We start from the raw sequence: 65,197 nt of genomic DNA, 5'->3' as shown, positions 1-65,197 counted from the left end.
CTAGGAGAAGCTTTCGTTCGCTACACGCTCTCCCTCCCGTACGTGGTGGACATGCAGCAGTTCAATTGGTGTCAGATGGCCAGAAGCATACTGTAGTACTCGTCCACTGCAGTAGTACTCCATCATTGGCCCTATTTGAATCCACGGGTTAGAGTTAGTTTGGGTTAGTTTGGACTCAACTAACCCAAAAATATCCAAACAGGAGGGTTAGTTTGGGTTAGATGCATCTAACTCATCCAAAAAATCTGACCCACCCAAGAGGTGCTTATTTGGGTTAGTTCTTCTCAGGACCACTAAAAAACACCTTTTTCTCTCGCTCTTCCGGAGGCAGATCCCTCCTCACTTCCTCGATGCTTCTTGTCCTCTCGCTCCCTCCCTCTCGCACCGCCCGTGAAGGCGCCTCGCCGTATCCGCGCTCCATCTAACCCTGCTATCCAAACACCTTTTTGGTTAGAGTTAGTTCTGGGTTAGTTCTGGGTTAGAATATAACTCTAACCTCTAACCGAGTTAGAGTATCCAAACAGGGCCATTGTTTGACTTCCCGAAGAGGCAAGAGCCAAGTGCAGCCCAGACGCTCGTGTGGCAGTTTCATGTGTAGAGTAGTCTAGGATAGCATGTACCGTGCCTGTAAGCTTAAGGGCCTGTTTGGTTCCAAATAAGTCACCAACTTATAAGTCGTAAAGTGAAAAAGTGACTTATTTTGCCAAATAGACCCAACTTATAAGTCACCCCAACTTATAAGTCACCCATTTTGCGTGGGTCCCATCACCTTTACATAAAAAACAAGGTGAGAAGGTGTGGTCAGGTGACTTATAAGTCAGATGACAACCAAACAGGTGTGACTTATAAGTCACTGGTTTGAAGTCACCTAACTTATAAGTCAGGTGACTTATTGGAACCAAACATGCCCTAAAATCGTTGGGGTCGGCTCCATGCTATATTTTTTGGTTAAAATAATCTTCTGGCCCTACCTGTCATCCTGGTGATTCTAGTTTGCACGCTCATCTGGTCAAGACAGGAATATATATTTTAATTTGTGGTGGGGTAAATGTTAGAGGTTGCAGCAAATGGAGTATTGTACACTGCGGGTCTTTCAGCCAAGTTTAGAGGCAACCATGTGGGGCCAGTGCTATGATGTGTCGCGTCAACTCGTACAACAAGGAGAAGCTTGATTTTACTACTACTACACGCCTTCTCCCCTTCCATGCGCGCGGTGACTCGCAGAAAAGGACATGCTTTTGCTTATCCCTCCCGCTCGCGCTGGACGGACATGCAACAGTGGATTCGAACATGCAGCAGTGGATTCGATACTGTTGAAGCAGCAGTAGTAACATCATTGTTCATCTTCTCGAAGAGGCAAAGAGCCAAGTGCAACCCGAACGTGGCAGTTGCGAACCTTGGAGCGCGCATATAGCCAGGCTCTTGCATGAGACACAATTGCTATGTGAGCCCACTATTGTAGTACTACTTGCTAGTATAGCCGTGTAAACCAGAAAGGAGTATTTGCCTTTCTAGAGATTTCAACAAGTGACTAGACTACACCGAGATGGAGTACATATGGAGCAAAATGAGTGAATCTACACCGTAAATAAATACGTAGTTCTCTCGTTTTCCTCTCGACCTTGGTCGCGGTGCACAATATTGAGTATACTAGTACTATCATCTTGAAATTTACGAAGTCACCATAGGCACCTCGTCATCGATGGGAACGTCTCCTGACACGCGATAGACGCGAGCGGAAGTTGCCTCGCCTCCATAGGTGCTTGAATGCCAAGGAGGGAGAGGGAAGCGGTTCCCGAGACGTTGAACGGTCAATGATGCATCCTCAAATTACTCTACATGCAGAGGGAATTAATTGGAGAAGCAGAATAGAGCCAGCATGATGTGAATGCAATAGAGTTTGGATTCTCATATAAAGGCGCCCCACCACTCCAATCCATCTACTCCTTAGTCTCTGCGCAACACTACTCACTCCAATCCAAGACCAAGTGACCAGGAGCCAGAAGCACCTATGGAGGCGATGGTCGTGAGCGGCAGTTGGCTGTGCCAAATCATCCAAGGCGCCAGCCTGTGGCCCCGCACTACGCAGTGTTTCCAGACGGTGATGGTGACCGCCGACGTCGTAGCCCTCGCCGACGCCGGCTTCGCCTCTCGCATGGATGACATGATGGTCAACTCCATCCGCAAGTTCGCCACCATCAAGAAGCGTGTAGAGAACGCTCCTACTAGTCATGCCAGCCACCACGCTCATGCATGAGGGAGGGACGCAGCCTCATTGACTTAATGCTCCTGCCTTTGCGTCTATGACAAGTGGGCCCAACAGGTGGTTGGCCCACCTGTCATGCAACCAAAGGCAGGTGCAGTTAAGGCACCGGAGTTTAGTCCGCGAGGGATAGGGCGTTGTAGTAATCAAACTTCTCGGTCTTATACGAGTTGACGCGACACATCAAAGCACTGCACTCGACATAAGTCTTTTTACACATTTCAAATGGACTACTACATACGGATGTATGTAGACATATTTTGCTTCGTATGTAGTCACTTGTTGAAATCTCTAAAAAGACTTATAGTTGGAAATGGAGGGAGTACAACGCATGCATGCATGTCATGACTTCCCTTTTGATACTTGCATGTGTTGATTTGATGCACCTTGCCAAATTTTGACTATAAATTTAACTAACCAAATTTTCATGCATGTCACAAAAAATCAGGGCTGTTTGGATTGTGACTATGTTTGTCTTATGTTGCCACATTATTTTTCCCACACTTGCTACACTTGCCTAACTTGAGTTGCTCAAATTGTTAGACACACTTTGGCTTGCCTAAGGGAATCTTGCCACACTTTTTGTGTCTATGACATGTGGGGTTCACTGCTAATAAAAAAAATTCTTATCTTAGGTGTGGCTAATAAAAAAGACTTATATTTAGGAACGGAGGGAGTAGAAAATATAAATAATAATGCATGTTGGGGCAACCCACGTTTCCGATAATTTTAGCCATGGGCTTGTTCACAATTTTTATGAGGGGGTGGTTGTTCATTTAATGGAGGGACTTGTACCAGACTTGAATGATACAAAGTGCGACCTGGCACACCGTAACACCACTTGGAACAAGCGGGTAGCTATCTCAAAAAACCATCAACAACTAAAAAAATGGTGACCTGGCATGTAGTACACAATTTTAAACGATCGTTTTGATGGAGTGAAAAAGGAAAACTACCCCACTACGTATATATAGGCCGGAGCCTCCGCACTTGCTTGCTAGGGTTGCTCTATTCACACACTCTCATCCTCTCCAGATCTAAACAAGATAGGGGTGGTAACACTGTCTTTCTCCCTTCAAAAAACACTGTCTTTCTATCCTCACCGCTGGTTACAGATGCAGACGTATCCCCCTCCGCTGGTGAAGGGGAGGAGGGGCAACGTTTAGGCCATTGTCGACAATGAGGGAGGAGACCCACTGCCGGCCGCACTGTTATCTCTGGCCGAGCGCCGACACGAGAGGTCCTCCGATCCCTTCGTCGTTGCCCTAGTGTGGGCGAATCCGGCCTCCCGCCGCCCACCTATCCACATCCCGACGACCTTCAGGTATATCTTACTTCGAAACCGCCTTAGCTCTACTTCCCCACCTCGTTACGTTGCTGCATGTGCATCATTTTCTACCTCTCAGCCCCTCTCGGTCGGATGGTCCAACATCACCTATTTTTTTCTTCTATTGTTAGAGGTAAAGCTACTTCATGGAGTCGAATCTTGTACTTGGTTCAAACAAGAAATAAAGTGGGGTGGGGGAATTTAGTATGTAGTACATCGGACTTGGTACAAACAGGAAGGAGAGGGGGTGAAAGTAGTACAGACTGGTCATCCAACCGGTCTCTTGGTCGAAAAGGAAAATATAGGGGTAATGTTGTACACAGTGGTATGACCAGGACTAGATTTGCTATCCACACATAGGAGTAGGTGGCTAGAGTGAACAAAAATGGGACCAACCCAGATATGTTTCTTGGATGTTTGTTTCTCGCGGCAACAAACTATGAATCACCACTTTATGCCCCTGTTTAGGTACATGGTGCTGGACTGCTGGTGCACCCACTATCCCATGCCCCTATACCAAATATTTAGCTGTTCTTAATCTAATGCCCCTGGTAAAAATGTAGCCATGCCACTGTTATAAGCCATGACAAGTTTAGCCAAATGTTTTTGCCTGTAATTGTTTGAGACTCTGACTGTTTCCTCTATAGATTTTTGTGCAAACAGGGATATCCATTTCACCTGGTTGCTGTTGTGACCTTTTGGTGCACTGCACTAAACTCTTCTTAAAAGAAGTGACTTTTGTGCTGTTTAACTGGAATGTCAGAATGGAACAGTTGGTTCATTTCGGTGGAACTGCACAAAGGGAGATCTGTGTTCCAATCCTCATCATCCATATTGGCACCATAACCTTCCTTTAGGTAAGAATGTTATTTAATGCATGTGTTCATCTATATTTTGCAACTGCCATGAGAAAATAATGCTATTTTTACTAGTACACTTGTATTCCCTCACCGACAAAACCAATTCTGAAATAGAAGGCCAATCATGTACTTGGTTTCACCAACTGGCGAGGAGACTGAGAAACAGAGCATGAAGAACAAGAAGAAGAAGAGTAAACAGTACCAAGGCGATCTTGCTGAAGCCAGAGGCCTCAGTCGAGGCCATTCAAGGGCTCCGGCAATGACTACCTTACATGTGAGACGATCCTCCAGGGAGCCCTTCCACTTCTGCTGTCTCACTTAATTAATTAGGAGTACTTAAGTACCACTAATTTATTGCTGCATAATTTTCCTATCGGAGTTAAACAAATCTTTAGTGGCACCCTATGCTGAATCATGTACGTGTGTATGTTTGTCTATGAGGTGAATCATGTGGTGGAGCAGGGATGGAATGCTAACTTTACCCATTAAGATAATGAGGGTGCTTCTATTTGTTAGTGTATGTTTCATCAACTAGTCCCACTATTATAGTAATCTCACTCTCTCAATATATGTGCCAACAGGGATGCTCGATTTTGGTGGAACTGCACAAAAACTTTGGGTGCTTCATTGCCTCGACAACTTCCTTCCTTTCCTGTTAGTCGCTAATCTCTGCTTGCATTCTTCCTTTGCTGTCAGTCGCTTGGCTTATCTCGGCTTCCAGTCAAAGGAAATAGTAATTGATATGCTACCTCACACAGGTTGGTACTGGTCTTTATCCTGATTATTATGCTTGTCATATGTATTGGTAATTTGGTATTATACTACTGTTTGCCGATTTCATAAAGGAGTAACTTGGAGACTGAACTCGCAGGCAAATCATTACATCGGGTGATTTCAATAGAACTGCACAAAAAGATCAGATGGACATGTACTTATGCTGCTGCTATGTACTCCAAAGTTCATTCAGACAAGCATCGATGTTGACAAGAATAAGTGCCTATATTCATTCGAGTATCAACCTGCGTCAACCAATTGTCAAACTCCAAGTATTAGGAGAGTGAACGCCAAAAATATTGCTTGGCGCATAGCCCAGAAAAACACAGTCCAATCTTTGGTCCCAACTTATGCCTTTTGGTTATCTGCACATATGGTAGCGAACTGTATGGCATCGAGTCTAAAGATTTCAGACAAGTTGGTTGACGCATATATTCATCTGGCACTTAATCAGTCTGCACGCCAGGGATGCTCCATTCAGTTGAACTGCACAAAAAATTTGGGTGCTTCATTTTCTCAACTGCCTCCTTTCTCGTCTGCAATGTAGAATTTTGGCGAGATACAGGACCAAGATGAGCCAGTAAACTAGTTGGATGAAAGTAGTGGCGAAGTTGCTCAAACCTCCCTCGGCACGAGGCCACTATTTGAGGATAAACCTACAAGCAAAGTTCAGATTGTCTGTGTTGCCTCTTATGTACTCGAAAGTTTACTCGTAGAAGCATTAATTTTAGCAAGAAGTACCTCCGACTGAACACCATTTACCAGTCTGCAATGTAGAATTTTGGCGAGCTACAGGACCAAGATGAGCCAGTAAACTAGTTGGATGAAAGTAGTGGCCAAGTTGCTCAAACCTCCCTCGGCACGAGGCCACTATTTGAGGATAAACCTACAAGCAAAGTTCAGATTGTCTGTGCTGCCTCTTATGCACTCGAAAGTTTACTCGTACAAGCATTAATTTTAGCAAGAAGTACCTCCGACTGAACACCATTTACCAGTATGTACCCTAGGTAATTAAAGTTCGTCCATGGATCATATTGGCTGTGATCTCAATCATTTGGATGCATAAACATACTGAACATGTGTATATCTGAATCTTTTTGTGAATTATCTATGAATATTGTTGTGTGATCTATCAATCATTTGGATCCATAGACATGCTAAACTTATGTATATATGAATATTTTGAGTTGTTGATAGTGAATGTTGGCTATGAATATGAACGTGTCCTGTGAACCTGAGTTTGATACAAATGTTTATCTTTTCTGTTGTGCTTGTGTGTGAACTTGTTAGTACGCCTACTGTGGGGTATGTGACGTGTGGGTGTCAACGGCACACCTTCTTCTCGAGAAGAATTGCACCTGCTTTGTTAGGGTAGCAACGACGCATCAGCTCTTTTTAACATTTTTGCTGTCTTTCCCCCTACCCCACTCAACCCCTGCCGTAATGTTTTCGGCCTCAAAACAAACATAGTATTGTGTTGTTTTTGGGGCCTGATGAAAAATCGAGTGCTGGTTTATGTAGGTTGGCCCGCCCAGCAAATGGGCTGCTGGTCCACCACGGACTGGGAGGCTAAAAATACAAGTTATATGGTGCAGAGGCAAGTAAAAAAACGCCATCGAGAGCCATCCACTAAAGAAAAAAAATCTCTCCTGATGTGCTTCTTCAGTCGTGCCGCCGGCCCCCCTCTATAATCCAATTCGCTCGGGGATCTGGTATCATTTTATTTCCAGAGGACGAACAAGTATCAGCTAGGCTTAGGTTTTGTATTTTAACATGCGTAGCCCACGACAAACAGGTGACCATGGTTTCAACTTATTTTTTGAGGTCCATACCAGCCTATAGGCTTTTTCTTAAAGATCGGCATCCCAATGTATTTTTTAACCACATTATATATATTTATATTATTACTATTATCGTATATTTTATAGAGACTTATATATACATTATGAAAACATCCCACATGTTATTAACTTATAAAAGTAAATATTTAACAGAAGTTGGCAAGGAAAATCCTGTTTGTTTTTGACTCACAAGCAAGGAAAATCCTTGTGATTGCGTACAAAAGCTTGCGAAGATTTTAAGGACCAATGTAATTATAACGCGCTCATTTTTATTTTGAGCAATAACTCGCTAATTTGTTAATTATTTATATAAAAAATGTGCCTCTCCGGTTTATTTTTGATATTAATTGCTCCTTCTAATATAACATTATATATATAAGGAGCCCAGCTAATTCGTGTATTTGAAGGAAGTGCAAATGGGCTGGGATTTCTTAGATAATATAGATGGGCCGCATTGACGCAAAATTATTTGTTCACCCAGCCCAGCAAATGGACTGTACATTCTAGAAAACATGGGTTAAATATATGCCATATTTTTGCAGGCTGGCATGTGGGCCAATAGGTCGAAGCCTATGCAGGGCGTTGTCAACTTGGTCGGCATGCACCTTCAATCTCTCGTCTTCTTCCTCCAGCGTCGCCGGGACCGCCTGGTCCGGCCTCCGGCGGCTAGCGGCTCTGCTTAGCACGCATCGCTGCGAAGCGCTACCCCACCGCCGGCCGGGCTATCCCTCCACCCCTCCACACCTCCTGTTATTCTCCACCGACTTCAGCCCCACGCCACACCAGAACCATTTATAACCCTTCTCCTCCACTCAATCTACGACTCCACTACCATGTCTTCCCATCTCCGAGTCGTTCCCGTCCAGGGCCTCGCCGTCGTCCACCGCCTCACTGCGCTCGGTGCGGCTTGGTCAACAAACGAGAGTCATCGGAAGAGGACTGTACGTGAAGAGACTGATGGCTGGGACCCACGAGGTCCATGGTCGCACGCAAGGAAAGTTCACTACAAGAAATATGTCAACTTGTGACCCTCACTATTGGCCGCTGAAAGGTCATAGTTTTTCATTCGCGACCTTTTTGTGACCAAAAACAGAAGGTCAAAAGCTGGCGGTCGTAAACTGAAATTAGTGACCTTCTTTGTGATATGTAAAAGGTCGTTGGTTCCACGACCAAATTTTTGGTCACTAGCAACCTCCTTAGGCCACGTAGGCATCCAGCGTGGCAAGCTGATGTGGCACAAGAATCAGCCCGGTCCGATTCGGCGTTTTACATGGGCCGAGCCCAACAATTCAGCCTTTTTAATGTATTTTTTCCTGTTATTTTTTGCTAGCTACATGGGCTTGGGCCATTGGTTCGGCCTTTTTGCTTTCTGAGGTGCAGCCTTTTCACATTCTATATATTTTTTATTTTTGGGTTTTCTTTTTTTTGTTACATTCAATTTTCAGATTATTGTAGTCAACTGGATGCACATTGTCAGATTCTTCTAGGCACTAGGTCCCAAATATCAGGTTTTAATTTTTCACAACTTGTAACTCAATGATATATCAATCAGAGAACACATTGTAAATATATTCAAATAACAGCCAAATCAATGATGTATCAATCAAGTTTATTACATTCCACCAATCACAATATAACCATACAATATTACACTAATCACAATATAGCACTCTACAGGTAAAACGGTCAACAAGTACAGGCACGTCCCCAACACCTTAGTGCCTTCAACTTGCAAAACATCACATCCAGCCACATACTAATGATCAAATCAATTCACCCCTTGACGCCCTGGTAGGTGACGACGATGTGGTAGTGGTGGAAGCCGCCGCCGAGGCCGACGACGCCTGCGGTGTCCTCATCATCATCGAAGGCGATGACGACGGACAGGTCAACGTCGAAGCAGGTGCACTGCAGGCCACATCATCATATTTGGGCATTAATATTTCTGTATTACTACATAGGAACTACATCACTAGGAGTACACAACAACTAGTAGCAGAACTAGAAGAAATAGCCAAATTGAGTGTACACCAATATCATCAGGAACATGAGTAAAGTGACAAAGTAGAATTACTAGGATACAGTGACACAGCAGCAATAAGATAACATATTATGTGCTACAGTCTGACATTTCCAAAGTGGCACGCTTGATATGCTAAGGACTTGTTGATCTAATCCAGGTTTTGTTTTACAAATTAGTTTTGCTGTAAATTCAGCTAGTGTTCAAGTTATAAACAGTTTCTTTTTACTTGCCATCTTTGTTTCTTCTCTGTGACATTTAGTAGCACACATGAGCATATCCTGCTATGCCTATGCATTGCAAGAGCCAAACCAATACTAAATATTATTGCAAACCTAACATACTTGAACAGCTTGGTCAGGGCAAGAACAGACTTGATGAGCTCTGAAGTTGAACGAATGGTGAACGAGCCCGTGGAGAGGCAGAGCACCTGCATTTGACACAAAATGCTAAGGATAAATGCAAACCAAACGCACTATTGATACTGTACAGAAATGGGTAGTAGGATTCAGACAGTGTGAATGTGATACAGTAAAAAATTGCATGCTATGCACATCAAGTAAAAAGGCACAAGTTATATAGTAGCCTCAAGCAGAGCAAGTGTACAACAAGTTGATAAAAGAATGCTCAGTCTTGCCGTGGACTCACAATCCACATCCAACAGCCCACCTTCTCGTATATACATCCAAACCATAAAAATAGCGATCAAACAACAAGGTAGTGCAAAGAAATTAAGTAAACTATTGGCTATTAAGTAGTATACTCATGTGGTGAATTTTATGGAACACTTAATCTATACTCTGCATCTACCAAAAGCAAATCTCCTTGAACAGGTTCTGATGCCAAACAATCCAAAGGCATCTAACTGAAAAAGGCAAAAGAATGGTGCTTCTGCTGCAGTGAATTGAAACCCAAAGCACCCCCAAACCATAGCAGACTAAACTAGCTAGCTCTAGGAGAACTAAAATGCTAGTTGTAAGCAAGGAATGGAGGAATGGATGGTCACCATTACTGAAAGTTGATGCTTCAGGAGCCTGCCGGCGTGGTGGTTCAGGTGGTCGAGGAAGAAGAGGAGCATTATTGCATAATCATCATGAAACAATAGTGATTGAGTAAATCATAAAGCAGAATAACAAAATCATAATTAATCTAAATCGACTCATAATTAGATAGCATATGATGAGCATGTTTACATCTTTTACTAATCAAAGCACTTGCGCGCACACCGGCAAAACTCTCCACCCGCTCTGTCTTCACAGCGAAGGAAGCGAGCCATAGAAAATTTAGTACTAGGGGTTGCTTCAACTTCCATAATAAGAATGAATGTAATGTATCATGACAACTTTACCTAATCCTTGAAACAAGTATGCATATTATTACTTTTAATGCCCCTACGAGTCATGATCCCGACCTCCGGGTCAATATGTAACACATTTTGCAACTGATACTAGTTCACAACAACTCATTTTTAATAAAATATAGCGTCCTAACTCCTAGTTAGTTCCAGAACTGCCCAAATTTTACACACCTCATCTTCCTGAGGACACCGGACATCTCCTCTCTTCTTCTTATTCGCCCTCTTGTGGGTACCCAACTTTTGCTTCGCCACCTTCAGGGCACGCTTGTCCTTGCCAACCTTGAGAAGCTCAGTGATACACTTCTCATACGGAGCAAACCAGCGACCTCCCTGATCAAGTTCCTGACGAAATGCACCCTCTTGGTACCTTTCTACAAACCAAAATGCTAACCGGTCAGAACAATGAGAATGAAAAACTTAAACATGAGTAAACATCACAATAATATGAATTCTTACTACCACAAAGGATCTATTGCACTTGAGAATGAAGGAATTGTCACATATTCAACAAATTCAGAATCTAAACTAAATTTCGTCTACCAAATAAACTAGAACACCTCAAATCCAGTCTACTAAGAGTATTTATTTATCTACACTACATAGTCAAAGAAATTTCTAAACAAAGCCCAAAACATGATGCCCATGGGCATGTCATATACATATCTTCAAATGACCAGCTGAGCAAAGCAAGGTGATCATTATTAGCAAGATGAAATATTTCACCGATTAACCAACTAGCATTCCTGGATCACTCGAAAGGAAAGACACAAAATTCCTCCAATAGAAACGGCCGCACACTTTAGATCCACCAAAACCAGCAGCAAGCCATGATCTACGGAAGACTCGCCGTCGGTCCATATCAAAGCAAGCAAGCTACCATGCCACACAATCTACCAACAAGAAATCGAGCCTAACGCTTGAAACCAGCACAGATCAACAGAACAGCACATGCACAAGCTCAACAGCACCAGCATCATCTGTATGCAAGATGTGTCTCGGATATCAGCACAGGCACAAGCACAACAGCTCTACAAGGCTTGATTTAACACACTAAGGAACATTATTGATTTAGCAAGTGCAGAATACCATTACAATGCTCAATTCAACTAACAGAATCATCCCGAGACAAGTTTATACGAACAATCAGGAACACGAAGTTAGAAGCGGATCGATGACATGGCGTCCATCCATCCATCTCTCCATCCCACATAAATTTCTACCGGTTTAGTTAGAAGCGGGTCAAATTTGAACTGCAGCTGCCTCATAGTTTGCTCTTTATTTTTTCAAAAAATTATTTTTAGATACATAAGTATCTATTTAATCAGAGAAACATCAAAAGTTTTCCAAGATTCAACCACTAGCTAGGAACGGTCAAGCCCGCCATTTTGACGCATTTTGAAATGGGCATAAAAAATTCAAAAAAACCAAAAAATTGGAAAACCTTCCCATTGTGTCATCATATGTGACCAAGTTTTCAGGAAAAATAATAAACTTGTAATACAGCAATTATTTTAAAAAAATGTTCTCAGAAATAAGCTATCATGCGTGAAGATTCATGGCTCTCAAGCCAAATGATCAATATTATGGCCACATTCATGGCATACTTTGTTCAAATGATCTCATATTGTGCACAAGGATGCATCTTAGAATTCCAAACAATGTTGCCTAAGGGAGTTTTCATTTTCTTTGCACGGAAAATTCATTTTCCATTTTCCGAGTGCCCGAAATGAGTTTTTTTTGTGAAGGACCTACCATATATTTGTTGCAAAATTGGACCAAATCAATTTTCTAAAATACCAGGTCTTATTTAATGCACAATTGACCAAATGGTTGGGTGTAAAAAGTTTTGATCCACCTCTGGTGAAAAAGACAAATTTCCGCCGATTCAAATGGAAGCGGGTCAAATTTGAACTGCGACTGCCTCATAGTTTGCTCTTTATTTTTCCAAAAATCATTTCTAGGTACATAAGTATCTATTTAATCAGAGAAACATCAAAAGTTTTCCAAGATTCAACCACTAGGTAGGAACGGTCATTCCCACCGTTTTGACCGCATTTTAAAACAGGCATAAAAAATTCAAAAAAAATCAAAAAATTAGAAAACCTTCGCATTGTGTCATTATATGTGGCCAAGTTCTCAGGAAAAATAACAAACTTGTAATACGGCAATTATTTAAAAAAAGTATTCTAAAAGAAGAGCTATCATCTCTGAAGATTCATGGCATTCAAGCTAAATGATCAATCTTATGGCCACATTCATGGCATAGTTTGTTCAAATGATCTCATATTATGCACAAGGGTGCATATTGGAATGACAAATAATGTTGCCTAGCTAACTGACAGAACAAATGATACCAGAAAAGAAGCTATTGCTCCACAGATGCTAAAGCCTTTTATTCCTCTAGTATCGCACAAAACAAGTGTGATAATAAGCACTCACCCAATTTGCGAATTAGTAATATAGCAAAGAAAATATACTGACGACCAACCCAAAAATCCAGATTATTCTTCTTAACAGCAGACAGTGGCAAAAGTACACAAGTAAAGCCTACCCGCGAAGGTTTACAGGCTTACAATGAGCTGAAGATACAGACAAGTAGAAATCTCTGAGGTGACAGGCTTACAACATGAGCTGATGACACAAACAAAGAGAAATCTCCATTTTTATTTTTTGGACACGAACCTGGCAGTGACCTGATCAACCTCAGGGCAGCAAAACTTATCAGCCAAGCTGACCAGCGAAACGAACTCTAATGTTATTGTGCCTCTAGAGATTGAACTCATGATAAACCTCTCCGGGTGATTCTTGAGCAGCTCCAACAGCCTGTGCCATGGCCTCTCTACTGTTCTGGTTGATGAGCCATCCTCTGGTGCCAGGTACTTTTGGACATTGCCATAGGGCCATATCGCAGTGAACTTTCCAGTAAGCTGCAAAACAATAAAGAATTAGTTCGCATGCCTTACAAATTCACAACAAGCGATAATCGAGAAGTGTAACTGTACTATGTGGAGCAAACAGATTATCACGATGTTGTAGGCTGTAGCAGCGTACTGTTAAGGTAGAGCGGTAACTAAGATATCTAACAAATTAATAGGAAATTAACTGATAAACAATGAGGTCATGAGGTATCATGCAACTTGTACCATGTTGAAGGGATCCTACAACGCAAGCAAGTCTTGAATTTATTAATTATTTTATGAAGAGATAATTGATATTCAATGGTAGCAAGTGGAAGGTTGTAGACTTCGGTCCAAAAACATTCCAAAATGTTGCGAGCTATGTCATGATCTGCGAGTTGAATCTTACAAATTAATGCACACTACCATAAAAGAGAAATCAAGTAATCAGCACATTCTGTAAGGTTGACTATGATGAACAGGGGAAAGTGAGTTTGTAGTGGGTTGTCCACAATTCTATGCACATGAGACAATAAGGCTAAGGATTTTAAAATAATTGCAAGCTCAAGGTTTATTGATGGATCTTTTCCTCTAAAAAAGTGAAAAGGCTATTGAAGGGTCATGTGATTCTTAACAACATCACATATTCATTTTACCACCAAAGTCGCCTTGGCAAACACAGTTCCTTAGTGAACCGAAATATGGATGCAAACTAACACAAATGTAACAAGACACATCTTTCCATGGTATAACATGTTAAGTTTGCCCTGTTGATATGGACAAATCACATCTTCAGATGCAAACATTGTTACTTAATTTTTATTCAAGACGCTAATTAAAGGAATAATTCGATAAATCAAACGCATGCTTTTCTTATAATTTAACATACAAGTATACTAATTGAAATCTAAAATTAATACCAATTGACAGCCCAACAACTATGCTTTCCCGTACTAGCTAGTGTTAATCAAGGCGGTTAGAGTTAATTTTTAGAATTCTAGAACTGAAAAAAAGAATAATCTTGCATAACAAACCTCTGCATGGAGTTGTTCCACAGGCATCCATTGTCTACCACTAGTATCACAGTGGACTGATACCATGACTGCAGCACATGAGGTAAGATGATACTCCAGCATATTGTCTACATCCTTGTCTGCCATTCTAGTTTCTAATTTTTTGGCTGCAGAATAAAGTAAGCTAGTTAGGGTACGTAGCTGTGAGCAATAATGAGATCTAGGCTTCTTACTCGCGTAATTAATGTTGTTGCTGACAACAAATGATAGAGGAAAAACCATTGACATTATATTTAGTTTAGGAACTTGTCTCAACACAGCCACAATTTCTAGCAATATGATTCCACATATTTTAGTATACTTCTGATGCAATATATATCTCAAAAAGTGTGAATTGCACATTTACGATTGCGGGTATATTATTAGTTCATGACTGGAACTATCTCTACTTCAGTAGCCAAATAGTTGTAACTCACAAATCATTTTTTTTGTGGGGGTGACTCACAAATCAGTCTAGGAGAAAGTAGTGATAGTATTAGTACAGGTAATATGTTGTTTATTTTATGTTAGTATATCGCAAAGGAAACCACACAGGAGAGAAATGGATATAGCATAAGTACGTAACAATGATAACATACCACGTTCAACGTTGATAGGCCCGGTCTTCGGTTCAGCAAAAGACATCTTGATTGGCACTGTAAACAGTCCTTGAGTTCCAGTGCCAACATTAATTCCATTGCCACATTTGGCCCCGCCATAACCATTGTTACGAGAAGCAGAAAAATCAGAATGGGCAGGGCGCTTGCCGGATGAAGACATGGGTTGTGATGGAATATGAGTTTGCCGAGGAGAAGCTGTGGCGGAACCAATATGAATGGTTTGGCAACGAAGGTTAAACGAGTGTGGAGTGCCCTGAGCAGCAAAGGATGCAAAGATGGGGCGAGCTGGTAGGAGAAAGTAGAATTGTGTTTGTCCAATCTGAATGAGATCCTGGGACTTTAGCTTAACGGGATCACCACCTGGGTGGTGAAGGACCCTCTGAACATAGCATCCATGTTGGCCCAGAACCTCAAGGGCAAACGAGCGGTGTTGAAAATCATAGAAGATGCGTGCATGGCGGCGGGAAACATCCCTATCTCCGCCAACGACGCTAAGATCTAAGTCTACCTTTCCTTTCTTGGAATTGCGTCCCACAATGATTTCATAAGATTGCATGATGTACTGGAAGTCTTCGCCTTGAAGCTTCGCAAATCCTGCATCCAGTTGATCACCACGAGCAGATCCCATACCAGCATTCAGGCCTGACATCTCTAGTATTCCTAGTAGTAGAAAAATTCAAAGTATCACTAATTTTCAGTATCTTCTATAAAATAAATGAAGGAGAGCTGAAAAAAATGCACTGAAGCCAGAACAATAGAGATATGATGTGACATGACAAAATGTGAAACACATTTATTAATTGCAATATAAAGAGAATGGTTCAAATGGCAAATATCTGGTAGTGGGTGGTAGGCAAGATAATCGGTCCTACATTGCATATTTTCGTATCAGGTCCATGCCACAAAAGATAATAAACACATCGGATAAAAGATTGCACATAAAACAATACTGGGAGATGATACGAGGCGATATTCTCAATCACTCTAGCAATCTTTAGAAAGAACATAATTTCATTTGTTTGTATATTTTATCAGTTCCATTATTGAAGAATAGAAGATGCATCGATACAATTTAACACTACATATTAGACAGCCCTAATACAATCTGACCCCATGTTGGCGTGTTAGATTGTTTGAAGGTAGACTACTTTTTGGCAACAACGAGCATGGCATTGCTCGCTAAAATGGAAAATTATAAATGCATTAAAATGCGTTTGCAAGCCGGTTCATCTTCCCCACGCCATGGAAAAAAAGAATAGAATTGCGAATTAAAGAATAGAATGCCTAATTTATTTATTTATTTTATCAGCAAGCTATCATTATTATGATGATAAAGCTTTAAACAAAATTTGTCATGAGTCGGGCCAAGTATCGTCAATGCTAAAGTTGCTTCGATGCAATCTCCTATGAATGCATGGTTACTAATAAGTCAAGCATCCATTGTTGGACAAAATAGGCATGGACCAGGTTTATGCGATTTACTTAGAAAATATACCTTGTCAGATACATGATGCCTTATAACAAACTAGTGTTATAAAAATAATATGAATAACCATGACATTATTCTTCTCTCTCACTTTGTGCTAACCATATATAGTAAAGAGGGTACCCATGAGTCACCATATTTGAACTAATCAGAGGAGTCCTACTGATCAAAACAGTAAAATGAATGCAATGTTACGTCGAGCACTTCCATCCAGATTAAAATATGAAATTAACACACTACTGCTAAGTTGTCAGAAAGGGGAAATTTGCCCAATTGATAATGTGCACTTGCAAGGACGAGCAAACCAAAACATGCAAGCCTTGTTGCTCTCCATAGTTTATGTTATTCTAGTACTCTAGTCCTCCAGACTTTGAATGACAAGAGAACTATTTCTATTTAGAACCAATCACAAGATCGCATACTTTCATTGCCCATAATTTATCAGATACATACATTTTGAGACCTGAAAACATCATCCTCTTAGATCTAGCAAAGGAAAGGAATAACAATATTCAACCAACAGTGAAAAGATTCAGTTACAAGATCAAAAACTCTTATCATCTATCACGATGCAAAGAAAAAAAACAGTTTTCATCCATGATCTATCAGATGCATACATCTTAACACCCGAAGAACACCATCCGCCTAGATATAACGAAGGAAAAGAATAACACACCAAGCAACAGCGGAAGAATTAAAAGGTCTAGAACTCTTATCATCCAGTGTGCAAAAAAACTTGTCACTCATGATCTATCAGATGCATACATTTGGACACCCGAAAAACAGCATCTGCTAGGATCTAGCAAAGGGAAGGAATGACACATCAAGCAATAACGAAAAGAATTAAAGACCTAAAACTCTTATCAACTACCATGCAAAAAACAAAATCTTGTCATCCATGATCTATCCGATGCATACATTTTAACACCTAAAAACAGTATCCGCTTAGATCTAGCAAAGGAAGGAATATCACATCAAGCAACAGCAAAAGGGATCAATTGCGAGATCTAAAACTCGTATCGTCTAGGATGCAAAGAACTGTGTCACCCCTGATCTATCAGATGCATACACATCTTAACACCCAGAAAAACACCATCCGCCTAGATCTAGCACAGGAAAAGAATAACACACATCAAGGAACCGCTAGAAAAATTAAGCAAGATCTAAAACTCTAATCACACTGTCTTGCTTGAAGAAGAATTCTCATCAGCCATGATCTATGCAGATACATCATGATTTATGCCGATACATACATCCCAACATAGGAAAAAACTATCATTTATCTTGGATCTAGCAAAGCACATCAAGCAAAAGCGAAAAGAAATTAATTACAAGTCCTAAAACTCCAATCAGACTGTATTGTTACAAGGGAATTCTTATGACCCATACATGACATATGCAGATGCATATATTTCAACACAGGAAAAGGAACCATTTCTGTTAGATCTGGCTACCAAAGCAAACGAAGTAACTCATCAAGCAATTGCTAGAAGAATTAACCACGAGATCTGAAACTCTAATCATACCGAAGTGCTACAGAGGAACTCCTATGACCCACGATCTATGCAGAATTGCAGATAGATGCACTTCAAGTCTTCAGTACAGGTAAAGAGTCCATCCCTCTTAGGTCTATCTAGCAAAGAAACGAAGAGATCTATCTAGAAAAGAAATGATGTAAAATAGCTGAAAAAAGAACCACCGGGAAATTACCTCACCGAGCAAGTGAAGCAGCCGTGCTCGGGTTGACGAGGAAGAAGGCTGATCGCCGGCCGATCGAGATGAGCAGAGGGCGCCGGCGAGGGAGGTGGGATGAGGAAGAGAGTGGGTCTGTCTCGAAACCTAGCGGCCGCAATTCCCATCTCGCGTCCGCAGCCGCAACCCTTTTTAAACCCGGTTTCTACCGCCCGCGGCGAACCCTAGCACGCGATCCCTAAATTGCCAGCGCCAGTAATTAGAGGCTATCGTAATAACTATCCTAATTAGGAGCGTGTTCGTCGTGACCCCTGCGAGATCGCTAGACCTCTGTTTCCCTCTCAACCTGGGTTCGCAGCGCGCGCAGAGTGTTCGTGTTCGCGGAGGAGCGCGCCCGCGAAGGGGAAATTTCGAAGGTGGGGAACGTGAGAGGCTGCTACGTGGGCCGGTCGTGTCAGTGAGAAAGGTTGATGTAAAAATTCAGAGAAGCTGTCTAGAATTGGTGCAGTGGTTAGTCGCAACAACAAAAATCAAAATAATTAGTGCAGAGGTAAAACGCTAAGAGAAAAAAAATCATGTAGGCCTGCTCCTCGACCTGTTCTGATGGAAGGGATGGGAGGGACCGGCGGCTTCGCCTTCCCGTCTCACCGGGTGCTCTTAGGCGGGCTGAGGAGCTACGCCCAGAAGCAGAAGCTCATTCAGCGGGACCTCCCGGATCAGGTCAATCGAACGACTCCCCGTGGCAGCGAGGGTGGCAATGCCGGACACTAGGACCGCTTGGTTGGGGCTTGTGAGCAGTGACGCGGTTCCCGGGTTGACACCGATGGGTCCCATGCGGACCATGGGGGTCGTGGCTCTCTAGCCTCCCGGGAGGATCTCAGGGACGTGCGCGCCGCTCAGAGTGAGACCTCAGATTCGCGGAGGGGCAATTCTAGCCTCCCTCCCCCACGTGCGCTACTCCCCTCCTTGCACTTGTCTGACATCCTGGGGCCGTTGGCGTTTCTTGAGAAGAAGAAAGTATAATAAGAAGAAATCAGGTGGTGGTGGTTGGCGGGGCAGTCTGTCGGGGTTGGCATTGGTTGACAGCGCGGCCAAGGTGGGTGACCTGGATCTGGCGGTTCCGTTCGCTCCCAAGTATGGGCGGAGACTCGTGAGAAGTTGCGGGCGGAGCAAATGTGCTTCAGCAGTAGTGCATTGGGCCACTTCCACTCCGAGTGTCAGGCGCCTCCTCGCTGCCACACGGTCCATGAGTTTCTCAGGGTGGATGAGCGGGGTTCTACTATGTGGACATGGCATGGAGGTGATGTCCATCTTGGAGCACCTGGCGGTTATCTTTGCACCTTGCCTCCTCCGGTGATGTCCATCTCGGGCGACACCGTTTGCGATGCATGCATCTCATAAAGTTTGGTCAAAGGGTCTCTGATTCATGTGCCGCGTTTGGACCATTCTGCAGTAGTGTACACACGAACATTGAGACAATTATGAGCTCATGCTCTTCATATCAACATGGACAAAGACATCAAGATGAAGAAATACTCACATAATCATCAATAGTGACGCCACTTGGAGGTGCATTCCGCGCGGCCTCCAAGCACCTGCTCCAACGGCCGCAAACTTTTTTGATGGTGTCCCAACGGCCTTGAAGTGGCTTCAAGCTCTGACCGGAAGGGAATGGCATCATTTGGTGATATTTGTCCTCGATCCTTTGCCAATAGTTCCCATAGCTTGTGATCCTTGCCGGCCACGGCGTCAAGAGACATACTTTTCCATGCTTTAACTAAGCAGACATCCTCCGTCTCCATGTAGTTTCCCATCCTCCCCACCCTAGCATCGTAGTCAGCCTCGTCGATCTCTTGCACGTCACCATCGTCGTCATTCTCTTCATTCATCTCCGCCTCGATCTGAATGTAAGACACATCGAAATCTCCAAGGGGGCACTCAAATCCAGTGTGCTCTTGGCCAACATCTCGACATATGTGGAGGGCACATTTTGGATACAAAATTTATCGGCCAAAGATCAAACAATTGTTCTGAACGGCCGAAACATAGATCAACGTACGAAGCAAACCAAGCAAAAGAAAAAATTTATACCTCTCGTCCATTTCATCGTACACGTTGTAGGCGTGACCAGCGGCTTCGCTGTGAATGTGGATGCCGTGGTCGGCCGGAGGCGGAGGAGGAGCCCAACTCCTTATCGCGATCACCTTCTTCCTCGGGGCCTGTGCCCACGCACCGGAGGGCCGGTGGAGGGGGTCTTCTTCCTCGCGCACGCGGCCTTGACAGGTGCTACCGACGCGGGGCCGAAAGTTGCTGGTGCCGCGTGATACGTGTCCGTCGTATCTACTTTTCCAAACACTTTAGCTCTTATTTTGGACTCTAGTTTGCACAATTTGAATGGAACTAACTCAGACTGACGCTGTTTTCAACAGAACTACCATGGCGATGTTTTTATGTAGAAATAAAAGTTCTCAGAATGTGACGTAACTTTGCGGAGATTTTGTATGGAATAAATAAAAAAAATACTGGAACGAAGATCCACCGGAGCGGGGCCATCCATTGCTCACAAGGCAATAGGGCGCGCCTACCCCCCCTTGGCGGCCGTCTACCTAATTCCAACTCTATAAATTCCGTTTCCGAGAGAAAAAAAATAAGAGAAGAAGTTTCATCATTTTTTACGATACGGAGCTGCTGTCACCTCCCGTTCTTCATCAGGAGGGATGTAGACTTGCTGGACGGTGATGGAGTTGGTTGAGATTTGTCATGTAATCGAGTCAATTTGTTAGAGCTTGGTCCCTAGTATCCACTATGCTCTGATGTTAATGTTGCTATGACTTTGCTATGCTTAATACTTGTCACTAGGGCCCGTGCGTCGTGATTTCAGATCTGAACCTATTATGTTTTCATGAATATAAGTGAGTTTTGGATCCTATTTTGCAAGTTATATGCATCTATTATGTGTTATGATCCGCAGACCCCAAGGTGACAATATTTGGGATTCACTCCGGTGATGACCGTAGTATGAGGAGTTCATGTATTCATTCAGTGTTAATGTTTTTTTTCCGGTTCTCTATTGAAAGGAGGCCTTAATATCCCTTAGATTTCCTTATGGACCCCCTGGTACCGGAGTGTAGGACAAAAGTTGTTATGAAAGTTCTTACTATAAGCATGTATGACTACATAAATACATGCCTACATTGAATTGATGAATTGGATCTATTGTGTATCGCTCTAGGTTGTGACTGTTACATGATGAATGCAATCCAACACAAATATCCATCGCCAATCAAATGCATATGCTTTTCTCATATTGATCTTTGTTAAGTTACTGTTGCTACTAGGTTGCTGGATGCAGCAGAAGTCGGTCTTATGGCCGAAGGCGACCCTGCCGCCCCTTCTCTTCTTGTCCCTGACCTATCCACCCCCTGCTTGGTAGTAAAACATAGCACTGTCGAGAACATCCTTGATGTGGGTGTAATCCTTTTTGTGATTGTTCTTCGACGAGTCCAAGTAAAGAGCGTGGGAGAATCGGGGGTAGAGGATGATGAGGACGGCGCGCCCGCCGCTGCGCAAAATAAGTACACCTCAAATTAATTAGCCTCCACCGTGCAAATGAATGATTGAAATCGAAGGAAGGATAGCAGCACGGATGACTTACACGGGATGATAAGGCACGAGAATCGCCTCCTTGTCCTTATTGGCGAGCATGAAACTGACGATGTAATCCCTCGTGTATTCACGGTGCTTTGCGCAGACTCCCAAGAAGCCCTCGTGCATGTAGTACGGGTCAGCGACACAGATATGAGATATCTGCTCAACCCCGATGACACTACTAGGGAAAAAGGCTAGCAGCAGCGCGGATTTTAGGTGTATCAGTAGCGCGGGGACCGACGCTACTAATAAGGCGTTACAGCTAACACGTAGCAGTAGCGCGTGCTCACCAGCGCTACTGCTACACAAGTGTAGCAACAGCGCGCTTAATGGAAGCTCGCTACTGCTAATAGCTATAGCGCGCTTCTCCTGTGCGCGCTACTGCTACTACCGCACTGCTGCTAACTTTTCTCCACTCGCTACTGCTAATTTTAGTAGTTTTTTGTTTTTTTGGGCATATTTGTTTTGTATTTGAACAGGCTTTATAGAAGAATCTTTAGCATACACAAATGTCATCATGATACACATACAAATGCCTGCGAGACCACAAATGTAATCATAGCATATACATACAAATAGTCTCATCATAATCATCATCCAACACAAAGTGGTATCTTGTCATCATCTCAAAAATAGCGATACATGCAAGTCTCGAATACTTGCAACTACAACGTCATCCATCTAAATAAAGGTATACGCGAGAAGAGCTATCACTATGAGTGAGAGCGGAACTATGCAGTACATGAGGTGGCGGTTACGAGTCCTCTCTCGCGCTAGCGTGAACCTCAAGTAACTAGCTTCTCCTTCTTGTCTGCTTTTGAAGCCTTTATGGCTGGCGCCCGAGAACCCATTCACTTGCGCCTGACACTCATGCCACTCATTGTATACCCCCGGAACCTTCCCTTTGTACACGACATAGCACTTCCATCTCGCCATCAAGAAACTAGGTACCTGTTAGAGATGCATGTTCATGAAGAGGATGTACAATCATATATATGCAACAAAATATACTAGAGCAACACCGAAAAAGAAAGGGTTAGCAACTAGATGCAACATACAGTATGCAAATTAATTAACTAGAGGTACGCAGGTCATCGTACGCAAACTAACAAAGTAGCGTTACGCAAGTTCGACAGGGACCGTGGACATCACAAAGTTTCATCGCTACAAAAAGTATACAAGTTCAACCGACACATATCATCATCATCGGCATCATAAATCACTAGAAGTTCCATCCTTCCATATCATCGAGGATGTCCCCTAGCTTCTTGAACGGCGTGAGGTCTAGACGTTGCATGCCTATGCGAGTTTGGACGTCAGCTCGCGATATAGGGCCGTGGTGGAACATCCCCTTCTCATCAACGACTTCTTTCATGATGATCGTCGCAATGTCGCTTTGGATGCGAAAGAAGTCATCTCTAAGTTTATAATCCGCTTTTCCATGAGATTCTAGCCACTTGTGGATATGATCATCATTTCTGCTTTTCATGCGAAGCTTTTAGTGATCCGTGTTGAACTGAATCATGAGATGGACGATGTAGAATCCATCCTTCTTACTTGGTTTTGGGACATGGATGCAGGAGAAGTTAGTTTTATGCGTGAAACCCATCTTCTTGTTCCTTTGTTTCCTGATCTGCATGTGGCCACCTCTAATGCTGAAGCCTTGGAGAGCATCATCTAGAATATTCATTATGTGGGTGTAGTCTTTTTTCTCGTAGTCTCTGGAAGGGTCAAAATACACGGCGTAGGAGACTTGTGGGTAAAGAACGATAAGGACAGCGCGCCCGTTGCTGCGGGGAAAAGACACCTCAAATTATTCCCCATATGAGAGAGAAGGAATGATTGAAATGTATGAAAGGGTTGTCCGGAACTGACTTACTTTGGATGATAAGGCACGAGGACAATTTCCCGGTCCTTATTCTGTACCATGAAGTTTTGGAGGTACTCCCTAGCAGTTTCACGCTCAAAGTCGCCGATACTCAAGAAAGACTCGTGCATGTAGTACGGATCCACCACACAGATTTGTGAGACTTCTTCACTCTTCATGACGGAGCTCATATATAGCGCAAAAAGGCGGACGATTGTAAAATCGAGCCGCCTTGTCAGAAACATCTCAAAGATATGGTCAAACCGCAGGAAGAACACCTCCGCGGGCCGTGTCTCGACGTAGCACTTCCCCTCAGGCACACGAGCCACGTATGTCGGATATCCTGGATCCTTTGAGGCTAGTAGGCTTTTCTTAGTCGACAGCACATGGTCGTGCAGTCTCCTGAGATCCCCTGATAGTGCCTCCAGCGGTTTCGGCGGTAGCATCGGCTCGCCCATGAGATGGAACATGGCCGCACCTTTCACGGGTACACGCTCTTCAGAGTGCATCGTCTGGCTGCTATGTGCTCTGGCTTGTTTGGAGGCAGCTATCTTCCCCGATCTCTTCCTCTTCTTTTTTTTGGGCACACCTTCTAGACCCTTCCTCATTTATTTCTAAAAGTATGAATAAATGAGAAATGACATAAAAAAGAAATCTATGTGCTAGCACTCGATATGCCAACTATGTAGCACAAATCATGCCTTTATTCACGGCAAATTTCGGCATGACCTTTGGTAAAAAAATGGACATATCGAGCACCTGAAATTCACCGGAACGGAAATGAATCAACATTCCGGTGTAACATAGGCCACTCGGATCATTTACCAAAACATGACATGTCCAAAACATGACATATCCACATATCACATGTCCAGTTCAAATTTGCATATAAATTCAGCTAATTTTGAAACCTATCTAAATTCATAACTAAATAGATAACCTAATTAATATAACTAAAACCTAAGTAAATTAACCGAAGAACCCTAGCTAGCAGAGAGAGAGGGGGGGGGTGGTTTACAGAGGGTGCAGGGGCGAGGAGGTAGGACCGACGACGGCCGAGGTTGGGAGGGGAGGAAGCAGAGGAGGGAGGCGAGGGCTGACGGGTCGGGGGCGAGCGCGCTGGGGTCGGAGGCGAGCGCCGGCGCCAGGGGCGAGCGCCTGGGTCGGGGGCGAGCACCGGCGCTGGGGGTGAGCGCCGGGGCCGGGTCGGGCGCGGCAGTGCGACGGGGGAAAGAGAGTGGGGATTTGGGGGAAAAGAGGCGGGATAAAGCAGGAAGAGTGAGAATTTTGGGTTAAGTGGACGTAGCAGTAGTGCGTTTAGACAAAACGTGCTACTACTATTAAAGGCAGCTATAGCGGTTTTATACAGAAACCGCTACTGCTACCTTGACTAGCTGTAGCTCTTTTTTAGTAAAGCGCTACTGCTATAACCAGTTTTCCCTTTTCTTTTCCTTTATTTTTCTCACTTATCTTTTTTTTCCGAGAGCAGTGAACGAAGGGAAGGCGATATATATTGCATCATTTGACGGTTAAATATGTATGCAAAATAGGAACATATATATTGCATCATTGGACCCATGCATAATAATGGCTAAGTGTGTATACAAAATAGGAACATATATATATATATATATATATATATATATATATTACATCATTTGACCGATTCCTCAGCGCTGACGTTTTCGTTTTTGAGTCATCTTCTTTCCCTTCTTGTTCGTCAAAGAATAATTGAGCCCCTCATTGTGACTTTGCCTTTTCCATGGAGTACGATTTTTCTTAGGTAATGTAGTATTGATTCTTCTTTTGACATATACTTCGTCATCATCGTCATCTTCCCTCATTGGGTTGCCGTACTTATCATAGTCTTCCTCGTTGGCGACTCCATCCATTCCAATGATGTTCCTTTTGCCTCTCCTCACGACAACACGACTGGGATTGCATGGGTCGGTTATGAAGAAGCATTGTGTCACGTGCTTAGCATGTACCCATGGCTCGTTTTTTGCGATAGCATTCACGGTAGCACTCTTGGCGTCGGGTATAGTCATGGTAGTGAAAATCCAGTTTTCTCTTTCGACATTCTTAGCCCATCTGACACAGAACATCGTCGTGTTGTGCAGTCCAGAGTAGTCAAGCTCCCAGATCTCCTCGACCCTTCCATAAAATCGTTCAGTTGCGCCGTTGTCACTGCCGATCATGCATTCCATCGTCACCCCTGAGTTCTGATCATCACTGTCCATATCTTTGGCCTCCGTGTAGAACGTGTATCCGTTGATATCATATGCCTGATAGGTTACGAGGTTGGGCGAGGGGCCATGTGCTAAGGCGTATATGAGCAATCCATCCTTAGAGCCCTCCTCCGGGGGATTAGCAATAATATGCTCTTTGAACCAATGCAGGAAAGTGGAGTTGTGCTCTCTAGTAACTTCGGCGTCTGTCTTGCATACCTCTCGGTCATGATACTTCTTTGCGATAATTTCTTTGTGCAGTGCCACGAAAGGATCTACCTCGTCTAGATGTTGTAGCACTACCAAGTTTGCTCTGTCAAAGTCGCTGCGTCGATCTAAGTATGCCACGTGCAATTCCCTGCGACCGTTGCAGTGACCTTCTCCTTCGAGCCTCCCATCGTGCTTGTTAACGGGCAAACCAACACTAACACCAGGCGGCTGGTCTGCGCCATATAGAAAATTCTCACAGAAAGAGATGCACTCTTCTGTCAAAATAGCCCTGGACGATGCTTCTATCCGGACGGGACATGTTACGAACGAATCCTTTGATGATCTCATTCATCCTCTCAAGCGGCATCATGTTGTGCAGGAATGACGGCCCCAAGTCTATTATGTCATCCACAATATGGACACACAGATGCACCATGACGTCAAAGAACGCGGGCGGGAAGTACATCTCAAGCTCATTCAGTATCACCACGATCTCTTCCTGTAGCCTTCGGAGCTGCTTCACACTGATCGACTTTCGAGAGATGACGTTGAAAAAGTTGCAGAGACCAATAAGCGTGTCACAGATGTGCTTGTCCATTATCCCTCTAAGGGCAACAGGTAGTATCTGCGTCATCATCACATGACAGTCATGGGACTTCATCCCGTTGAACCTTTTCTTGTCCGTGTCTAGATATTTGCTTATCTTGCCACAGTAACCGGAACTAACTTTGACTCTGGTAAGGCACTTAAAGAATTGATGGATCTCAGCCTGACTTAAGGTGAAGCAAGAAGGGGGGCAATAATCCTGTTTGTTTATTTTCTTGCCCTTCTTCTCCCGTGCCTCTGTCTCCGTCTCTGTCTCGTCTGACATTTTACGGGGCGGCCTGTGCAGATCTTCCCTGATTTTCAAATCTTGCAAGTCTTTTCTTGCCTTCGGCCCATCCTTGGTCTTATCCGGCATGTTCATCAGTGTTGCGAGCAAGCTCTCAAGGACATTCTTACAGATATGCATTTGATCAAGGCAAATGAGGTGTATCGAGTTTGTGCCAGTACTCCAAGTCCTAGAACACAGACCTTGTCTTCCATACCTTCAGCAGCGACTCCGGCGCCTTTCTCATCATCTTTCCCGACGCGGGGCACTCCTTCCAGTTTTTCAACAGCTCATCGATTTCGGCACCGCTCCGCTTACGTGGAGGTCCTTGATGCTCAGCGTGACCATTGAATACATCTCCACGGTTTCTCCACGGGTCGTCCTGTTCGAGCCATCTTCGATGCCCCATGTACACGATTTTCCCAGACCCGCCATCTTTCCTTGACGTTAGCTGCTGAGACGTCGTATCATCCATGCACCGCGTGCATCCGCAATATCCATGGCACACCTGGCCTGCCACATATCCGTAACTGAGATAGTCCTGCACTGTCGTGATCAGCGCGGCTCTCATGTTGAAATACTCGCCTTTGCTGGCGTCCCATGTCTTGGCCGGTGTTTTCCATAACGTGTCTAACTCCTCTTGAAGTAGCCCCAGATACAAATTAATATTATTTCCTGATTGTTTCGGCCCTTGAATAAGCATGCTCATGTGAATGTACTGTTGGAAATATGCCCTAGAGGCAATAATTGGTTATTATTATATTTCCTTGTTCATGATAATCGTTTATTATCCATGCTAGAATTGTATTGATAGGAAACTCAGATACATGTGTGGATACATAGACAACACCATGTCCCTAGTAAGCCTCTAGTTGACTAGCTCGTTGATCAATAGATGGTTACGGTTTCCTGACCATGGACATTGGATGTCGTTGATAACGGGATCACATCATTGGGAGAATGATGTGATGGACAAGACCCAATCCTAAGCCTAGCGCAAAGATCGTGTAGTTCATATGCTAAAGCTTTTCTAATGTCAAGTATCATTTCCTTAGACCATGAGATTGTGCAACTCCCGGATACCGTAGGAATACTTTGGGTGTGCCAAACGTCACAACGTAACTGGGTGGCTATAAAGGTGCACTACGGGTATCTCCGAAAGTGTCTGTTGGGTTGGCACGAATCGAGACTGGGATTTGTCACTCCGTGTGACGGAGAGGTATCTCTGGGCCCACTCGGTAGGACATCATCATAATGTGCACAATGTGATCAAGGATTTGATCACGGGATGATGTGTTATGGAACGAGTAAAGAGACTTGCCGGTAATGAGATTGAACAAGGTATCGGGATACCGACGATCGAATCTCGGGCAAGTACAATACCGCTAGACAAAGGGAATTGTATACGGGATTGATCAAATCCTCGACATCGTGGTTCATCCGATGAGATCATCGTGGAACATGTGGGAACCAACATGGGTATCCAGATCCCGCTGTTGGTTATTGACCGGAGAATGTCTCGGTCATGTCTGCATGGTTCCCGAACCCGTAGGGTCTACACACTTAAGGTTCGATGACGCTAGGGTTATAAGGAATAGATATACATGGTTACCGAATGTTGTTCGGAGTCCCGGATGAGATCCCGGACGTCACGAGGAGTTCCGGAATGGTCCGGAGGTAAATATTTATATATGGGAAGTCCTGTTTTGGTCACCAGAAAAGTTTCGGGTTTTACCGGTAGTGTACCAGGACCACCGGAGGGGTCCGGGGGTCCACCAAGTGGGGCCACCAGCCCCGGAGGGCTGCATGGGCCAAGTGTGGGAGGGGACCAGCCCCAGGTGGGCTGGTGCGCCCCCCCACCAAGGCCCAAGGCGCCTCCAAGAGGGAAGGGGGGCAAACCCTAGGGCAGATGGGCCCTAAGGCCCACCCCAGGTGCGCCTCCCCCTCTCCCCCTTGTTGCCGCCAACCAGATGGGATCTGGGGGCTGCCGCCACCCCTAGGGAGGGAACCCTAGGTGGGGGCGCAGCCCCTCCCCTTCCCCTATATATACTTGAGGTATTGGAGGCTCCAACACACACGAGTTCCTCTCCTTCTTGGCGCAGCCCTACCCCTCTCCCTCCTCGTCTCTTGCGGTGCTTGGCGAAGCCCTGCTGGAGTACCACGCTCCTCCACCACCACCACGCCGTTGTGCTGCTGCTGGATGGAGTCTTCCTCAACCTCTCCCTCTCTCCTTGCTGGATCAAGGCATGGGAGACGTTGTCGGGCTGTACGTGTGTTGAACGCGGAGGTGCCGTCCGTTCGGCACTAGGATCTCCGGTGATTTGGATCACGACGAGTACGACTCCTTCAACCCGTTCTATTGAACGCTTCCGCTTAGCGATCTACAAGGGTATGTAGATGCACTCTCCTTCCCCTCGTTGCTGGTTTCTCCATAGATAGATCTTGGTGACACGTAAGAAAATTTTGAATTTCTGCTACGTTCCCCAACATGTACTTCGATTTCATGCACAACCAGGGGGGAGGTTGTACATCCATACACACACGGGCCATGTGCTATGGTTGGTGTTCTGATTGCCAAACGGATTCATGCCATCGGTACACGCGCCGAGCACGATGTTCCTTGCATCACATCCAAAATACCGATATAAGCTGTTCAACTCTCTCCACTGGCTTCCATCCTTGACGTGTCTCAGCTTTGAATCATCTCCATCGTCGGGCTTCTTCCTCTCCGCGTGCCAGCGCATTAGCTTTGCTTCCTTGGGATCTACAAAATACCTCTGGAGACGGGGAGTGATCGGTAAGTACCATACCACTTTCTGGGGACATTTCTTCCCAGCCTTCTTGTATCGAGAAGCATTGCACACCGGACAGCTTGTTTTTTCCGCGTGCTCCTTCCGATAAATTATGCAATCGTTGATGCATGCATGGTATCTAACGTGTGGCAGATCAAGAGGACACACGATCTTCTTGGCCTCATCAACACTACTAGGACATAGATTACCCGCGGGAAGAACATCCTTTAGGTACTTGAGATGCTCATCGAGGCTAGTGTCGGTCCATTTGTTTTTAGCCTTCGTCTTCAGGAGTTGGAGTGTGAAACTCAAGCGGGTCACCTCAGGATTGCAACCATCATACAATGGAGTGTTCGAGTCTACCACCAGTTGCTCCAGCTTAGCCTCATCTCTAGAAGCAGCTCTCTCAGTACTCGTCTCCTTGCGAAGCAATGCTTGAACATGAGGGTCCCGCACGATTGAACTTAGTACCTACGAACTCTGTTGCGTGGAGTCCATGTCGTTCTCTCCGCCGCCATGTCCGGCCCCTTCCCCGCCACCATGTCTGGCCTCTTCCCCGCCGCCATTATCGATCATCTCTTCGTCTTGCCCCGTGTCATCATTGCCCGCCCCGTCGGCATCCTCAACATCGTCATCCTCATCTTCAATTATCCACCGAGTTTAGCCATCCATGAAACCAGTCATGAGCAGGTGCGCTTCGACACGACCATCATCATGGGGGTCGAGCCAAACTATTCCTTTGCATTTTTGACACGGACATAAAACCTCTGTCAGGTTATTTTCCTTCATGTCCTGCACAGCCGATCGCAACCACCCGTCCACCATCGTTCCACTGACCATCGTCAACTCTGCACGATAATAATAAAAAAATTGATTATAAAAATGCGTGCATTCATCAAAGTCATACAAAAATTCGGCATGACCTTCCTTAAAAATAGGACATATATAGATCTAGAGTTTGCCCGGAATTCGCCGAAACGGAAATAAATCGACATTTCGGCAAAACATAGGCAACTCAAAAGCACAATTTGGCGTCAACTCATGCCACACACAAAATTTCCATAAACATATCACACACACATAAACATATTTCCATTTTGCAAAAGCATGAAATTTTAATCACCTCTATCTCGAGATCGAGCACACGGTGGAGATGATGTTGTAGGGAGATCAAAAGTGCACAAATCTCTTCTTGACAAAGATAGATCTAGTTAGGGGCAAATAGGTCACTTAACTAAATGCTACATCTACCTAGATACCTAATTTGCACTAGTAGAAAAAGGATCAAATGTGAAGCACATTAGTGTCGGTTTGAATTTGAGCCGGCACTAATGTGACCATTAGTGCCGGTTCCAACGGCTAGGCGGGTGGGCATCATTAGTACCGGTTCGTGGGCAACCTTTAGTACCGGTTCATGCCACGAACCGGTACTAATGTGGCCAGTGCGGCTGTGGTCAGGCTGGCGCCCCCACGAAGACCTTTAGTACCCGTTCATGCCATGAACCGGTACTAGAGTTTCTTAGTAAGCTGATTTTTAGTCCCACCTCGCCAAGAGAGAGGCAGTATGAGTGGTTTATAAGCCGTGAGTGCACAGGCAATGACGAAGAGGCGCAATGATCACCTGCATGTTGATTAGCTTCAAGCCTTTCGGAATAACATAGATTGCACTGAGCTATGTGCAGTGCAGTCTACACTATTCCGAAAGGCTTGAAGCAAATTAACTAGCATTTCACCTCTTTTTTATTTTTAATAACTTATTTGAACTCCGGACTTCTTTTGTGTTCAGTATGCAGCATTCAAAGCGACATCATCAATTTCCAACATGTTCTGACATCATTTGTTGTTTTTCGGTCATTTACCTAATTGTTTAGAGAGCTAAATGACCGTGAAATTGAAAATCACTACAAAATGAACTCTGAAAATGTTGAAACTTGGCATGGTATCATCATTTCACCCGCATAGCATGTGCGAAAGAGTAGAGAGGGTCACGGCAAAAACTGGAAGCACTTCGTGTACAAACTGGACAAACTCTTTCGGAGTATCATGGTTTCGGACAAGAACTCATCTGTTACACGGGCACTTCAATATTTTTTAAACTTATTTGAGCTCCGGACTTCTTTTGTGTTCAGTATGCAGCATTCAAAGCGACGTCATCAATTTCCAACATGTTCTGACATCATTTGTTGTTTTTCGGTCATTTACCTAATTGTTTAGAGAGCTAAATGACCGTGAAATTGAAAATCACTACAAAATGAACTCTGAAAATGTTGAAACTTGGCATGGTATCATCATTTCACCCGCATAGCATGTGCGACAGAGTAGAGAGGGTCACAAAAAAACTACTCAGAAATAAATAGAAGAAAATAAATAAAGCAGAAAAGAATAAAACTATACAAAAAATTACTCAAAAATAAATAGAAGAAAAAATAATATAGAAAAGAAAAAACTATATAAAAAATTACTCAAAAATAAATAGAAGAAAATAAATAATGCAGAAAAGAAAAAACTATATAAAAAATTTGTTGGCGTGCTACCTAGTGGGCCTGCCAGACCTAGGGTGTGCAAATGCAGACCCAGAAGGGCCAGCAGACTCACAGGGCAGCGCGCCCTAGTTAGGCCCAGAAGCCTGCTATATAGAGAAGCTCGAAGGAGCAGTCGCGACTGGGTTTATAAACCAGTGCGGCTGCCCTTCGCTCGGCGAGGTGGGACTAAACTTTGCGCACCGCAGCGCGTCCCTTTAGTACCGGTTTGTGGCTCCAACCGGTACTAAAGGCCACCCTTTAGTACCGGTTGGAGCCACGAACCGGTACTAAAGGGGCTATTTCCCGTCCCTTGCCCTGGCAAAAATTGGCCTTTAGTACCGGTTGGTGGCTCCAACCGGTACTAAAGACCCCTCCTATATATATGGCACTTACGAAAAAATCAGTTTCATCGACCACCAGTACTTCTTCTCGATCTAACTTCTTCGCCGCGCCCGTCGCCCATCGCGCGCCGCCCCCGCCGCCCGTCGTCGCCGTCACCGCCGTCGCCCACGCCACCCGTTGTCGCCGTCGCCCCCGCCACCCGTTGTCGCCGTCACCGCCGTCGCCGCCGCCGCGCCCGTCGCCGCCGCCTCTCGCCCGCCGTGCGCCCGTCCCCGTCGTCGCCCGCCGCCGCCCGTACGCCGCCGCCCCCCGCTCGTACACACACACACATACACACACACACATTGTTTTTACTTATTTTCTATTTTCTGTTGTTTAGATTAATGTTAGATAAATTACGTAGATAATAATGTTAGAATGTTAATGTTAGATGAATTATATGGAAAAGATGTTAAATATTAATGTCAAATATATTTTACATGAATTAGAACAAGTTGAACTAGTTGAATTAGTATAACTAGATATTAATTAGGTATATATATGAGATTTGATCTAGTTGAATTAATATAACTAGTTTATTTTTAGTATGAAAATTAATAGAACAAGTTTATTTTTAGTTAGAAAATTTAGGTATATGAGATTTGATGATCTAATCAAAATATTACTATATAGAACTACCTACTTTATTTTAGTAAGAAATTAATAGAACTAGTTTATTTTTAGTAAATGCTTAGTTGAATTAATAGAACTAGTTTATTTAGTTGAATTAATACAACTAGTAAGTGTTTAATGTTTCACCTATATATGAACATATTTAGTTATATGAGATTTCATTATCTAATTAACATTTTATTATATAGAACTAGCTACCTTATTTTTAGTAAAAAATAAATAGAACTAGTTTAGTTGAATTAATTAGTTGAACTAGTTAGTTGAATTAGTTCAATTAATTAGGTATATTTTTCGTAAGTGCTTAGTTGAATTAGTTCAATTAATTAGTTGAACTAGTTGAATTAACAGAATTAGTTGAATTAATAAAACTAATAAGTGTTTAATGTTTCACCTATGAACATAGGAATGTCGTCTGACGACGAACACGATTTCATTATGTGCGAATACTGCGAAGACCAGCACGGCTTGTGCGGCAGAAATTTTCTAGTTGATGATAGACGCTTCAGCATCAAGCTGGATGAGAACTTCAAAGTGGATACAGTAAGTCACAACGACAAGTCTTTTTTCGTAATTAAGCATGACTTATGCTTCATTTGCTTCAACTTTTAATTTTAATTTTTCACTATTCTACTAGCGTATCCCATGCCATGCAAGAATTTTTGTCTTAGATAAGATAGGTTTTAGTCCTAACAAAACTATGGAGGTAAAAAGAGTTTACTTGAAGACCGAGCATGGTTATACCTTCAACATCAAATTATACAATGCAGACACGTACACCTATTTTGCAAAACTTGGCAAGCACTATGCAAGGCTTATGCATTTGAGCCTGATATGGTTATCACCTTTGATATTCGTCCGGAAGATGATACTGAAGGTAATAGAGTCATCTGGGTCGATGTGCAGACGCCTCCAGTTCTACCATTATGTGAGTTTCTCAACCATATTTATGTCTTCGATATGAGATTATTTGAACCAGTTGAATAATTAATAGATCTCAATTTATATTGACAACTTACTTCCATTCAAGCAATCATGTCCGGCGCTTGGTAGACAGGACCGTCCACTGTCCCGGGGCTGAACTAAAATGCGAGGAGACAAGTCATTATGTTTCATGGCTTGAGGATCTTGATGCCGTCAAGACAAATTTCTTTCCTGCATTTAGAAATGTTAGTACTCAAAACGTGCGACCAATAGTGTTCGTACTGAACTACGGTCACATATATTTAGGAAAGATGGTAAGATTTCTACTATTTCTCCTCAGTGCATCTTTTGCATGCATTATTTTTTAAGCTAAACTTCATTGCTACGTATGTTACTATACGATGTTCTTCAACAGGGACTCCCGATGAATGTTGTGCCTGATTGGATCGAGACTAAAGGTACCATGAATATTGTTAGCTTACGGCCAAGATATCCTACGATGCACTTTAGTGCATTCAGGATTTCTAATAGCGAGGAATGCTTAATAGTAAAAGACTGGAGCAAAATTGTGAACGATCACAGAGAAGTACTAGGGGGCAGCAATCAGAAGCGCAACCCACGATTAGGAGACAGGTTCATCTGCATGCTCCAATATGATGAATCAGCAAAGCTATACATGTTCTATGCTATTTTACCTGAGAGAGAGCAACATGAGCGATTAATTAGCTAGTTCATGCTCTTAGTACTTGTCCTCTCATGTCCGTGTTCTTCGTCCTGAACTTAATCTCAAAGAGTGATTTGCTTTTGTGGTGTTATGAACGCTTATAATATCATTACCATGTTGAACTCGATGATATCTTTGCTATGAAAACCGTTGGTGATGATATATATGATGCAAGAGTTTTTATATTAATTAATATGATGATGATGAGTTATTATATCATTTATGAAAGAAATTGCATATTAGTTTCAACTGGATGGATTCTAGCTAAGTGATCAAGTATATGCCATATCCATATTACCTCGATCACTTAAGTAGGTGATCAAGTATATATAATATGGATATGACATATACTTGATGACTTAGCTAGGATCCATGCATCCAGTCAAACTAATCACCTAATGATTTAACAACTCATTATAATGTAAAACAATCACTAAATTAAATTGAAAACACAAAATTAAAGTAAAAATAAAAGATAAAACCAAAACACACCCAAACATTTAGTACCGGTTGGTGTTACCAACCGTTACTAATGTCCTACGCGCCCACGGAGCTGGCTCGTGCCACGTGGTTGCCCTTTAGCACTGGTTCATGCTGAACCGGTACTAAAGGGGGGGCCTTTAGTGCCCACAATTTAGTGCCGGTTACCGAACCGGCACTAAAGGCCCTTACGAACCGGTGCTATTGCCCGGTTCTGCACTAGTGTTGGGAGGAGACAACTTCAACTAGTGGAGGGGGAAGGAAAAAGAGAAAGGAGATGCATTAATGGAGGTGGTGTGTTATAGCTAGGAGTAATGAAGAGAGAGAAAGGTAGGTAGAAGAGGGAGAGTAATGGGGGGAGAAGTATTGAGGAAGAAGAAGAGTGAGAGAGGGAGGATGTGGGAGGTAGGGGAAAGGGAGGAGAGGAGATGGGGAGGGGGAGGTGGAAAAAGGTGGTGGGTACTACGTCTTAGCAGTAGCGCGGGAGAAAAAGTGCGCTGCTGCTAAGAGCGTAGCAGCAACGCGCTTTCCTATCACGCGCTACTGCTAAACGGGCCAACCGTGTGGACAATTTCAAAATTAGCAGCAGCGACGTGACTAAAAAGAGCGCTACTACTATGGCATTAGCAGCAGCGCGCTTCCTGACGCCGCGCTACAGGTAAACTTAGGTCGTTGTGTACTGTCGGTGGATTTTTGTAGCAGCGTGGTTTAAACATCATGCGCTACTGCTAAATTTGCACCAGTAACGCGCTTTCCGTAACCGCGCTGCTACTAATTAGTAGCAGCGCCTCTTTTTATGCCGCGCTGCTGCTAAGATTCTGTGTATAAGGTTTTCCCTAGTAGTGTAATGTAGTTCATGTGCAAGGCATAAAGGCGGACAAACGTAAAATCCAGCTTCTTCACGTGAAACATGTCGAATATATAATCGAATCGGAGGAAGAACTTATCCGCGGGGAAGCTGTCGACGTACGACATTTGCCGCGGAATGTTAACCACGTAGAGTGGCTATCCTGGATCTTTCGAGGCGATGAGGCCTTTCTCTACCCGCAGCACATCATCATAAAGTCTCCTTAGATCGCCGAATCTGGCCCGTAGCGCTGTTGCAGGTAGGATTGGTTGACCGGGGATATGCCATTTATCTGCATCGGGGATATCTATATGGTCCTGAAGCCGAGGCTGCTGAGGCGGCTGGATCATAGAATCAGTTTTTTTTCCTTTCCTCGCTCTCTTCCTAGACTTCTTTACTACTGGAAGGTCGTCCATAATACATTGAGACGACAATTCAGGCACCGACTCATGACGCTCAAACACTGAGGAGGCGCCAGTATAGACATACTGTTCAGCGCCATCGTCGTCCTCATCCTCATCCATGGCGACGTCATCAGCGACTAATGGAGCCTCCTCCTTACCCCGTCCGCTATCACCCAACCCGACACCCAACGCTAATTGGGGAGGTGGGGTGTTGATGTTCATACCTTGCTGAGGCTGCGTGCTCGTGGGTGTGCTCCCGGCCGCCTCCATATGAAGCAGACTCTTTGGCCACAACAGGACCCACCCATTGCAACAATCACCAAGCCGCCGCGATGTCTCGTCGTCATCCCCCACTAGTATTGGAGGAGGCAAATTCTCGTGGCCCGGTTTGACACTGGCCACGGAAACCTTGAAGACGTTCGGGGGGATCGGTCGGCTGTGGAACAATGGTTCCTTCGGCTTCATTATCGTCGCCTTCCCCACGTCCACCTTCTGGTCGCCGATGGTGTACAATATGGTCCACGGGGTTTCGTTGGCCTGCAAAGAAAAGTCTACGACGTGAGACATCCGAAAGGCAACGAAAACGGGAGATTATACATTTATATTGAAGGAGGCCGGTGTGACAGATACCGTGAGGGCGTCGAGCTCAGCCAAAGACGAAGCACCACCGAGCATGTCCGGTGCGGGAGCAGGTGTGGGAGCTGGTGTGGGAGCTGGTGCGGGAGCAGGTGCTGGTGCAACGCTAGTCGAGCTGCTCCCCAAGAAGTCGGCAAGGGGAAAGTCCTCTGCATTTTTTTCTGGATTTTGCCTTGTCCAAGTGATAACACCCGTCACCAAGGAAGTAGACAAATCTGCAACCACCTGTTTTGTGGCAGCTACCGCTGTTGCGACTGTCTGAGGTGATTTCTTCTCAACCGCAATCTCAACCTTCTTGTCGATGTTTTCTTCAGTTAACCTCCGTCTTTCCTTTCTCTCCTCCGTGGTCTGACGGTAGTACTTCTTCCACGTGGCGCCGTCTCCGACATTGTGCACGCGTCCATACGACGGTCGAGTATCCACCGGTTGTCGTTTCAATATGTTCAACGCCCGATTGAATGGAGTGTCCCACTTGGGCCTCGCCAATGCCTCAGACGACGAGTCGCTTTCGGCCGCAATCCGGTGCTGCTCTCTCTGCAAAAGGCACAAGGATCGTTTACAAATATGACTAACGTGTGCAGTCGAATTGATCAGAAACTAAAATTACCAGCAGTCTCATGAACTCCGTAATGACCGGTGTTGTCTCGTAAACCTTCTTCACTGGGTCCCAACGGTGCCGGGCCCTGAGGACGTCACGCTCCTGCGGGACGGTGAAATCCGCCAAGGGGTCTGGGATGCCCAGACTCGCGGCTTCCGCGTCCTCCTTGGCCCATTTGGACCTCTTTCCGACGTAACCACGGCTTCCGAGGTGGTGGCTCCCAATGTTCCTCTCTTGGAGCCCCTTCATGTACTGAGACTTTTTGGCAGCCTCGGCCTCGCAAGCCTCCTTGAATATTTGAAACTGCTCTTCCGTGATTGTCGGATTATCCTTTACAATCTCGGAGTAGGGTTCCTTCTTGTCGATGATCTTTGCTTTCACTCGATTTTTCCAGGCGGCCAACGCATTGCTAAACTTGGTCATGGCGTGTTTATTTATCTTCTTCATTGCCGGGTCCTCATCTGGATCTTCATAATCCTTCTCATTCCGGCCCGGGAACAAGAATATCTAGTGAAACTTCTTTAGGAGGGAGCTCCTCATATTTTATATCTTCGGTAGCTTCTCATTGTTGATGGTGGCGGTTCCGTACGATGCAGCCTATTTGATTGCCGTAGCATCGACGCGCTTCCTCGGGCGCCTTTGGCTCAAAATTGCCGTCGTCCACCTCCGTGACCACCAGTCTAGTAGTCTTGAGTTTGTTAGGAAGTTGTTGCCTCTTTGCTTTCGGTTCTACACCGGCTCCGCTCCCCGAGGCAGCGCCGGTCTCAGTCTCAGCGCCGGTCTCGATGCCGGTCTGAGTCTCAGCGCCGGTCTCAGTCTCAGCACCGGTCTGCGTGTCGGTCTCAGTCCCCGATGCCATCGGTTGATCGTCGGCAAGGATAAAAAATTCATCTGCCGCAATCACCAGAACCTTGTCCTTCATCGTTGCTAGCCATGTTTCCTATGATTAAATCTAGTAAATTAATTCTAGATCTAATAAAATGAATAATGACATACAAAAGGCCTATGTATTGCAGGAACGTTGACTCCTTCCTGGTGCGGCAAATCCCAGGTACTCGATATGTCCTAGTTTGTAGCACAAGTCATGCCGAAACTCACGGAAAATTTCGGCATGACCTTTGCTAAAAAGTGGACAAATCGAGAACCTGAAATTTGCCAGAACAGAAATGAATCAACATTCCGGCAAAACATAGACCACTCAGCTTCATTCCCTGGAAACAACAAAAGGCCACTTGGGCATAACCGAAACATGGGCAAACACAATTGAGGAATTTGCATATATCCTGACCACTTCAAATTTGCATGTCCTAGCGTTTGACACTTCAAGAAAATCTACACAAATCACATGCTCTCTCAAACTCAATTCAAAAACCAAATATAGATTATATTTAGTTAACTACTGAACTAAACTTTACTCTAAACTAAACCCTACTGCCCTAATTAACATCTAGTTAAACAAACTCAATTCAAAAACTAAACCCTACTGAACTAATTAACATCTACAATATCTACTACTTAACATCGTCTATTATTACCCTAACTAAAAAACATCAACATTATCTACTACTTAACATTAACATCTATTAACTAAAAAGGATGGGTTGGGGGGCTTACAGAGATGGGAGAGACGGTGGCGGGGAGGTGCTTGGCGACGGAGGTAGGGGCGGGGTGGGCGGGCTCAGGATCGGGACGCGGCGGTCTTGGCGGGCTCGGGGGCGGTGAGGTCGAGGGCGGCGGCGGTGAGGTCTAGGGGAGGCGACGGTGAGGTCGAAGGAGGCCCGAGAGGCGGCGGCGGTGAGGCTGGGCGGCCTCGGGCGGCGGCCGTGAGGATGAGCGCGGCGTCGACGCCGGCAGGAGACGACGGCGAAGTGGGGGCGACGGCGAAGTGTGGGAGACGGCGGCGAAGTGGGGCGAGGGATCGATTTGGGGGAGAAGTGGTGGCCGGGGGGAAACTGTTTTTGGTTAAGTCAAAAGTAACGGTAGCGCGTTATAGAAAACGCGCTATATCTAAGTTAGCTATAGCGCGTTTCAGAGAGCGCGCTAGTGCTACGTCTTCATCATTTTTTCCCTTTTTCATTCATTTTTCTTTACATTTTATATTTTTCCTTTCTCCTTTTTCTATTTCTTTCATTTTCATTTACTTCTCTATTTGTTTTTCATTTCATTTTCTTTTCGTTAGCAGTAGCGGTTTACACATAAATGCGCTGCTATAAGTTTATTAGCGGTAGCGCGGTTTTTGGAAGATCGCTACTACTATATGTAGCCCATCGGCTAAGTGATTAGAATTTTAGTAGTAGCGAGTTTTCAGTGAGACGCGCTACTGATATATGTCCACCTGCAGCGCGCTTATTTTGCACGCGCTACTGATATCTAGCAGTAGCGTGCTCTTTTAACAAGCGCTACTGCTAAAGTTCTGTGTATAAAGTTTTCCCTAGTAGTGGTCGTATCCACTTTTCCAAACACTTTTGCTCTTATTTTGGACTCTAGTTTGCACAATTTGAATGGAACTAACTCGGACTGACGCTGTTTTCAGCAGAACTACCATGGCAATGTTTTTGTGTAGAAATAAAAGTTCTCAGAATGTGACGTAACTTTGCGGAGATTTTGTATGGAATAATTAAAAAAATACTGGAACGAAGATCCACCGGAGGGGGGCCATCCATTGCTCACAAGGCAATAGGGCGCGCCTACTCCCTTGGCGGCCGTCTACCTAATTCCAACTCCCGTTCTTTATTTTTTACGATACGCAGCTGCTGTCACCTCCCGTTCTTCATCAAGAGGGATGTTCTGAAGTCCGTCCGGGCTCTAGAGAGGGGGATCCATCATCGTCATAATCAACCTTTCTTCATCAACAATTCCATGATGCTCACCACCGGAAGTGAGAAATTTCTTCGTAGACTTGCTGGACGGTGATGGAGTTGGTTGAGATTTGTCATGTAATCGAGTCAATTTGTTAGAGCTTGGTCCCTAGTATCCACTATGCTCTGATGTTAATGTTGCTATGACTTTGCTATGCTTAATACTTGTCACTAGGGCCCGTGCGTCGTGATTTCAGATCTGAACCTATTATGTTTTCATGAATATAAGTGAGTTTTGGATCCTATTTTGCAAGTTATATGCATCTATTATGTGTTATGATCCGCAGACCCCAAGGTGACAATATTTGGGATTCACTCCGGTGATGACCGTAGTATGAGGAGTTCATGTATTCATTCAGTGTTAATGTTTTTTTTTCCGGTTCTCTATTGAAAGGAGGCCTTAATATCCCTTAGATTTCCTTATGGACCCCCTGGTACCGGAGTGTAGGACAAAAGTTGTTATGAAAGTTCTTACTATAAGCATGTATGGCTACATAAATACATGCCTACATTGAATTGATGAATTGGATCTATTGTGTATCGCTCTAGGTTGTGACTGTTACATGATGAATGCAATCCAACACAAATATCCATCGCCAATCAAATGCATATGCTTTTCTCATATTGATCTTTGTTAAGTTACTGTTGCTACTACTGCTGCTCTTACAATCACTACAAAACTGGTATTATTACTGTTCCTGTTACTATTGCTACTGTTACCACTGCCATCAAACTACCAAACTACTGTGGTACTAAACACTTTGCTACAGATGTTTAGTTCTTCAGGTGTGGTTGAATTAACAACTCAAATGTTAAAACTCATAAATATTCTTTGGCTCCCCTTGTGTCGAATCAAAAAAATTGGGTGAAATACTATCCTCGAAGATTGTCACAATCCCCTATAGTTGTGGGTTATCGAGACCTTTTTTGGCGCCGTTGCCAGGGAGCATAGTTCTATTATTGAGTCACTTGGGAATTATATCTGGTTGTCACTGTGAAGAATCTAAAAGACGCTAAAACCAAGATTGTACCCTCTAAGACGAGGGGAGGTAAGAAACTGACATCTAGCTATGTACTTGATTCACCTTCTGTTTTAGGTAGGTTTGCGACACCGCCACCTGTTATTCGTTCTGATATGTCGCAAGTAATTGATGATACTACTTTTGTTATAAATGAAACTTGTGATGATTCTAATACTTAATTTGCTTGATAAAAGTGTGCCACTAGGTGGATTTCTTCATGAACACTGTGCAAAAGCTAAAGAACTTGAGAATGGTGAAACTGATGAAAATTATGATTCACCTATTATGCCTAGCTCTCCTACTAGATTTGAAATGCCTAAAGTACCTAAGGGTTATGTTATGGATGGGGAGATTGCCAGAGAATTTCTTGCTTGTAATGAGAGAGATGATCTTAAGAAATTGCTAAGTAAGCTGAAAGAAAAATGCTATGATAGAGAGAATGAAATACGATCCTAAGTTTGCTACTTCTCCTATCTTTGTTACTGATATAAGGATTATGAATTCTCTGTTGATCCCGAATTAATTACTTTAGTCGAATCCAATCCTTTTCATGGTTATGAATCTGAAACTGTTGTGACACACGTTACTAAATTCAGTGATATTGCCACCCTATTTGCTCACGAGGAAATATTCCCTATTACTATATTCTTAAGTTGTTTCCTTTCTTATTAAAGGGTGGTGCTAAATAATGGTTTAAAATTTTACTCCTAGTTGTGTGCGTAGTCCGAAGGATATGATATATTACTTCTCTGAAAATAACCGGCAAACAATGAGGTCATGAGGTAAAATGCAACTTGTACCATGTTGACGGGATCCTACAACGCAAGCAAGTATTGAATTTACTAATTAGTTTATGGTAAAATAATTGATATTCGATAATAGCATGTAGAGGGTTGTAGACTTCGGTCCACAAACATTCAAAAAGGTTGCGAGCTATGTTAGATCCGCGAGTTAAATTTTACAAAATTAATGCACACTACCATAAAAGAGAAATCAAGTAATCAACACATTCCAGAAGGTTGACGATGATGAACGGTGGAACACCGTGGAAGTGAGTTCGGAGTGGGTTGTCCACAATTCTATGTGCATGAGGCAATAATGCTAAGGGTTTATAATATTTTAAAATAACTGCAAGCTCAAGGTTTATTGACGGATATTTTCCTCTAAAAAAGAAAGAAGGCTACTGAAGGGTCATGTGATTCTTAACAACATCACATATTCATTTTACCACCAAAGTCGCCTTGACAAACATAGTTCCTTAGTGAACCGAATTTTGGATACAAACTAACACAAATGTAACATGACACTTTTTTAGTCTTTCCATCATATAACATGTTAAGTTTCCCTGTTGATATGAACAAATCACACATTCAGATGGAAATGTTGTTATTTTTATTCAATGATGCTAATTAAGGAATCACTATATAAATCAAAAGCATGTCTTTTAATTTAAAAATTCAAGTATACTAATTGAAATCAAAAACTAATACCAATTGTACAACCCAAAAACTATGCTTCGCCGTACTAGCTAGTGTTAATCAAGGCGGTTAGAGTTAATTTTTAGAATGCCAGAAATTGAAAAAAAATGAATAATCTTGCATAACAAACCTCTGCATTAAGTTGTTCCACAGGCATCCATTGTCTACCACTAGCATTACACTGGTTTGATACCATGGTTGCAACACATGAGATAAGATCGTTCTCTTCTTCTAGAAGGAGTCGCAGATTGTCTTCATCCTTGTCCGCCATTCTAGTTTCTATTTTTTTGGCTGAAAAAATAATGTAATCTAGTTAGGGTACGTAGTTGTGAGTAATACTGAGTTCTAAGCTTCTTAGTGGCATAATGTTGTTGCTGACAACCAATTATAGAGGAAAAACCATTGACATTGTATTTAGTTTAGGAACTTTTCTCAGTACAGCCACAATTTCCAGACATACGATTCCACATATGTTAGTACACTTCTTTCTTTGTGGGAATGTTGGTATACTTCTGATGCAATATTTATTGCAAAAAGGGTGAATTCCACATTTATGATTGCGGGTATATTAGAAGTTCATGATAGGAACTATCTCTACTTCAGAGTAGCCAAATAGTTGCAACTCACACAAATCAGATTAGGAGAAAGGAGTGATAGTATTAGTACCAGGCAATATGTTGTCTATTTTATGTTAGTTTATCAGAAAGGAATAAATACATGAGAGAAATGGATCTTGCATAAGTATCGGAAAATGGTGAAACGTACCATGTTCAACCTTGATAGGCCCACTATAGGTGTTCGGTTCAGCAGAAGACATGTTGATTGGCACCATAAACAATTCTTGAGTTCCAGTGCCAACAATAATTTCATTGCGACAATTGGCCCCATCACGAGAAGCAGAAAAATCAGAATGGGCAAGGTGCTTGCTAGATGAAGACATGGTTTGTGATGAAGTATGACTGTGCTGAGGAGAAGCTGTGGCAGAACCAATATGGTAGGAATGATCCTGAAACTTAAACGAGTATCAAGTGCCCTCAACCGCAAAGGATGCAAAAATGGAGTGAGCTGGTAGGAGAGAGTAGACTTGTGTGTGCCCAATTTGAATGGCATCCCGGGACTTCGGTTTCATGGGGCCATCACCTGGGCGATGAAGGACCCTCGGAACATAGCATCAGCGTTGGGCTAGAACCTCAAGGGCAAAGGAATGGTGTTGAAAATCATAGAAGATGCATCCTTGGCGGCCGAATACATCCTTGTCTTCGGCAAGGGCGGTGAGATCTAAGTCTACCTTTTCTTTCTAGGTACTTGCGTCCCACGGTTATTACATAAGATTGCATGTCGTAATTAAAGTCTTTGCCTTAAAGCTTTGCAAATCGTACATCCAATAGATCACCACGAGCAGATCCCATACCAGCATTCAGAGTTCAAGTCCTAGGCTTGACATTGTTGTTCGTATTTTTCTGGATTTATTTTAGGCCTTCTGGTGACATGTGTTCAGTGAGAGTAGACGTTACCGTCGACTACGAATGCTTCTGTTATGACTTCGTCAATCTCATGATGATGTGCCGGCTTAGTCTCTTAGAGATGCTCATATGAGTAGGATGTGTATGTGCATGTGTTGATATGATTGAGTGTATGCGCGTATGTATGAACGTTTGGGTCTAAACTGTTTAAAAAAAAGCCTCGAAGCCTCCTCCCATTGCGTCATAACATAGTGATCCGTAGCGTGCAATAGCCCAGGGAAACCAATTCATAACGGAAAGAAAAGTTCCAGCCAGTTGCAATCCGTCCACACACAGAGAGCAGAGCTGTCATCTTCAAGGCTTCCTCATCAGGCCATCTACCGATTCCACGAGGATTGACGGCCAAGGCCTTTCTTGCGACGTCACGCACGTTACATTTTCTGAAACTACTCTGCACACGACAATGCGATCATGATTTTTGGACGACGCCTTTCTTAAATAGTGCTGATTTGTAAATGATGCGATCCAACAGATGCTTTTGTCCATCATGCAGCGATCGTGCATGCAGAAAGTTATTGTATCTGTAGCACTGGTCTACATTTCCAGCCTCGACCGTGTTTCCTCGCTCTTTCGATCTCTATCTCCAATCTCCATACATAACCCCTAGCCCGCTGCAATGCCAACCACCTACCACCAAACCCTAGAGCTCGAATTGGTGGATGCGGAGCATTCGGATCGGTTGGGTGGTATCTGCCCCGACAGACGAGGGGTGGAGCAGATGGAAGAGGCGGTGAAGCTGCTCGTGGAGAACTTGGTGAAGCCCGTGCTACCGCAGGGCCTGGAGCGGTGCTCCATGGCGCCCGAGAAGCAGAGCACCGCCGCGTGGTGTGCCCGTTGGATTACATGCATAGCTAGGCCGCCCGGTGGGTTTTCACTTCCGCTTGGGAAAGGTGCGTGGTGTGCCAATGTGGGAGGGGGGTGGGGGGTGGGGGAGCATAGAACATGTCAGATTTTATCATTACTGCCTATAATTGTTTATATCCATGTATGTTGTTTCCCCTTTTTTAGATGACAAGGTGTTGCCGCTATCAGATATAAACTGTCAGTTTTATTAATTTTCATCCTAGAGCGTCAAGAGATAAGTATATAGTCTTTGTGTCTACAGAGACATGTCTCTACAGTTTACTTGCTTGGATTTAGATGATTATTAGTGTTACCAACCAGAAATTTTATGCCAATAAATATACTGACAAAAACCAGGAGGAAGGGTGTGGATCAGAGTGGTACCGGTACACACACAGAAATGCTCGTAGGTAGTGTGTCGTCATTGGTAGCGGGCGTACGGAGGAATCATCCTTGTGATCTCTCTCTACCACTGTGCCGCCGCAGGAGAGTTGAGTAGAGGGTGGCTTCCTCTCCGGAGATAGGAGGAATAAGCCAGGCGAGGCGGTTTTTTTTTTGATGGGCAAGGTGATGGGCTTAATAAACAGTGAACTGGTTGAGTTGGAGCGGCCTGCCTAGATGCACATATTGGAGGCCCAATAGGCAAGCGCAATGGAGCACACAACCACACGCGCACCGTTGAGTAGAACACTCTATGCAATGGGAATGACGGTGACGGCGGCGGCGTGGTCTCCCTTGGCGGTGGCGAAAATGCGCCACGTCAGAGGATGGCAGGCTTAGTGACATTGTTGCGGCGCATCATGGCATCCGGTACCACCCGAGGCTAGCTTGCTTTGTCGGATTGCAGCCTTTGCTAGGTCATGCTTACATTACCCCCCTGTTAATTTACCATTGCAATTGTATTAGTCTAGTTTCCTGTCGTATTCATGAAATGCTTGTCACATTTTGTTTGTGTATATCCGCAAAAGAGAACATTTTGTTTGTGTATATTCCATTTTTTTACTTCTCTGCTTACATATATATAGCATACAACTGATTAGCTGCTAACTCGGCACGCCAACTTGTGGTTTTGCAGATTCACACGGCTATCATTCTGTACAATTACTACCACAGGCAAAACAAGTCAGGGAAGCATGCGAGCTCATCTATTTTTGACAGAGTGGCAATGCAGGCTTGTGAGATCACTTGAGGACTCGATGCGAGCAAAGATTCTCCAGACATGGCTTTGTGGTCAATATCGAAAGTTGCCGTGCTTCTTCTCGATCCAACAAGAAAAAGGTGTTTGATGGAGTGTAGTGCTAACACTGAGGGCGTCTGGTCAATCATAGAGAAGGAAATTGATACAGAAGCTGGTAATTAAGCTTTGGTGGACCATATATGTTTCAGAAACTAGCATTTGCAGAGGTGGAGCATAGAACAGGTCAGATTTTATCATTACTGCCCTTTATTGTCTATATCCATGTCTGTTGTTTCCCTTTTTTAGATGACAAGGTGTTGCCTCTATCGGATATTAATCTGTCAGTTTTATTAATTTTCATCCTAGAGCATGAATAGATAAGTATACAGTCTTTGTGTCTACAGAGACATGTGTCTATAGTTTCCTCACTTGGATTAGATGATTATTAGTGTTGCCAACCAGAATTTTTATGCCCTTAAATATACTTACCAAAACCAGGAGAAGAACGTGGATCAGAGTTTTGTGGTAATTTTGTAAATAAGAGTTACTGTTGCCAATTGTCCTAAATTAGAACTGCTAAAGAATCCAAATTAATGAGTTTGCATTGTACATTTGCTTTATAGAAAGCAAGAACAAGTGCATGGTCCCGAATGTACACAAAATGTTGCTCTCACCTGTCTTGGTTGTGTATAAGTGTGCTGCTAGTCACTGAAAAAACTTGGGACAACATAGTGGTTAATTCCCCTTTTACATGAGCTGTTTGTTTGCTAGATAACTATTTATTTGGTTCTACAAATATAATAGTGTGAATAGTGTAATTTATGAACTTGATTTTGTTACGTGCATTTTCTGTTTGATCCACCAATGCATCATTTGCTGCTCATTATGGTGAATTTATGGTTTTAATAGGTACCAAGGGCTCAAACCCGCGTCTTCTCGACGAAAAGTTGGCATACTCATAGAGTAAAGAAAGGACAACTACCAAGTTGTTCATTCTGGAGTATGAGCAAACTATGAAAGGCAACCTTGTGGAAATGTGTCTAGAAGAGTTGATTAGCAGGTTTGATTTTACCTACTAGATAGTTTAATGATTTTAGGTTACATTCCTGTTGATCAATCACTGCTTAGCTTATAAAATAAGACTATTGTATGTTACATCTTGACATAAAATGATGCCCTTTAGAATTTGTGGCTCTTGCTTAATAGGACCTATATTAGATAATATGCCGGTATAAGTTGCTTTGCTAAAACTCTTACCTTTTTTCCCTCTGATGGTACTGCATTCCATGCATATGTGATGTTACTTTGCTCGTGATAAAAATAATAATGTTTTTTTAGTAGTTCACTGTCACTTATTTGGTTATTCCTTAGTATATTGTAGTTCACTGTCACTTATTTACTTGTGTACTTGTCTCAACACAGCCACAATTTCTAGCAATATGATTCCACATATGTTAGTATACCTCTGATGCAATATATATCTCAAAAAGTGTGAATTGCACATTTACGATTGCGGGTATATTATTAGTTCATGACTGGAACTATCTCTACTTCAGCAGCCAAATAGTTGTAACTCACAAATCTTATTTTTTTGCGGGGGTAACTCACAAATCAGTCTAGGAGAAAGTAGTGATAGTATTAGTACAGGTAATATGTTGTTTATTTTATGTTGGTATATCACAAAGCAAACAATACGGGAGAGAAATGGATATAGCATATAAGTACGTAACAATGATAACGTACCATGTTCAATGTTGATAGGCCCGGTCTTCAGTTCAGCAGAAGACATCTTGATTGGCACCGTAAACAGTCCTTGAGTTGCAGTGCCAACATTATTTCCATTGCCACAATTGGCGCCGCCATAACCATTGTTACGAGAAGCAGAAAAATCAGAATGGGCAGGGTGCTTGCCGGATGAAGACATGGGTCGTGATGGAATATGAGTTTGCCGAGGAGAAGCTGTGGCGGAACCAATATGAATGGATTGGCCATGAAAATTAGACGAGTGTGGAGTTTCCTCACCAGCAAAGGATGCAAAGATGGGGCGAGCTGGTAGGAGAAAGTAGAATTGTGTTTGTCCAATCTGAATGAGATCCTGGGACTTCAGTTTAACGGGATCATCACCTGGGCGGTGAAGGACCCTCTGAACATAGCATCCATGTTGGCCCAGAACCTCAAGGGCAAACGAGCGGTGTTGAAAATCATAGAAGATGCGTGCATGGCGGCGGGAAACATCCCTATCTCCGCCAACGGCGCTGAGATCTAAGTCTACATTTCCTTTCTTGGAATTGCGTCCCACGATGATTTCATAAGATTGCATGATGTATTGGAAGTCTTCACCTTGAAGCTTTGCAAATCCTGCATCCAGTTGATCACCACGAGCAGATCCCATACCAGCATTCATGCCTGACATGTCTAGTATTCCTGGTAGTATAAGAATTCAAAGTGTCACTAATTTTCAGTTTCTTCTATAAAGTAAATGAAGGAGAGCTGGAAAAAATGCATTGAAGCCAGAACAATAGAGATATGATGTGACAGGACAAAATGCGAAACACATTTATTAATTGCAATATAAAGAGAATGGTTCAAATGGCAAATATCTGGTAGGCAATATAATCGGTCCTATATTGCATATTTCGTATCAGGTCCATGCCACAAAAGATAATAAACACTCTGGATTAAAGATTGCACATAACACAATACTGGGAGATGATGCCAGGCGATATTCTCAATCAGTCTAGCAATCTTTGGAAAGAACATAATTTCATTTGTTTGTATATTTTATCAGTTCCATTATTGAAGTATAGAAGATGTATCGATATAATTTGGCCAGTACAGTATATATTAGACAGTCCTAATACAATCGGACCCCATGTTGGCGTGTTAGATGTTTGAAGGTAGACTACTTTTTGGCAACAACGAGCATGTGCATTTCTCGCTTAAATGGAAAATTATAAATGCATTAAAATGCCTTTGCAAGCCGGGTCATCTCCCCTACGCCATGAAAAAAAGATTAGAATTGCTAATTATTATGATGATAAAGCTTTAAATAAAATTTGTCATGAGTTGGCCCAAGTATCGTCAATGCTAAAGTTGCTTCTATGCAATCTGCTATGAATGGTTACTAATAACTCAAGCATCCATTGTTTTTCTGGGTATTAAGATGTGTATGCATCTGGTCTATATGTAACACAAGGAACCGCTAGAAATATTAAGCACAGGATCTAAAACTCCAATCACACTGTCTTGCTTGAAGAGAATTCTCATCAGCCATGATCTGTGCAGATACATCATGATGTATGCCGATATATACATCCCAACATAGGAAAAAAGTATCATTTCTCTTGGATCTAGCAAAGCACATCAAGCAAAAGCGACAAAAATAATAATTACAAGTCCTAAAACTCCAATCAGACTGTATTGCTACAAGGGAATTCTTATGAGACCCATACATGACATATGCAGATGCATATATTTTAACACAGGAAATGGAACCATTTCTATTAGATCTGGCTACCAAAGCAAACGAAGTAACACATCAAGCAATTACTAGAAGAATTAATCACGAGACCTATAACTCTAGTCATACCGAAGTGCTACAGAGGAACTCCTATGACCCACGATCTATGCAGAATTGCAGATAGATGCACTTCAAGTCTTCAGTACAGGAAAAAAGTCCTTCTATATCAAGAAAATTCATGAAGAGATCTATCTAGAAAAGGGGTGAAAAGAAGTGATGCAAAATAGCTGGGAAAAGAACCACCGGGAAATTACCTCACCGAGCAAGTGAAGCAGCCGTGCTCGGGTTGACGAGGAAGAAGGCTGATCGCCGGCCGAGATGAGCAGAGGACGCCGGCGAGGGAGGTGGGATGAGGAAGAGAGTGGATCTGTCTCGAAACCTAGCAGCCGCAATTCCCATCTCGCGTCCGCAGCCGCAACCCTTTTTAAACCCGATTTCTATCGCCCGCGGCGAACCCTAGCGCCAGGAATTAGACGCTCGTAATAACTATCCTAATTAGGAGATGGGTCAATTCTATACGCGATCGCCAGACCTCTGTTTCCATCTCAATCTGGGTTCGCAGCGCGCGAAGAGTGTTCGTGTTCGTGGAGGAGCGCGCCCGCGAAGGGGAAATTTCGAAGGTGTGGAACGTGAGAGGTTGCTACGTGGGCCGGTCGTGTCAGTGAGAATGGTTGATGTAAAAATTCAGAGAAGCTGTCTGAATTAGTGCACTGGTTAGTCGCAACAACAAAAATCAAAAGAATCAATGCAGACGTAAAACGCTAAGAACCAAAAAAAATTCGTCTAGGCCTGCTCCTCGACCTGTTCTGATGGAAGGGATGGGAGAGACCGGCGGCTTCCCCTCCCTGTCTCGCCGGGTGCTCTTAGGCGGGCTGAGGACCTACGCCGAGAAACCAAGTTGTGTTAGAAGCTCGTTCAGCAGGACCTCCCGGCTCAGGTCAATCGAATGACTCGCGTGGCAGCGAGGGTGGCGATGCCTAACACTAGGACTACTTGGTTGGGGCTTGTGAGCAGCGATGCGGTTCCCGGGTTGACATGATGGGTCTCGTGCGGACCATGCATGGGGGTCGTGGCTCTCTGGCCTCCCGGGTAGATCTCGGGGACGTGCGCGCCGCTCAGAGTGAGGCCTCATATTGGCGGAGGGGCAATGCTACCCCCCCCCCCCCCACCCCCACCCGTACACTACTCCCCTCCTTGCACTTGTCCGACATCCTGGGGCCGTTGGCGCTTCTCGAGAAGAAGAAAGTATAACAAGAAGAAATCAGGTGGTGATGGTCGGCGGGGTGGTCTGTCGGGGTTGGCGTTGATTGACAGCGCGCCCAATGTGGGTGACCCGGGTCTGGCGGTTCCGTTCACTCCCACATATCGAGAAGAGACTCGTGGGAAGTTGCAGGTAGAGCAAATGTGCTTCGGCGGCAGCAAAGTGAGCCACTTCCGCTCCGAGTGTCAGGTGCCTCCTCGCTGCCACACGGTCCATGAATTTCTCAGGATGGATGAGGGGGGTTCTACTACGTAGACATGGCCGGGGAGGTGATGTCCATCTCGGAGCACCTGCCAATTATCTTTGCGGTTCCTGACCAGGAGCCGCCCTCGGTTGAGGAGGTCACCGCCAACATCATCAAGGCAGAGTTGAGCGACTACATCTCAGAAACCTTCGTTTGGAAGGTCCGCGAGATCTCCAACGATCTTTGCAGTGGCCTTTTCCACCATGGAGCTCCTCCTCATGTACACTCGCATGTGCTAGCATGGCGAGCCGATGATGCTCCCCTTTCACCATATCATGGCCACCGTCAAGGAATCCTGCCTCGATTATGAGGCGGCCTCCTCATTATCTTTGGCTTGGTTATATATCTATGGGATGCCAGAGGAGGCCAAGCAGGACCACATCATCAAGCCAGTCTCTGAGGCTATAGGCAAGTTGATGGTGATTGATGAGGGTTGGTTTCCAGGGTGGGTCCAGTGCGCATTCAGGTCTTATGCCCAGATCCATCCAGGCTCGACAGACACATGCTTCCATGGTTCTTCTTTGTCACGGTGGGGCGGGAGGTTGTGCTTGAGTTGGACTCAGAGGGCCCGGTGATGGAGTCAAATCTAGCAGATTTTGGGTAGGGAGTCTCGAGATAGTACCCTTGGCACGATGGTAACAGATGACACATGGATTTACCTAGTTTCGAGCTCTCTCTCGAAGAGATAGTACCCTATGTCCCGCTTTGATTGTATTGATATCGATAGGGTACAAAGTACAAGTCGATCTACCTCGAGACCATGTGTGTATGAGAGTTATCGTCTACGATCCTCATCCCTCGGCTTATATAGATACCAGAGGTGCCTAGGGTTTACATAGGTCGGTTACATCTAAGGGTAATCTTAACAATGACAACCTCTAAGTCTTGGAGTATTCGTCAAGTCTTCAGAACCTTCAATCTTCGCACTCCTGGCCCGATGAATATGGCCCACTGGTTGATAATCTTGGGGGTCCTTGGCCCAGCCCATGTGGTCGGGAGCCACGTGGCAAGCATCCCCTAGTCCAGGACACATTAGTCGTAGCCCTTGAATCGGTCTTCAAGTTGAGGATGCTCCTTGGTCATCCGAGTTGTTCCTCGTCTTTAGTCATTGGTCTTGCAAGCTGGTTCAATTAGCCACCCATCTATTTCTATGAAATGGTCAAGCCTTGCCTGATAAGTTTTATACCTCAGGTATCCTAAGAGTCCTCTAAGATATCAAGAAACCCCTTAACATGAGTCCTTATTGTTTTTGAGGAGATTCTGAGAACCAAGGATCTCAGCTAGTGCGCCATTGCCTTAAGGTTGAAGCAATTTCCTTATAAGGACCGGATGACAACCTGACCCCACCCTGACAATTTTAAACATCTCTACTTATCTGGGCGTGTTGTCATGTAAAGGATCTTCGTGGCATGTGCGCGTGACTCAGGGCCCCACCATCGAGACGTCCAATTGGACAAGTCGTAATGTGCCCCGAAACACGTAAAGTGACACTATTAACCATCCCCTCGATCCCCGCGCATATTCATCGCACGACGCCCTGTGGAATACATGGATTTACCGCTATAGGAATCTAGCATCCAATCACGCCAGGACAAGGAATCGTCGTAAAAAGCCACAGCTGCAGGGCATAGAGATTTCACATCCCCACTGCCTACCCTGTTGTGGTTCCACACACACTCATCCTCCTTTGTCTGTCTTGAGTGATTAACCCAATTCGTCACCGCACGAGATAGGCTACCATCACGGCTTCCACCACTGCTTCGTCCTCGTGCCCCACCAGCCTCCTCGAGGGAGACCGTAAAAGTTGCGCCATGGCCCAAGGTCAACTCGGCCAGCTCGCCACATTGGGATAATTGCCTGAGTCGAAGATCGCGTCTGCCCGCGCTGGATTGGTCGCTGTTGGCAACAATTTCCTTCAAGATCCACACAACCTGCCTCTGCATAACTAGGATGCACACAACCAACACAACACACACAAACAAAAACTCATGTTGACAAAGAGCAAAGTCATACAAGACCGAAGTTATGCCTTGGCGGAGGGAGAAAAAACTTGGAGCAATGAAAACAACGATTGATGAGGCACAATGGTGACCATCGACACCAACCATCTCTTGACAACATAAGGACCACGAGAAAAGTTCTCCAAAAGCAATGCCCCAAGGAAGGGAACAACACAACACGCAAGCGTCGCCATCACCAGATCCAACCACTGAAGGTTAGAAGATGTTTTTTCATTCTAAAGATCAAATCCGAGCAATGCCTTCATCATGGTAACGATGCAAAATGCCGACATTGACAGGTAAAACCAATCAGGGACAGACCTAGGGTTTCCACCCCGGAGCTCGAGACTGGGTACACTGAGACGTACCACCCAGTCGAAGTCTCCTATGTTGTCTACTCCACTTGCCTCGATCCCAGTAGGTGCATATGTACGGTTTTGATTGCGAGCGATAGACATGCACACACGAGCAAGTTTACGTGACACGACATAGCACTCGGTACCACCCTACGAAGTCTTCGATGGGGAGGAAGGACAAAGGAACTGCTAAAATCTCGAGTTTGGGACACTCCAAAGGCCCAACCATCCTCACAAGAGGCCAACATCGTTGTCTGGCCACCCCCCCCCCCCCGCCCTCCCTTCCTGGATCGTAGGACGCTGCACTGTCGACAATCAGAAAAACTCACACCCGAGCCCGTATGCATCGGAACAACATGTTGCCGGGGAGAGGACGACACACATGGTGACCTCGCTTGGCAAAGAAACTCCCTTCATCACCACCTCCTTCGGCCATCGTAAGTTGCCGAGTAGGAGCACCACTGAAGACCTCCGGCAAATCGGCACACACTCCAAAGTCATGAGCACCACTCCACAGTCCCAAGGCGGCGTCTTCAGGAAGAAAATGACGCCAATGTGCCGTCGGTGCCCAATCCACGGGATTTTTGGTTTTCACCCAGGACCAAGAAGAAGATGGTGTGGGCTAGAACTCGATGCCTACTCCAAGAAGTAGAATGGCGCCAGAGCGCCGAGGGCATCGTGACCGCCGCCGTCGGTCAAGGGTTTCCCATCCAAAACCCACACCCCAACCAACCGCCAGACCGGCCACATGAGGTCGTCGTCATCCTGGGTCGGTGTGAGAGGCCGAAGAACGGGGAGGGTCACCGTCTTTAGATCGGTACCATGGGCTAACGGGGAAGCCCTAGTCCAAGATCAACGCTCGTTGCCAACTTGTCACCCGCACGACCAAGAACGACACCCAGCACAATCAGCACCACCTCCACCGTCGTCGTGAGGAGGCACTCTCGCCAAACTGGTCGCCGCCAGCACGCCAAGCGCTACATGTGCGACACAACACCCGTCGCCCGACGGGATCTAGATCGGGCCAAGAACTAGCCCCCGCCGCTACCGCGGCGAGGACGCACAACTGCCTTCCAGCCACACAGCCGCCGGATCCGCGCGCCCCCACCGCCAGGAACTCCACCGGACCCCATGCCCCCACGAGCTACTTCACCTACGCAGCCAGGATCTCAAACAGGGGAGGGAGGGTGAGGCCCTACCATTGCCAGCGTCGCACGGCCTTCGCCCAGCGGACGCCCTCCGGCGATGGCGAGGAGGAGGAGGAGGAGAAGCCAATGAAGCTCACGTTGGCGGCAGAGCTTGGGCTCCTGTGACGCGCCCGCGTGTGTCACGGGAGCAGGGAGAGCAGGCATGCTCCTACGTAATATCATCCCAACTATGTCTAGAAAAGCATTGCGTCAACTCGACACAAGGGGCTGCCCACTATAGTTGGTGTTGATAGAAGTGATTATTTTCAGCACCTTGTTGATCGAGTTTATCAGTGTCTCAAAGGGTGGAAGGAAATATTCCTTTCGGTGCAGGGCAAGGAAATCTTATTGAAGTCAGTGGCCCAAGCAATTCTATCTTATGCAATATTAGTATTTAAACTACCTAAAGGAATTTACAGAACAATCACTCATGAGTTAGCTGGTTTTTGGTGGGGTGATGGCGAGGAGAAGAAAAATATGCATTGGTTTGCATGGTGGAAAGTGTGTGTACCGAAGAAGAAAGGGGACTTGGGATTTAGAGACCTTCATAGTTCCAACCTTGCTATGTTAGCAAAACAGTATTGGCGACTAACCCAGAACCCGGATTCTCTATGTGCACGTGTTTTGAGCGCAAAATATTATCCGGACGGAAACATCTTGCAAGCTGGACCGAAGAATGGGTCGTCATTTTCTTGGCAAAGCATAGTTGTAGGTATTCAAACTTTTCAGAGGGGGTGCATTTGGCGTGTAGGTACAGGAGCACATATTGATATATGGCGGGATCCCTGTATTCTTTCGAGTCCTTCAAGAAAGGTAATCGCACCTATAGGTATTGATCCACACACTTGGGACGAAGTGCTAATCAATGATGGAGGATTTTATTGCTTGGAATTACACGTGATCAGAAACCTTTTCGGTTAGATCGGCATATCACAGGGAGTTCGAGCACCAATATGGGCGGCATCTTTACTAGATCAGATGGACAAGGAAGTATAAAGATGAATACAATATGGAAGGAAGTGTGGAACCTAAAACTCCCAAGGAAAATTAAGCACTTTATTTAGAAGGCGCTGAAGGGCTCATTGTCTTATTTTGAAGTACTGACTAATAGGCATATTCCGGTAGTGCCACAATGTCCTTTTTGTTCGACTGGGTTGGAAGACATCCATCATTGCTTCTTTACGTGAAAAAGGGCGAAGAAAGTCTAGACTGAAATGGGTTTGCAAGAAATCTTCTCGGATGCGGCTGGCCAGGATCGCTCAGATTCGATTACAGTCGAGGTTATTAGCCGGATTGAAACGGTCAGGGAGGATCTACCTGAACGTAATATGCCCTAGATGCAATAATAAAGTTATTATTTATTTCCTTATATCATGATAAATGTTTATTATTCATGCTAGAATTGTATTAACCGAAAACTTAGTACATGTGTGAATATATAGATAAACAGAGTGTCACTAGTTTGCCTCTACTTGACTAGCTCGTTGAATCAATGATGGTTATGTTTCCTAACCATAGACATGAGTTGTCATTTGATTAACAGGATCACATCATTAGAGAATGATGTGATTGACTTGACCCATCCGTTAGCTTAGCACAATGATCGTTTAGTTTGTTGCTATTGTTTTCTCCATAACTTATACATGTTCCTATGACTATGAGATCATGCAACTCTCGAATACCGGAGGAACACTTTGTGTGCTACCAAACGTCACAACGTAACTAGGTGATTATAAAGGTGCTCTACAGGTGTCTCCAATGGTGTTTGTTGACTTGGCATAGATCGAGATTAGGATTTGTCATTCCGAGTATCGGAGAGGTATCTCTGGGCCCTCTCGGTAATGCACATCACTATAAGCCTTGCAAGCATTGTGACTAATGAGTTAGTTGCAGTATGATGCATTAAGGAATGAGTAAAGATACTTGCAGGTAACGAGATTGAACTAGGTATTGAGATACCGACGATCGAATCTCGGGCAAGTAACATACCGATGACAAAGGGAACAACGTATGTTGTTATGCGGTTTGACCGATAAAGATCTTCGTAGAATATGTAGGAACCAATATGAGCATCGGGGTTCCGCTATTGGTTATTGACCAAAAGTGAGTCTCGGTCATGTCTACATAGTTCTCGAACCCGTAGGGTCCGCACGCTTAACGTTCGGTGACGATCGGTATTATGAGTTTATGTGTTTTGATAAACCGAAGGTTGTTTGGAGTCCCGGATGTGATCACAGGCATGACAAGGAGTCTCGAAATGGTCGAGACATAAAGATTGATATATTGGAAGCCTATATATGTTTGGATATCGGAATGATTCCGAGTGGTTCGGGCATTTTTTCGGAGTACCGGGAGGTTACCGGAACTCCCCGAGAGAAGTTATGGGCCTTATGGGCCATAAGAAGGAAGCACACCAGCCCACAAGGGGCTGGTGCGCCCCCCTTGTGCAGGAGGCCGAATTGGAATAGGTTTGGGGGGGGGGCTTTCCTTCTCTCTTACTCCTCCTTCCCTTCGTCTCCTACTCCATCTAGGGAAGGGGGAATCCTACTCCCGGTGGGAGTAGGACTCCCCTAGGGCGCGCCATAGAGAGGGCCGGCCCCTCCCTTCCTCCACTCCTTTATATACGGTTAGGGGGGGGGGCACCCCATAGACACACAAGTTGATCATTGATCTCTTAGCCGTGTGCGGTGCCCCCCTCCACCATAATCAACCTCGGTTATATCGTAGCGGTGCTTAGGCAAAGCTCTGTTCTGGTAGCATCATCATCACCGTCATCACACCGTCGTGCTGACGAAGCTCTCCCTCGACACTCTGCTGGATCGTGAGTTCGTGGGACGTCACCGAGCCGAACGTGTGCAGATCGCGGAGGTGTCGTATCTTCGGTGTTAGGATCGGTCGAACGTGAAGACGTACGACTACATCAACCGCGTTGTCATAACCCTTCCGCTTACGGTCTACAAGAGAACGTGGACAACACTCTTCCCTCTCGTTGCTATGCATCACCATGATCTTGCGTGTGCGTAGGATTTTTTTTGAAATTATTGCGTTCCCCAACACTACCCACTGCAGAATTTATTATGGTGGCTACTTGGTACTTGTGGTGGCAGCGCCGCCAACACGTGAAGGGTGAAACGATCCAAACTGCAGACTTAGGGCATCTCCAGCTGTTGGCCCCCCAGGAGGGGCAAAAAATCGCCCCCTGGGGGCGCACCGGCGCTAAACCGCGCACTGGGGGCGTGATGCCCCCAGTCGCGGCCTCCCACGGGTTTTTAAAATGTTCAAATTCGGCGCAAACACAACGCAAACACGTTCGAGTTCGTTCAAATTTAAACATATTTTACAAAAAAAGGAAAAACTACCGCGGGCTACCCCCGCCGTCTCCCTCGCCGCCCGTCTCGCTGCCCGCCCATGCGGTTCTACATGCCGAGGAGGCTGTAGAACCGCGTGTAGACACCGCCGTCGTCGTCGTCATCGTCGCCCCCGCCAACGCCTCCGCCGTCCCTGCTGCATCCCTCCCCCGGTTGGCGCAGCGGGTTGGACGGTTCGGGGGCGTCGTCGTCATCATCGTCGCTGTCGAGGACCACGACGCCGTGCTCGTCCTCGCGCCCACGCTTGCGGGCGGCGATCTCCTCCATGGCCCGGCGCTGCCGGACCATCTCGTCGCGGAGGTAGTCGTCCCGCGCCCACCGCAGGGCGTCCTCGTCGGAGAAGCCACGCCGGGCTACCTCCTCGTACTCCGCGGGGAGGCCGGGCTCCGGCTTGGGCTCGACGAGGACGAAGCGGCCGGTGGGGGAGCTGTTGTCGCCAATGCAGACGCCGCAGCTGCGGGTGCGCGCGCTGACAGGCGTGCCCTGGGGCTCCGGCTTGACGGGGCGGAGGTGGAGGCAGGGGGAGCCGCCGGACGAGGAGGAGGACCCCCCGGTCTCCATGCGCCTCGGGGTCCAGGAGCTTCCCCGGCGGCGTGAGAAGGACGGGGGAGCGGGGTACTCGAGGCGCGGCGTGTTGCCGCCCTCGATGTACTCGAGGACGGCCTCCAACGTGCGCCCGGGCACGCCCCACCACCGGCGCCGGCCAGCGGCATTGAGCCTGCCGGAGGGCACGACGCCGTTGGTGGCCTCGAGCTGCTCGGCGTGACGGCGGCAGAAATAAGGCTCCCAGAGCGGGCTGTCGGGGACGTACCGTGGCCCCTCCCTCGCCGCACGCGGCAGGGACGAGCGGATGCGTGCGATCTCCGCACGCCGCGCCGGTGGGTACCGGGGGCACCGGCACGCCGCCGGCGCTGATCCTCCATGCCCCGGGCACCCGCATGTCCGGCGGGACCGGGTACTCGGCCTCAAAAAGGAGGCGAGCCTCGTCCTCGTGAAGATGGCGGCGGCCGAAGCCGTTCGCCGCCGCGCCGTCGCCTGGGAAGCGCTCGGCCATGGGTGTGATGAACTGGAGACGGCGAGAGAGAGGAGAGGGAGGAACGACGACGGTGAGTGAGTGCGAGTCGCCGAGTACGCTGGGGCGTGTCTTATATAGGCCGAGGCGCCGCCCGTGCGCGAGCCGCCGTGTGTACGCGTGGCGGGCGAGGGAGGACGAGGGATGCGCGTCATCCGGTCTTCACTGCGCCGCCCGTGAGGCATCAATGGCGCAGGCTGACCGGCGCGGCAGCGCGGCAGCTTTGGCATTGATTCGCAGCGGGAAACGAGGCGATGAGGACGACAAAGGGGCGAGAAGAGAGCCGTGTCCCTGACGCGGCGGACCCGCGGCTGTTTCGCGCCAAAACAGTTTGCCCCGGCGCCCCCAGGTGCCTCCCAGCGCGCCGGGTTCGGCCTGGGTCCGCCGGCGCTGTTTTCGGCCCAGGCCGGCGAAAATCGGGCTCCTGGGGGCGCGACTGGGCCGATTTTTCGGCGCCGGCGTAAAAAAAAACACCCGGGGAGGCCTTCCTGGGGCGCGGCTAGAGATGCCCTTAGCTGCTACATCAATTAGAGTTTTAGCTACGAATTTCCTTAGAGCATACATGAACAAGCAGCCGGATCGAAGCCATGATCACATGTGGAAGCGTCCGCTCAGCGAGGTCCGACATGACTAAGATCAATGTCGACGTGGCCTTCCAAGCTGAAACTTTGTCAGGAGCAACATGTGTGATCCCCCGCGACAGTGAAGGGAAGTTTATCGCTGCAGTAACTTGGTACATTCCTCATGTTAGCAGTATTGGCTCAGCGGAGACTGCGGCAATCCATAAGGGCCTATACTTAGCGGGGAAGATCAGATGCAATATGGTCCTAATTGAATCGGACAACAACTTTGTGGTTGAATCAGTACAAAACCCGGATGCTCATGCTGGACTTGATGCGGTTATGGTGACAGAGTGTAAGCAACTAGCTCTGGATTTTGCTAGCGTTGATTACTCACATTGTTTCTGCGAGGCGAATGAGGTGGCACACACATTAGCACAAAAATCCTTTAGTGATAAATCTTCTATTTTCTGGGAATCGTCTATCGCTGACTTTATTTCTCACTCCATTATAAAGGACTTGGCTATTATTTGAGGAATAAAGTCTTATTGGTTCAAAAAAAAAATTTACTCGACACAAGGGTTTTCATCCTTGTCCGCCCTTCTAGTTTCTAACTTTTTGGCTGCAGAAATAAAGTAAGATAGTTAGGGTACGTAGCTGTGAGTAATACTGAGTTCTATAGGCTTCTGGCTAGCATAATGATGTTCCTAACAATAAATTATAGAGGGAAAAAATTGAAATTATATTTAGTTTAGGAATTTGTCTCAGCACAACCACAATTTTCAGGAATATGATTCCACATATATGTTAGTACATTTCTGATGATATGTATTGCATAAAAGTGTGCATTCCACATTTACGGTTGCTAGTATATTATTACTTATTGATTATAACCATCTTTGAAAGAAAACATGTCGTTAGTAATTGGACAGTTTTGTGCTTGTTGCAAAGAAAAGAAACATTACGAAAACTAATTTGCTAGAAGAGATCAGAATCACGAGAGAATTTTGTGATAATTACAATGCATATCATAAGACAAGTTTACATCCACGCACAACTGAAGCATCAGGTAGCGTACTAATCTGATACACCATATACAAAGTGATCCAATTGGTTGGCTTTGTTTAGAAACATGTAGCCAAATAGTTGCCTTTGGTACAAAGCACTCTAATGAAGATGCTCACAACTAATCTGGTACTAATTTGATACGCACAACTAAAGCATCAGGAAGATATTTACAAACATGCTATATTTTTGGTTGCCTTTGTTTAGAAACACACCATACCATCCATAGACGCATACAAAAACCGATTCATGGACTCAGACCCAAGCATGGGTGCCTACCCAATATTGAACCATTCATTCCTGCAGTTATGTGTGAATCCCACAATTCATCCTCTACTTCAGTAGCCAAATAGTTGTAACTCAAAAGTTAATCTAGGAGAAAGGAGTGATAGTACTACCAGGTAATATGTTGCCTCTTTTATGTTAGTATATCACAAAGGAGAAAATACAGGAGAGAAATGGATCATGTATTCCAATTGGTTCAACTTTGGTACGATAGAATGATAATGTATAAACAAGTATAATAGAGAGGCGTAGGTAAGCTATAAGAGATGTCACATCAGATTTGTGCCTAGTTGGAGGGGAGAGGAGAAAGAAGAGAAATGGGCTACAAACTTACAACCGGCTGCAGCCCTAGCAATCTTTATCAGAGAAAAATGTGTGCCGTATATTAATAGTATCACATACTAGTATGAATAACTATTGTATGAGTGGACTATTAGGTTAATGACATGACAACTTCATATAGCCGGCTCTTGGCTACATTATCAACCATGCTCTTGGTCTTTGTTCGAGTTCTTGGCCTCCCCGTTTCCATTATCTTCGATCTGTGATGAGATTTGCCCGATCCCAACCCCCACTGCCGGCCACCGCCACTCCTGCGTCCTCCTGTGACGCCGTGTCTCTGAAATCGGTGACGATGACCATGCCATCAATCCAACGAACACCTCTCCTCCCCATCCTTCCCCCATCCGCGACGTTCGGCCGCCGTGCCTCTGTCGGGCCTGGGGTAGAAACGGAAGGAACGGGGCAGACTAAATCTACATCTACTCGGGCCGGGGAGGAGATCCAGATGCAGCTAGCAATGGCGCCGTCCGCCAGTCTGTGTCCCTCAGCAACTGTGCTGGCGACCTGAACATGGAGATCGATACTCAGGAAGGCCAAGCATACAGGTTTCGTCAGAGGCGTCTGCTTCACTGCCGGCCAGGACGAGGGCCACACCGCGGAGGCGCTCTCGTGGCACTACCAGGTGAGACGACATCCACGGTTTCGATTCAAGTTCCGTGTATGCTGAAGTAAAAGTCTCTAGTGAGATAAGTATTAGGTTGCAATCTACCATAATTTGTTTTCAAAAAGGATTAGTGTGGAGCGAGGTTGCGTTGGTAGTTCATGTATACAGTTGCCTCTTCCATCCATGCTATTTGCTGTTCCCATTTGGCCTGGAGGCTTGAGATTTGTGTGTCTGTGAGCGCGTGCACACATACATACAAAGCATAAGCACAACTTGCTGTATTCCGCCAATTGGTTCAGCTTGCTGTATTCCAATGGATCGTGTATACAAAGCATAAGTACGTGACAATGATAACGTACCATGTTCATCAGGTATTCCAATTGGTTCGACTTTCATAGGCCCACTAGTGTTCGGTTCAGCAGAAGACATGTTGATTTGCACCGTAAACATTCCTTCAGTTCCAGTGCCAACAATAATTCCATTCCCATGACCATTGTCACGAGAAGCAAAAATCAGAGTGGGCAGGGCACTTGCCGGATGAAGTCATGGGTTGTGATGGAATATGAGTGCTGAGGAGAAGCTATGATGGAACCAATATGATAGGAATGGCAACGAAAATTAAACGAGTGTGGAGTGCCCTGAGCAGTAAAGTTTGCAAAGGAGAAGGAGAACCCCTCGCACCCCTCGCGTCGCCTCCCCCCGGGCGACGCCAGGGGCCCCAACCCTAGCGCCGCCCGCACCTCTCCCTCCACCCCCTCCTGCCGCCGCTGCCGCCGGCGTGGGCTGCGGTGACGGCGGGCCCGGTGCCAAAGGTCCTGGGCGGGGGGAGGCGGCGGATCCCATCTGAGGCGGCGGGGGCGGCCCTTCTCATGAGATCCAACGGCGGCGGCTAAGACAGAGTATCCGGGCTGTGCGGGGGGGGGGGGGGGGGCCGAGCACCATCGCCGGCGGAGCGGCGGCCCTGCATGGACGGCGGCGGTGGCAGTGCCCCATCCGGCGAGGTGGGCTGTCCTGCTCGTGATGGTGACGACGGCTACTGCGGATCCGTCGCGGGGAGGCCTTTCGCCGACCGGCGGCGCGTGGAGGGACCGGTGAGGAGATGCCGGATCTCCGCCGGAGTACCAACGGCAACATACGTCTTCGTGGCGAGGTTTCGTTCGGTTCCAGCCAGCCACGAGGTCGGGAAGACGTGGCTTCCGATGAAAATTGCGCCAGACTGTGGTCTTGGCGGGCGATGGAGGCGTCTCAGACGTCGTTTCCTTCTGGAGGCATCGTCGTTGCAGGTCTCATCAACCTGATCGGGAAGTTCCGGGGGAAACCCTAGATCTGGGTCTACCGGATCGGACGATGACGGTGCTATCGGTATCGTTCTCCCTCATGGGGGCACCGTTTTGGAGCGAGTGCTAGTTGGAGGGGACAAGAGGAGGAGCGGTGTTTCATCTGCTTCATTGATGACGGCGGATCTCGGCGGCGTGGCGCAGTGGAGACTCGGCGCCTGATGAGCGGAGATGGACTCGCACAGGAGGGTGACGCTGCCTGGCGTCATGGTGGCGTCGGCGGCAGTTGGACCGGCCAAGGTTGATGCAGCAGTACAACTCTGAAGATGAATTCGTGGCAGGTGGCTGCGGCAGCCTCATACCCGGCAAGGGTCCTGGTTGAGAAGCACGCCGGACTGGTTGGTGCCCATACCCGGCAGGCGTCCTGGGTGGGACCTCAAGTCTTTAGATGTTTAGGTTTGGCTGCATGGTTTGTTTGGTATTAGGCCCACACTTTCAGCGCCCCTACATCAACTGGATAGGGATAGCGACGGTTGTTGCTTAGTTTGGTGGCTTTAGTCTTATTGTTGTATGACTCTGTACGGTCTTGTGTCAATAATTAATTAAGTGGCCGTATGCATCGTCTAGATGCAGAGGCCGGGGTCGTCCTCCTTTTCTAAAAAAAAGTAAAGTTTGCAAAGATGGAGCTAGCTCGTAGGACAAAGTAGAATTGTGTGTGCCCAATCTGAATGACATCCTGGGACTTCAGTTTAATGATGTAATTGAAGTCTTTGCCTTGAAGCTTTGAAAATCCTACATCCAATAGATCACCACGAGCAGATCCCATACCAGCATTCAAGCCTGACATCTCTAGTATTCCTTCTAGTAGAAAAATTCAGAGTGTCACTGCTTTTCAGTTTCTTCTATAAAGTAAACCAAGGAGAACTAAAAAACAATGCACTCAAGCAAGAACAATAGAGGTTTGATGTAACAGGATAGAATGCGAAACACATTTATTGCAATATAAAGAGAATGGTTCGTAACTTCGACCTGTTGGCCTTGTTGATATAAGGTAGAAATCTCTACCTTGGTCATAGTTTCTTTCTGACAACACTGATATCAGAAAAGAAGCTATTGCTCCTGAGAGGCTAAAGCCTTTTATTCCTCTAGTATTGCACAAAACAAGTGCTAACAGAAGCACTCATCCAATTTGCGAATTAGTAAT

At 45.4% G+C, this 65,197-nt stretch overlaps 2 protein-coding genes across 2 annotated transcripts; both read right to left on the bottom strand.

Moving 5' to 3' along the window:
* Nucleotides 1-12,973: 12,973 nt before the first annotated feature.
* Nucleotides 12,974-15,660, bottom strand: LOC147972114 (FHA domain-containing protein FHA2-like). The gene is made up of 4 exons (XM_087522944.1): nucleotides 15,294-15,660; nucleotides 14,991-15,059; nucleotides 14,374-14,519; nucleotides 12,974-13,369 (listed from the first exon to the last, which is right to left on the bottom strand). The coding sequence occupies exons 1-4, from the start codon at nucleotides 15,658-15,660 to the stop codon at nucleotides 13,106-13,108; spliced, it is 846 nt and encodes a 281-aa protein (XP_087379070.1). The 3' UTR covers nucleotides 12,974-13,105.
* Nucleotides 15,661-19,597: 3,937 nt separating this feature from the next.
* LOC147972113 (FHA domain-containing protein FHA2-like) lies at nucleotides 19,598-49,265 on the bottom strand. Its single transcript, XM_087524231.1, has 6 exons — nucleotides 48,899-49,265; nucleotides 48,596-48,664; nucleotides 43,440-43,600; nucleotides 19,852-20,090; nucleotides 19,730-19,784; nucleotides 19,598-19,636 (listed from the first exon to the last, which is right to left on the bottom strand). Exons 1-6 carry the CDS (start codon nucleotides 49,263-49,265, stop codon nucleotides 19,598-19,600), a joined length of 930 nt encoding a protein of 309 aa, XP_087380357.1.
* Between the last annotated feature and the right edge of the window lie 15,932 nt (nucleotides 49,266-65,197).

This window comes from Triticum urartu, chromosome 5A (genome assembly GCF_056163025.1).
Source record: "Triticum urartu cultivar PI428250 chromosome 5A, HENAU_Tu73, whole genome shotgun sequence".
In the NCBI taxonomy this organism is placed as follows: domain Eukaryota; kingdom Viridiplantae; phylum Streptophyta; class Magnoliopsida; order Poales; family Poaceae; genus Triticum; species Triticum urartu.
Note: the sequence above shows the minus strand (reverse complement) of the source record. Positions and strands in the feature narration are given on the sequence as shown.

What these genes read in the sequence shown, in the direction of transcription:
- LOC147972114 (XM_087522944.1), bottom strand. Translation starts at nt 15,660, where the DNA reads ATGTCAGGCCTGAATGCTGGTATGGGATCTGCTCGTGGTGATCAACTG. An exon ending in CTACTTTCTCCTACCAGCTC is followed by an intron (nt 15,060 to 15,293) that starts GCCCCATCTTTG and finishes CTGGAACTCAAG; the next exon opens with GACTGTTTACAGTGCCAATC. An exon ending in TGGAACAACTCCATGCAGAG is followed by an intron (nt 13,370 to 14,373) that starts GTTTGTTATGCA and finishes ATTGTTTTGCAG; the next exon opens with CTTACTGGAAAGTTCACTGC.
- LOC147972113 (XM_087524231.1), bottom strand. Translation starts at nt 49,265, where the DNA reads ATGTCAGGCATGAATGCTGGTATGGGATCTGCTCGTGGTGATCAACTG. An exon ending in CTACTTTCTCCTACCAGCTC is followed by an intron (nt 48,665 to 48,898) that starts GCCCCATCTTTG and finishes CTGCAACTCAAG; the next exon opens with GACTGTTTACGGTGCCAATC. An exon ending in GCCTATCAACATTGAACATG is followed by an intron (nt 43,601 to 48,595) that starts GTACGTTATCAT and finishes TTATTTTTTCAG; the next exon opens with CCAAAAAAATAGAAACTAGA.